Source organism: Tenrec ecaudatus, chromosome 4 (genome assembly GCF_050624435.1).
Source record: "Tenrec ecaudatus isolate mTenEca1 chromosome 4, mTenEca1.hap1, whole genome shotgun sequence".
NCBI classification, from domain to species: domain Eukaryota; kingdom Metazoa; phylum Chordata; class Mammalia; order Afrosoricida; family Tenrecidae; genus Tenrec; species Tenrec ecaudatus.
The window spans coordinates 117,282,021-117,345,491 of record NC_134533.1 but is presented as its reverse complement, the minus strand read 5'-3'; the positions used below and the strand labels follow the sequence as shown (position 1 = coordinate 117,345,491).

Sequence of the window (63,471 nt, the reverse complement as noted above, 5' to 3'; positions counted from 1 at the left end):
CTTCAGCTGGGCGCAGCGACATCGCTCCTGGGGTTTTTCAGCGCAGGTAGGTGCTTGCCTCTTATTCCTAAGCAGTTGCTGGGCGCTGCTCACGCGGAAGGCGGGTTCTGCTGCAGTTTGTGGGCCATCCTTGAAGTCGCAATCTCAGAAGGCTCAGTCTCAGCAGAGGGACCATCGCGAGGACGTCCAGGGCTCACAGCAGCTGTCTGGTGCAGAAGCTCAGGTTCCCATGTCAGGGGAAGGAAGAGCACTGTGTGTTTTCCAGAGGGGAGGGTGGGGGTGGTGGGGGTGGGGAAAGGCAGGTTTTCACTTTACGTTATCCATGACTTAAGTGTCCTTCAGTAGGGCTCTTCATGGTTTCTCTTCATCCACTCCCAGAGAAGCATATTTCATCTTTTAAAAGGATCCAGGAACTTAAATCTCCCTAGAGTTAGGCTTTCGGGATGTTGCTTGCACCTGCTGCGTGCTCCTGACAGCAGGATTTTTCCTGCCATCAGGAATGCCTGGTGTATGAGTTGCCACGTGACCTAGATTGAAGGCGGGACAAGAGTAATGACTGCCAAGGTCCTCTTCAAGGAGACGATCAGCAGCTGCAGCCTGAGTTGGAGAAGCCCCGGCACTACCAGGCTGAATGAAGTGTTTGCAACGAGTCCACGCGTGGGCTTGTCTTTAACTAAGACCATTTGAGACGGGAAGTTCTCAGCCGCGTGGAGTGGACTCTGAACAATGAAGAGCTGGCTGTTGTCTGCTTGTTACGTGACTGGTTGTCTTTATGGGGGCAATGACTTCAACGGAGCCAGATCTCTTCTGATTTTCCTCTGGATAACTTTAGGATGTGGGGTGAGGTGAGGAGATGGAGTGGGAGTAGGGGAAGGGACATCCTGAGAGAAATCCATGCTTTCTTTACATGCACTTATGTTTGCGGAAAATTAGCATGACTCTTGGAATCGCTGGCTCTGTGTAAGGAAAGCTTACAATTTTATAACGGGATTAAAAAATGGAAGCGTAGCATTTCCAGTTCACTCTGAGTTATCACTTGCCATTCATAGCAAAGGTATAGTAAGCTCAGAACCCAATAATCCCCAAAGCTATGAGCTCTGTTGTCTGTCTGAGAAATAAGGAATTACAAAGGGGGGTCTTAATATGGTGATGCTGTTTTTCGAAGCAAGGAGACATTATTATATTACTTTGTCATCCCCCCTTGTTATCAGTGAGGAAAGAATTTTAGCAAAGTCAACTACATGGGGTCTGGGATAGGCCCTCCTTGAAAAACTTGACTGAGGGGTTAGGTGATTAGAGGATGGGCAAGGCAATCTCTGAGGTCATCGTCTTTTACAAATTCAAATGGCCATCATATTTTATTCATGGGGTGTTGTGATATTCACACCCCACCTGGGCCTTTCCTGCCAGCAGCTCTCTGAGGTGGGCAGGACCACAGGGAGGATGGCTGAGACCAGGAACAGTGGCGGCAGGCATCCAAGGCTGGATCGTCCTCTTAGAAATTAGAGTTCTTTTGTTTAGCGAAGAAAACATTGGAGGGTGCTTCTGCCCAGGCACAGCCCAATTTCCATTCTACTCATGCCACCTCAAAAATGTTACGGGAAATGAATGATAGTAAGAGAGGTGTCTAGACAACAGAGGGGTGGATGAAGGGAGACGTCAGACAGGGCAAGATAGGACAAAATAATAATTTATAAATTATCAAGGGTCCATGAGGGAGGGGGAGGAGGAGAGAGGGGGAAATGAGCTGATGCCAGGGGCTTAAGTGGAGAGCAAATGTTTTCAGAATGATGAGGGCAATGAATGTACAGATGTGCTTGAGACGATGTATGTATGGATGGATTGTGATAAGAGTTGTATGAGCCCCCAATAAAATGATTTTAAAAAAAGAAAGCCATCTAGATATTTCCTGTGGGTTCTTCGTGTCAGAGAATTTAGTTGATGTCCTCACTGAGTTTTAAAATCCCCACTTTTTCCTGTAGCTCCTGCCTATGTGTCCCACTCTTGAGATTTTTAAAAACAGTAATTCTAATTATTTGTGGGAGATAGTGCGAATTGCAGGTGGGGTGGGTTATTTTTTTGCCTCAGTGTTTTAATTTCAAAGTCTCAGGTTATGGAATGTCATCTCAAGGGCACCCTACACTTTCTTTCCTCTCCTGAAAGCAACTTTCATTTAACCTCCCCTCACACATCTGAACAAATCTAACCAACTAGCTCCTGTCCAGTTGATGTCAACTCAGGACGGATCCCTGTGTGTCAACTTGGAACTTTGCCCGACAGGGTTGGCAGTGGCTGGTATCTTGGAAGTAGATGCCAAGCCTTTCTGAGATATCTCTGGGTGGACTAGAGCCCGCAGACGTTCAGTTAACAGTTGAGCACATCAACAGTTGGCACCCCCCAGGGCTTTAGACAACCCATGGGAAACCCCAAACGAAACCCCCTGCCATCCAGTGGCTGTCTCTCATAGCGACCCTCCCTCGGTTTCCGAGACTGTCCATCTTTATTGTGGCAGACAGTCTCACCTGTTTCCTGAGGAGCAGCTGGTGCGTTTGAATTACTAATATTGTGGTTAGCACCTAACCCACACGATCAGCGGGCTTCTTAGCCCAAACTAATCCAACCTACTGCCACCCAGTTGATTCCAATTCACAAAACTCACTGCAGTGCTGATGCTGACTCACAGCGACTCTGCAGGACAAGGTGGACCTGTCCCGGTGCCTTTCCAAGACGGTAGTGCTTTGCGGTAGAGAGCGCCGTCTTTCTCTCTCCGTGTGGCTGGTGGTTTCGAACTGCTGACCTTGCAGGTAGCAGCCTGACACGTACAGATTTATGATAGTAATGAACTTGCCTTGCTATATTTTTCTGATTTTTCCCTCCTTCTTCTAAGACTGAGAGCAGACAATGGACAGCGGCATGCTTTGCCCACCTAAACTCCTCCTGGTGCCCATGTTACTGGGTAAGTGCCAGCTGGGGACCTGGGGTGGTGGGTGCGGTTGGTAGATGCTGAGAAGTGATTCCAACTCAGGGGTTCCCCGGGCAGCACACATCAAAGGCTGCGCGGGCCTGCCCCGTCCTCCCCACGGCTCTTCTGACGGAGCCCCTTGTTGCAGCCACGATGCCAACCCTTCTTGTCCAGGCCTTCCGCCCTCTCACCGCCTCTCCACTTTGGTGCCCACAGGGCATCTGAGCGTGGTTTCCTTCAGAATCCAAGACATCCAAGCGGGAGGTCTCTCCTGATTCCTCTCGGCTTCCATGGGTTTTGTGTACTTTCAGTTCCCCTGGGAGGGTTGAAAGCCAGTTTTGTGTATTTTCGGTTCCCCTCGGAGGGTTGAAATTGAAAACCCTAACCGAGTGTCCACAGCTGTTTCGGAAGCCACGCGGCAGAAGCTTCTTGGGAAGCCCAAGCGTCCGCTGTCTGTATCAGAAAGGAAGGCTCTCCGTGGGGTCTCGTGCACTCCCCATGGCGATCTCCAACAGTCGCAGCTACTCTTCAAATTGGGAACTGAAATTACCCAAGTGTCACGAAGACTCACAGATCCCTGCTTCTTGTTCTCACATCTGCACCACAAGAGCCTTCTGGTAGTTCCTTCACTGCAGCATGGTCTTTCCCCCTTTGGGGTAGTTCCCTGGGCTGGAGTCCCTGCTTCCCACATCCTAAGCCCCCTCTCCTCTGGCCCCACCTTCAGGCTTCTATTGCTGTACCTCCTTCCGTGGGCTGCCCTGTCAGGTGGGAGGTGCCTGGTCCTGCCTGCCCGACACTGGCTTGCTCGCTCCGTCTTGTTTTCTTGTCTTGCTCTGTAGTCCGTGGCTATCATTCAGCAGGAAGAAGAAATTAACTAGGTACTTTAAAAAAATTTGAAATCAGTTTATTGGGGTCTGGTACAGCTCTTATCACCATCCATCCCTCCATCCATCCATCCATTGTGTCAAGCACATTGGTACATTTGTTGCCCTCATCATTCTCAAAACATTGGTTTTCTACTGGAGCCCTTGATATCAGCACATCACTCCCCTCCCCATTGTTATTGTTGTTAGGTACCAGCGAGTTGGTTCCGACCCATAGGGTCCTTGTGCCCAACAAACAAGCTGCTGTAATCCTGTGCCAGCCTCACAACTGTTCCCACAGCCTTTTCCTCCCCCTTCCTTATTCCCTTTTACAACTGCCGGCGAAGACCTCACCACTGACTGCTCACAGGACACAAAGGGATGCCCTTTGCCGTGCTTCCAGGCAATCCAGTGTATATACTCACCACACACACACACCACACACATACAGACACGCACACACCACACACATACAGACACGCACACACACCACACACCGACACAGACACCACAGACACACCACACACACACCACACAGACACACCACACACATTACACACACAGATACGCACCACACAGAAACACACCACACACACACCACACACATACAGACACGCACACACACACACCACACACAGACACACACCACACACCACACATACACCACATACACACTACACACACACCACACACATACAGACATGCACACACACACCACACACACAGACACACACCACACACATACAGACACGCATACACACACTCACTACACACATACACACACTACACATACACCACATACACACTACACACACACCACACACACACCACACACCACACACCACACATACACCACATACACACTATACACACACCACACACACACACTACACACACACCACACACACCACACATACACCACACACACCAGAAACACCACACACACATATACGAGCACACCTATGCCCAAGCCCACCCACGACAATGGTGGGGTACTTTTCCAGAGAATCAGAACCATAGCCATCTCCGAGAGTTTTAGAGACGATCCTCAGGTCCTGGATGCAGCGGTGGGTTTGCTCGTGTGGCCCCGAGTTGGATAGTGACAAGGGGCTTCTTGGAGTGCTGTGCTTCACGGTGGAGAAAGCCTCGTTTTTATGCAGTTATTTCTCCGCAGAGCTGACGCTTCAGGCACAAGTTTCTAATTGGCTTCTCTGCCGTCCCCGGGAGCCCAGCACTCGCATGGGGCCGTGTCCTACGCCTTTACACGACAAGAGTCGCTCCCTGCTTTCTTACCCGGAAATTCCAAATCATGTTTGGAGGGGATTTAGACTTCTTTCCAGACGATCTCCCCAAAGTATCTATAGCCCCTCCCCACCCGGCCCCTGAGGTCCTCCTTCCTGTGCGTGCCCACTGGTGGGACAGGAAATGAGCTCTCTTCTCTCAGGGAAACGGCTGGGACCACAAAGTCTGGCACATGCTCTGTTTAGTGCCATATGTGATTACCTAGCTCGACTTTGATAGGAGCCAGGCAGCAGCTATCTGGGTCTCTTGATTTTTGTTGTCTGCTTGCATAAGCGCATGTCTTGTGATAACAGGCAGGAGGATGGGGCCAGGTCACGTGCGGAAAGAGGCTGGAAGAAATGCTCAGAAGCTGAAAAGCCAGGGCGAACGGCAGCGCAGCAAAGGGGCCAGGCAGGGAGAGGGCATTCAGGGGGCATTGGAGGGGAAAGGTATATTCTGCTTCGGTCTAATTACCAAGACAGGATCAGCCAGACGATTTCAGAGACAAATCTTGTTTTAAAAATTAGAAAGAAGAAGGAAAAAATTAAAACCCAGGTCCTGGATTTTCTAATAGGGATCTAGTAAGAAATGAATAACATTTTTTTCCCTATTTATGGCAAGCAAAGGTGGGCATCCAAACTCAGGACCAGGAAGGCTCGGGTTTGGGGTTTCCCTCCTTCTTTTAAAATCATATCACTGTGAATGAAGAGAGCGCGGAGTGGAGACCCAAAGCCCATCTGTAGACAATTGGACATCCCCTTACAGAAGGGTCACAAGGAAGAGATGAGCCAGTCAGGGTGCAATGTAGCAACAATGAAACATACAACTTTCCTCTAGTTCTTAAATGCTTCCTCCCCCCACTATCATGATCTCAATTCTACCTTACAAATCTGGCTAGACCAGAGCATGTACACAGGTACAGATAAGAACTGGAAACGCAGGGAATCCAGGACAGGTAAACCCCAGGACCAACAATGAGAGTAGGGTAAGGAAAAGGTGGGGGGAGAACAGGGGGACTGAGCACAATGATCTACATATAGCCCCTTCCCAGGGGGATAGAGAGCAGAAAAGTGGGTAAAGGGAGACAGCAGTTGATGTAAGACATGAAAAAAAAATTTGGGGGGCTAAATTATCAAGGGTTCATGAGGGAGGGAGGGAAGGAAGGTAGGGGAGGGGAAAAAGTGAGGAGCTGATATCAAGGGCGCACGTAGAAAGAAAATGATTTGAAAATAATGATGGCAACAGATGTACAAATGTGCTTGACACAATGGATGTCTGTATGGATTATGATAAGAGCTGAAAGAGCCCCCAATAAAATTATTTTTAAAAATAAGAACATGCGCAAGGGTGTGCTGGAAAAGGGGCAGATAGGAGACAGGAGAAGAGATCAGCTAGCATTTATTATAGCAGGCAGCCGGAAGAAGCCCTCTGCACGAACCATGTGGGTGGCTAAAACATCTCTCTTTGTCATTGGCACCATCAGTATAAGTTCAAAATCTCCGAGAACGTTCTGACATTGGCTTATCTAAAGGAAGGGACATCGCATTGGTGACTGGTATGCATTTTTATTATAGAGAGTATTTGTCAGCATGGCATGGCCTCTTGTCTTGTTGACTTCTACAGATTACTCCTTGGGCCTGAAGGACCAGATGATTTCTACCCCTGACCTCACAGTCCATGTGGGTGACTCAGTCCTGATGGAGTGTGCTTTCCAGAGCACAGAAAAGAAACGTGTGACCAAAGTGGACTGGATTTTCTCATCAGAAGAGGGTGCTGAGGTAAGGAGGAGGAAATGTGCAGTCATTGTGGGGAAGTGGTGGTGCAAATCTAGTTGTCAGGTACGGTGTCGCAGTGTTGTCAGGTACGGTGTCGCAGTGTTGTCAGGTACGGTGTCGCAGTGTTGTCATGTACGGTGTCGCGGTTTGTCAGGTACAGTGTCGCCAGGTAGGTGTCGCGGTTTGTCAGGTACGGTGTCACGGTGTTGTCAGGTATGGTGTCACGGTGTTGTCAGGTACGGTGTCGCAGTGTTGTCAGGTACAGTGTCGCAGTATTGTCAGGTAGAGCTTGGGGTTTAAAAGCTGATAGAACCAGGGCTCCTCTTAGTCTCAGGCACTGGGCAATGCAATCAGCTGAGCAAGTTACTTAACCTTACTGAGCTTCGGCTTCCTCATTTGTGAAGGCAGAAGTAGTTGTTGTGGTGAAGGTGATTTGCTAACTTGACTGGTCCAGGATTCCCATGCTAGCCAGTTGTGTAACGATGTAATGTGGAACCTCGATGATGACGGGATTATCCTCCATGGCCTGATCTGGCGTAAGGAGTTCAGGATGGGATGCTCTACCCTACTCAGACTGGGTAATGTTTCAATCTGGTGTACATAGGGTCACTGTGAGTCAGAACTCACTTGAGAGCACCCAACAAGCATCATTGGGAGTGTTTCTCTAGAAAACCCAGCCTAAAACATTTTGTACTGGGGATGGGGTCATTCTAGAAAAACAGAACTGTAAAGATGGCTTTAAGTTGGTTTTAAATTGGTTCTGAAGACGAACTAGGGCACTGTTAACCCGTGGTGTCTGTGGCAATAGAAAGAAGCAAATTACCATCACCAACAGGTTAAACACACGTGAGAAACAGGATCTGAATGATTTCATGCTGGATACTTTTCTGCAATCTTGTCAGAATGCAGAGTACAATAAGGAGGCTGGTTTGATTGGTCCTACTTTTACCAGACAAAGTGGTGAAAGAAAAAGATGAGCTCAGGGGTTTAGCATCATGGCTCAAGTGCTGCCTCAAAGACCTGAGAGTTACCACGGATGCCCTGAATGAACGCCCTGCTTCCCATCGAGGCAGGGCTGATGTTGCTGAAAAACAAACTCAGAGTCTTTTCGTAAGAGTGACTGAATTACACCACCAATTGAAACCCCAACCTTGAATACTGTCTGGAGCAAAAGAGAGGGCATGGATTGGGAAGCAATTGGATCCTGAAACTTGAGATGGTGACATATGGACAAATTTTCAGAAAGACGGGATCATTGGGCCCCAAATTCCATTGAATTATTTCTGCCAACACCAGCACCTCTCCCATCTGAAGCGATTACTCCATCTTTGTCGGCAAATCCATTACCAGTAAATCTATGGTGCCTTTCCCCACATACGATGAGGTTAGCTCAACTGTACCTGTTGATATAGTGCCTGGGACCTTGTCTGGGACATCGCCTGAGGCAGATGATTTACAAGACAGTGTTGAATGTTCCCAGGACATAATCTCACCACTCATTTTTGCTTCTAGACCTATAACTAGGCTGAAGTCGCAGCAGGCCCTAAGAAGCAAAGTACAAAATGTGACCTAAGAAGAAGTTTACTCTACGTCCATAGAACAGTTTGATTATTCTAATATATATACAAACAAAACCCTGGAGAATATGTGTATGAGTAACTCTTAAGGATGTGGGATGAGAGGGCGAGGTACATACAGTAATATCAGTCTGAGTTTATTGATAGGAACCCACTAAACACAGATTCTTTATTCAGTGTTTCAGCTTGAGAGGTTAGGAAAGGATGGGTTATGCAGTTTCTTTGGTTGTTTTGCTGAAGCATGGGTTATGCAGTGGCCTACAACAATCAATCCAATAGCCAGCGCTGTCTTGGTTTACTGCCGTAGAAGGCTGAGGGAAATTGACATGTTATAGTGGATTATCAGGATAGATCCTTGAAGACCACTGTGATTGCTACTCGTGGGCCAAGTTCTCTAGAGAAACAAAAACAGTGATATATATCCATAGACATTTATATTAAGAGAATGGCACACATGACTGTAGGAGTGTGAAAGCCCACGTCCAGGTGGGTTCCAAGTCCGTGGGTCAGATGCCAGCCTGGAGGCTTCTCCTGACTGTTGTACCTGGGGGATTCATGATCAGCAAGAAGGCCACTGGCTGGTGGCTGCAAATGAGGAAGAATCCCAGGTCAACGGGTTAGGCTTTCGGAGCTATGAATAGAAGCTTGGTAGGTTAGATGACAGGCCACTGATGACTTCTAGGCCATTGGCTCAAGTCCAAAGAAATAGAGGTTGATGAGACAGACACAGCATACAACAAGCACGTTTTCCCACAGCACGTCCTGTGTCAGAATGCGATCACATCCCTGATATCTCTCTCTCTCTCTCTCTCTCTCTCTCTCACACACACACACACACACACACACACACACACACACACACACACAAACACTCAATTCATTGTATCAGAACTGTGGTTAAGTAGGAGTTGCATTGCATCATAAGATTATTCCTTTATGGAGGCTTATCATCAATTGACTATGATTACATTGTGTTAGGTCAGGTCATGGGGGATTACTGGGTGTTAACTGCCAAATTACTGGGAATCCTAGTTCAGCTGAGTTGACACAAAACCTTAACTATCACACTACTTTATCAAAGTGAGATTTGACCGTGGGAACTGCCCTAATTGAATTACAACACTTAACTGTCATGGGGTTGATTGGACCCATGGTAGATGAGACCAGGCTGCAGTACTCAGTGATAAAGATAATGTGGTGTGGTTACCTTAATGGACAGCAGAGTCAGTGCAGTAAACAGAATCGTCTGACTCATGTGAATTCATGGTGCTGGCTATTTAGGCTGGGTGAAAAAGATAAGAAATCTACTAAATATTTACTTGATTTGTACAAGCAGAAAAATTCTAGGGCAAGGGAATGGCAATCTAACTCGAATGATCAGCAATTGACAGAATACACATGGAAATGTTTCAAAAGCTGAAGAAACACTGGAAGTACTCTCTTGTCTATGCCAGAAAACTTGGAAGACAGCTGCCTAGCTAACTGACTAGAAGAGATCCATATTTGTGTTCATTCCAAAGAAAGGTGACCCAACAGAATGCTCAAACTATAGAATAATAGGATTGATATTGCACACAAGTAATATTTCAGTTGAGATCATCCAACAACAGTTGCAGCAGTACATTGACAGGAGCTCAGTCCAGATTCAGAAGAGGACATGGACCAAGGGATATCATTGCTGATGTCAAATGGATCTTAGCTCAAAGCAGGGAATGCCAGAAAGATGTTTACTTGTGTTTCATCGACTATGTAAAGGCATTCAGCTGTGAGGACCATAATGAACTGCGGATAACCTTCAGAAGAATGGGAATTCCGGAACCCTTCATTATGCTCATAAGGAATGTGTACCTGGATCAAAGGGAAGTTGTGCAAACAGAACAAAGGAATATTGAATGGCTTAAAATCCAGAAAGGTGTGTCAGGGCTGTATTCTCTCACCATACTGGTTCAATCTGTGTGCTGAGAAAATCATCAGAGAAGCTGGATTATAGGAAGAAGAGTGTGGCATTAGAATTGCAAGGAGGCTTATTAACAATGTGTGGTATGCAGATGACACAACCTTGCTTGTTGAAAGTGAGGAGGTATCAAAACACTTGCTGTTGAAGATCAATTCAATGTAAAGAAGATAAAAGTCTTCACAATGGGACCAATAGGTAACATGATAAATGAAGAAAAGGTTAAAGTTGTCAAGGATTTTATCTTCCTGGATCCACAATTAATGCTCATGGAAGCAGCAGTCAAGAGATCAAAAGACATATTGCATTAGGCAAATCTGCTGCACATGATATCTTTAGAGTAATGAAAAGCAACGAGGTTACTTTGAGGACTAAGGTGGGCCTTATCCAAGTCATGGTATTCTCCACTGCATCGTGTGCATGTGAAAGTTGGACACTGAATAAGGAAGACTGGAGAAGAATCCATGCATTTGAATTATGGTCCTGGAGAAGAATATTGAAAGTACCATGGACTGCTAAAAGGACAAGCTGCTCTGGCTTGGAAGAAGTAAGTCCAGAATGTTCCTTAAAGGCAAGGATGGAAAGACTTTGTCTTATGTACTTTGGACATATTGTCAGGTGAGACCAATTTCTGGAGAAAGACATCATGTTTGGTAGGAACAATTGTGAGGATGGCATATGACTAGGCAGTGTTTCATTCTATTGTGCATAGGGTCGTTATGGGTTGGGGCCTACTCGACAGCACCTATAACCAACAACAATGACAACAGAAAGCATAATTAGAGTAGACAAACTCAGCCACTGGCAGGACTTTGACGCGGGATTCCTGACATGTGGAGTAAGGAAAAGTCAAGTGGAAGCCATTGGAACTTCTCAACCTAAGAAAATACTAAAACCAAAAGCAACACTGCATTCCTGGGGATTTTCAGATGTTACTGCCACCATCAAGGATTGGAAGGATACAGAAGTGGTGATTCCATCATATCCCCATTTAATTTGCCTACTTGTCTGCATGAGGGAAAAAATAGGATGAATCTTGGAAAATGACAGTGGATTATTGTAAACTCAAATATCTGACGACTCCAATTGCAGCTACTGTTCCAGACTGTTTCATTGCTTGAGCAAGTTAATAAATTCCCTGGTAGAAAACTATTGATCTGGTCTTCTTCTCAACTCTGGGTCTGATGATCATGAGAAGTCCTTTGCCTTCAGTGACAGGTTCGGTAACACACCTTCACTGTGCTGCCTCAGAGGTATAGCAACTCTCCAGCACTATGTGATAATTTAGTCAAGAAGGAGATGATTTGCTTTCTCTTCCACAAGACACCCCACTAGGCCATCACATTGATTGTATCATGCTAACTGGAGCTAGTGAGGCAGACTTATCAACGGCTCTTGCCTTATTGTGCAACATTTGTGTGGTATAGTGAGGGAAATTGACCTGATAAAATGTTAGACACCTTCCACCTCAATGAGATTTCTAGAGATGCAGTAGTGAGCATGGGGCAGGTTGAGTTATTCTTATTGAAGTGATGGGCTAGTTATTAAACAGAGACCCTCCCATAAATGAAAAGGAAGCGCAACCCCTAGTGGGCCTCTTTGGGTTTTTGAGTCAACACATCCCTCACGTGGACGGTTACTTTGGCTTATTTATGAAGTGACTAAAAAAAAAAAATCCTCCAGTTCTGAGTGGGCCCCAGAACAAGAGCAGGCTGTGTAACAAGTTCAGACTGCCACAAAAACTGCTCTGGTGTTTGAGCCCTATCACGTGGCTCATCGAACGGTGCTTGCAGTGCCAGTGGCGGATAGAGCTACTGTGTTGTTGTTTGCAGGTCCCAACTGGTGAATCACAGTACAGACCCTCAGGGGTTGGGAGCAAATCTCTGCATCCTCTGAAGAATACTATTCTTTTGAGGAAATGCTTTTTTGCTTTCTACGGAGGCTTAGTAGAGATCAACTATCTCACCAGGGGCCACCGAGCCACGAGGTCTGAGCTGTTCATCATGAATTGGGTGCTGTATGGCTCCAGTGTCATAAAGTTGGGTGTGCATAGCAGCACTCCATCATTAAGTGGAAGAAGCATACACAAGGCTGTGCTGCAGCAAGACCTGAAGGCGCAAGCACATTACACATGAGAGTGACCCAAATGCCCATGGCCTCTGTTCCTGTCACATTACCTTTTCTCCCCTCGTCTGCACCCCTGGCCTCATGATGATCAGTTGAATGAGAAAGAGAGAACTCAGACCTGCTTCATAGATGGTACTGCGCGATCGGCAGGCACTACTCAGAAGTGGGCAGCTACAACAGTGCCACCTACCCCTTTTGGGTACCTCCCTGAAGGACAGTGGTGGAGGGCAGAACCGTAGGCAGTGCTTCTAATTGCTCAGTTTGCATGGAAGGAGGAATGGCCAAATGTGTGGCTGTATACTGATTTGTGGGCTGTGGCCAATGATTTGACTGGGTAGTTAGGGATTTCGTAGGTGCATGGTGGGAAAGCTGATGACAGGAGGCTATGGTGGAGAGCAGAATGTCGATAGGCTTTTCCGAATGGGCCAAAGAAAGGAAGATTTTTGGATCTCATGTGAATGCTCACCGAAGGATGGTCTCGGCAAAGGAGGACTTGAACCATCAAATGGACAGGATGACATATTTTGTGGAAACCAATCATCCTTTTCCTCTAGACTTTCTTAACTTCCAGTTCATAGGCATGCTAGGTGCACGAGAATAGTTGCATGATTGTCTTTATTTAGAGATCACCTATGATGTAAGGCCATTTGTACCCGTGTAAAGTTGACAGTGAGGAGAATGTGATAGTTAAGATTGTCGACCTGGCCGGACTATGATTCTCTTGTTTAGCAGTTAAGAAACGATGTCATCACCTCCCACGATGTGTTCTGATGTGATTGACCCTGATCTGATGTAAAGAGCGTGTCCTCAGGGCGTGGCCTTCATCAAGTCTACATGGATGTTGTGAAGCTTTTTCTAACTCTGGGTCCTTTCCCTCGCTCTCTTAATCTGGTCTCCAGTTCTTAGCACTCGAGACTGCCATATCGCTGTGTTAGCCACAGATCTTGACATTCATTCGTGTCTGCAGCCTGTGAGCCAGCAGCCTGCTGTCTGACCTGCTGATCTTGGTAGTGCACCACCGGGAATCTCCTATACAATGACTCCCAGGAAAATTACGATGACGGTTGCTTCTTAGCAGAGGGCTATACCCAGGGTATAAGTAGAAATAAGAATGTCTGGGGCTCTCTGCCCCACCCAGCCTGCAATCATTCCCCGTTGATAACTCTTTTGCCCATATTATGCTCTGCTGCCTTGAGGACAGGAAGGAGAGAAGTGACGGCCAGTAACGGGAACTCCTCATGCCATTTGAATGCCATGCAGTCTGTGGGCTAGGGCAAAAAACAAGGTGGAGATTGGAGGTGGTTTTCAAAAGTTATGCGTCTGAGTCCCCAAAGTGATCTTGAATGATGTCCCATGTTACCTTAAACTATCAGACATAGAAATGTGTGGACCATCTTTTCCCCAGTTGTCTTTGAATAAAATGAAGCACAGGCCCCTTTTCCTTCAGTGTGCCACAAAGATCCTGGTGTTGCCTGTGGCCACGGGCCGCTGCCCTGTCCGGTGCTATCCGTAGTGTATAAAGAAGCCCTGCCCCAAGTATGGCTCTGCCGAGGTGTCCTTGATGCCAAGAGCGGCACTTTTGACCTGGGTTTGAAGAAAGCCAACGTGAATGAGTTCCTGCTCTTTGGCCACAAGAAGCAAGCAGCTTTCTGCAGGAACTCTGGCGGCTTCTCTAATTTCTATCGTCAAGTAGATGGAAAAGTTCTGGCCTCTTCCAGGTTACCCACATTCATAAGATGTTGCCCTGTACTGGGGATGGCAGGCTCCAGACAGCTATGGGAGGTACTTTTGGCTTCTGAGTTCTCCAGGGTACTGAGGCCAGTCAAGTCTGTTCACTTCAAGCTTCAAGACAGGGAGTGTGAGTGAAGCCTTGTGCAGGGTCGAGAGCAAGTGAGCCAGATGATCCACATCACATTGAATGCCGATAAGTTTTAAGATATGGTGGTTGAGAAGCATCTCATCCAGATGGTTGTGAAGTCAAAACCATCCTGTAGACAAGTGGCAGGCCCTATATTCATGAAGGCCTTGGTAGTACTGCCCTGTGCACACCAGATAAATTAAATTAAATAATAAAATAAAATGAACGTAAGGGCCCTACAAGGAGGCCTGGTGGTGTAGTGGTTACATGTTGGGTTGTGATCTGCATGGTCAGCAGTTCAGAACCACCAATAGCTTCGTGGGAGAAAGACTGGCCTTTCAGCTCCTGTAAACAGTTACTGTCTCGAAACCCACAGGGGGTTGCTATGACTCAGCATGGACTCACTGGCAGTGATTGAGTATATGTTAGAATATTTCCTGACTCATTATTACCTTAACTGGGTACCACATACTTTTTTGGTCAGAATGATGAGGATGATGGTGATGGTGGTGATGATGATGATGATGACAACGACTAGGTTTTCTTCATATAACAGGGACTTTACATCTGATGTTTTATTTTCTCCAATGTTGTGTTGCCTTCCAGGGTGATTATGTGCTATATTACTATGCCAACCTCAGCGTGCCCATGGGGCGCTTCCTGAATCGTGTACGTTTGGTGGGGGACATCTCACACAACGAGGGCTCTCTCCTTCTCCAAGATGTGACAGAGGCTGACCAAGGAACCTATACTTGTGAGATCCACCTTGAGATGGAGAGCCTGGTGTTCAAAAAGGAGGTGGTGCTGCACGTAAGACCAGAGAAGCCCAAAGGTACCGGAAGGCTTGCTTAGGGAAGAGCTGCTGGGCCAGAGGCTTGATGGACAAAGAGGGAAGGGCACAGGTCTTGTTGTACAAATGCCAGCCCTTGGGTTAGGTAGTTACTGTAGGGTAAGTCCTAAATAAGTTATTTTCTCTTCTCTTTGTAAACCACAACCCAAAGTTACATTTAGTCTCGTTTGACTATATGGAATATTGAAGTTTAAGAGAGGGAAGAATTCTAAAGGGATGGCATTTCTTGAATCATTAGAAATCAATTGATTATTTTTATTTGCAATTATCTATCCATGTATCTCAATATCTATTTTCATGATAAAGCTCTATTTATATCTACCTACCTTCCTATCTATCTATCTATCTATCTATCTATCTATCTATCTCTATCTATCTATCCACCCAAGTAGAGGTAAGTTCAAAAGTATTGCTGTTAGGGCTTCAGTTCATACATGTATGGTTTTATTCCAAACAAAATGGGTTTGAACCTATCTCTGTCATCAATGAATGATTGCAGATAAGTTATCACAGTAATACATGTGCCTTGGTCTCTTTACCCAAACCAAACCGACTGTCACTGAGTTAATTCCAACTCGTAGCGACCCTGTCATAGGGTTTCTGAGACTGGAGGTCTTGATGGGAACAGACGGTCCAGTCTTTCTACTGAGGAGCATCTGATGGGCTTGCACTGCTGGCCAGTGCTCATCCCACGGCCCTGCCAGGCTCCTTTTAGTCTCAGACAGTGGCTTCTGAGGGGGTCTGTTGCCTGTGTTAAACTCAAGGCAGAGAGGTCAGCTCAGAAGGTGATGGACACTGTTGGTGTTGGATCCAGAGAGATAAACTTGATAGATCTCAGGTTGATCATGAAGGCTTATTAGAAAGAAGGTTTAAGAAAACCGAAAACTGTCTTAGTGGGAAAGAGGCCATAAATTTGCACCAAGAAATTGTTTTCCATCATGATAATGTACCTGCTTATTTTTCAAGGATAGCAAAAGCTGCCTGGTGAGAATTTTCATTGGGAAACCTTACCCCATCCATCCCACAGCCCTGATCTTGCCCCTCCAGATTTCCTTTTGCTCCTCAAACTCAAAGAACATCGAAAAGGGCTATCATTTGAGTCCCTTCAGCATGCCAAGACTGCCATCGAGTGGCATAAATCGGTGCATTTGAACGATGATGTTGGCAAAGAATGTTGAAAGAACAAACAAATCTGTCTTGGAAGAAGGACAGCCAGACTCTCCTTAGAGGCAAGGGTGGTGAGACTTCATCTCATGTGCTTTGGACATGTTGTCCGGAGAGACCAGTCCCTGGAGAAGGACATCCTGCTTGGTCAAGTCGAGGGGCAGCAAAAGGGAGGAGAGCCCTCCAGGAGATGGATGGACACAGGGGCTCAGACATCAGAACACTCGTGAGGACAGCCCAGGAGCCGGTGGTGTTTCCTTCTCGTCTACCTGGGATCGCTGGGAGTCGGAACCGACTCAGCAGCACCTGGCAACAGCAGCAATCAGAGAGTGCCAAATGCTTCCGGGGAAGGTCAGAGAGATAGAGACGCGGCCTTCAGAAGCACAGAGACCTAGACGGAGGCTTTATTGAGAAATGATTTTGAAATTTTCTCTTTCTGTTCAACAGCGTTTTCGATGATTGGGCAGCAATACTTTTTGACTTATGTGTGTGTTTATAACTTTTCCAACGAAAAAATGTAAACTCGTAACTCAGCGTAAGTGGTTACATCATCACGCTATTCAGCTGTCACCCATATATGCTGCCCAATCTTCCGTGTCAAAAGGGACATAATGATGAGAATTACTTTTATCACTGCCTTAAACACATCTCATCTTTCTTTAAGCCCTGTGAAGGAGGAAGGCTTTCCTTCTTGCATCGCAGTGAGGCAGCCGAGGTGAGGCAACTGGCCTAAGGATGTGCATTTATGAAGCAGCGTATCTAGCACGTGTGAGGGCCGGAACTTGACAGGCGCCCAGTTTTTCCAGGTCTCCCAAGTTTTCTGCCGTTGGCAGGGGAACAGCGTTACTTCTTTTCCCGCTTTACTTAGCTTCTGACTTTTGCAGGTTTAACTATCCTCAAACCCTGGCGTCTCTGGCAACAAAGTCTATGTTACTTTGCTCGTTCCCTTTCCCTGGTGTTTTCTATCACAGTTACTTATGCTGTGCATATGCACTACAGTAATGCCCCCATAACTTTACACAGGCCGGTATACATATATATAAATTTATATAGAGTAGATTATATAGACGATGTGATATAATATAGAATCTATTTCATGAAAACAAATATTACATAGTATAAATATAATGTACACTATATTATAAAATATACAAAATCATATTATATATTATAAAATGTATACTGACAGGTTATATCTAAATGGCCCTGTGTAAAGTGTTCTGGGGGTGTAAAAGAGAGCAGGTCGCTGGACCTGGATATTTTATCTGACCTGAAGGTTTGGGAACATGAGGCAGAATCTTGCCATCATTCCTGCTTCTCTGGAAGTTGTCAGTCTCAGCATTATTGAGGTAGAAGTCTGCCATCTGACCTGCCATCTTGGATTCATCGTCCACTGGATCTGCTTGATCAAGGATAAGAGTCCAGACTGAGATCTGAGCCTTGTCATGAGCCGTGTCAGCCTCTACAACTGTGAGACGAAATAGGGAATAACATGAAAACTCTCTAAGTGGTTCTGAGGAGCTAAGTGGGGAGGGATCTAGACTTGGGGTGGGGGGTGGGGTACCAACTTGGCTCTCTTGGAGGCCTCTGTGAAGTGAGTGTATTCTGTTATGAACATATATATGTACTTTCTTTACTCCATATAATCAGGGTAAACAGATTAGGGAGTCCTGCTTACCCCGTATCTCTTTCAGTCCCTCTATAGGGACTTGATGTGTCTTCATATCTTCCCTTTGTACAATGGCTGAAGTCTATAAACTTGCTTAGACCATGATTCTCCACAGCGTGGCAGGTATGTAAGGATGTCAGCTTGGGAGCCGTGCTTGAGTGTGGGCCTATTTGTCTATTAAATCAACTGTTGGAGGCTTCAATACCACCGGGGTTTCCAGTTCAGGGAGATGAGAGTCTGTTCCCATAAAGCCATATTGGGGGAAAAAAGAGAGAGAGCGAGCGGGTCTCTCTACTTGGGCCTCATTTTTCTCTCTGTGAATGGGGGGCTTGGCTTCAGTGATCGTACAGTGCTCTGTGGAATCCTTTGACATCCCCGGGGGTGAGAAATGGGGCAGGGCTGTGGAAAGACCTTGCCAAGGGCTTCCACTTCCGCTTCAATTCAGGGAAAATTGTTTCTCTTCTTCCTGCTTTGTTGAATGGGCTTCCAGGTAGGAATTTGTTTGAAGAAAGCATTCTTCTGCATAAGAAGAAGTCAAGACTGCAGTGTGTTGCGGGTTCAAAGATAGGACCACCACTACAATGTCTTGATAGTTTAGCCGATTCTAACCGGACTGCTAGGATCGCAAAGCGATTCTTGGATTGCAGACCCGAGTGGACATTTCAGTCCATCTTTAAAGGCAAAAGCTCATTTATCATTTGCCTAGGACTTAAGCAAGCATGGGCAGAAGCAGAAAGCAAAATTGATGTTGTCCTTTAGACTTAGTGAGTGTTACAGGATACAACATTGATGATCACATCCTGGTTAGTAAAATACAAATAGTAGTATCCTGGTTACAACATCAAAAGGAACAATATTATTCATTGCGGTGTCCTGATCTCGAGAACATAAGAGTACATTCTAAGCTCAATCACCAGCGGGACTTCCCGAGATGGGAGGGGAGGGAGGCAGGCCATGCGGCACTCAGCGAGATGGAGTGGCTTGTGCTAGTCTGTCTCATTCCCTGCTGTTTTTCTTTGAAAATCAAGTCATTGATTCATCAGCAACTTTTTATGGATTTAGGGCTGTATATCGAGTTTTTAATATCATCAGCTTAACAGCCCCCTATATGGTTGTGGATGAACTCTACTAATGTAGTAATAATGGATAATAGGGGAACAGCAAGAGACATAATTAAGATAGTGACCCAAGGAGACCAATTAAACAATTTCTGACATCCTTTGCCTGTAAATCTTATTTTTTTATCATCCTTTCTAACACGTCTGCAGACTAAAGTGAGAGTTTCTCACACAAAACCAGTTTAGTTTGCATAACGTTGTTGTTATAGGCAGTGCATACTTGACCTTGTTTAAGGAATAACAAATTCAGACATTGTTTATTTTGTAAGGCCACTTCTGCTAAAGACTTCATTTGTTTTGATACTTTTTAAATGGTGACTTTCAACCGTTAATGTTTGCGTTAATTGCACAGGGGAGGCCTTTCCAGCCGTGACTCTGGGTGATGCGTGCAGAGATAGCTGCGGCTGGGGGGACCTACAATACCTAGCGGTTAAACATTCAAGTAGACAGGCAGGTGGTGAGGCCAAACCAGCAAGAACACCACGTTTCCGGGAAACCCTGCAAATGTGACCTATCGTAACACATGTTAGTAGTTTGATTATAATTTGCAGAAAACCGAGACTGAGCTACAGTGTGAAGAAACCCGAGGTCGTCTTTGTTTAAGGGGTCTTTTACAGAGGAATGAATCTTTCCGTCTGCGACGGGTGGGGCAGCCTTGTGATGTGGGTGGTGAGCTCAGGCAACGAGTCTGTTCACCTCGACGGTGGTCGGAGCTGTGAGAGAGATGGTAACGGATCTTTATCAATGTGACGTAAGTCCCGTGGACACAAACCACTTTCCGAAGACAGTCCCCAGGTTGGGACGGGTGCACAGGTAGGCTGCTTGCTGGTGGCTGGGGCACTGCCTTCCTCAAGAATTTGTGGAGCTACTGCTGGGCATCTCTCAGGTTTGCAGGAACTCAGTCAAATGATGATGATGAATCTCTGCCTGCAGGTGGCCTTGGCACAGTCTAAGGTGTCAGATTAACATGACACCGTTACACAACTTTTTTAGCTAGATACAATTTTCAAAACAAGGACAATAGTTCTAACAAGATAAACCTAAAACACAGACTGTTTGAAATGGACCAGCCTTATTCAAACATACTATTTTATAAGTGAGCATAACAAAAATATTTTTATTTATGAAAGTTTGTAAGTGAGTTATCTTATGCCTTTATCTTGGGCATTTAACTTTTAGACTGCCTACTTCTACTAACCGAGTGCCTTGAGGAAACAAGCATGTTCTTTGATGTGGAGAATCTTCATTTGGATTGGAACCTTGTGAAGTCTGCATCCATAAGCAAAGTCAAATCAGGACAAGCCATCCATAAAGTCAGCAGCAATGTGCACCAGTTCACTGGCTCAAGAATCTTCTCTTCATCTGGTTGGGTTTGGGTTAACTCAATGAGGGCCGCCTCACTTTTGACCAGGGGCTCCGTCATGTTTTGTTGTTTTAACAAATTTTAGCCCCCTTGCGTTAGGTCATCAGCTTCAGCCAGCCCACTCTCATCTTCTTTCGTTCCTGTGAACCAGGCTCACGGGTGTTAGTGACCAGATGGAACCTGTTTCCTTATTGCTGCATTTCTTCCACGTCCATGCATCAAGTGGACCCAGGTGTTCACTTAGCGAGCATTGCAGGCTGCTCGCTGAGTGAGACTCGGAGCCCCCCCCACCCCGCTAGAATGGGTCCACACGCTTCTAAGGTCCCCTTTCGGAGGCTCTGCTGCGACACTCGTCTCACCTGTTCACTGGGCCTGGCCCGCTCCCCTGGGCCTGTGCTCTTTATACCCATGACCAGCCCTGAGCGCCGTGTCAGCAAGCAGTAAGCATTGTCTCTCCCTAGAGCCTGCCTCCTAAAAACCCCAGTTACAGAAAGAGCATGCCATTTGCCCGTTAGCTATTCTTCCTTTTTGATTACCTCCACTCCCCGCCCCCGACCCCACTGTCATTTTTCTCTTTCTTAAGTGTGTGCTTCTCCAGGAAGCAAAGCATGAATCAGATACCCGAGCTCTCAAGAATTTCTTGTGTACCCCTTGGTGCCTGTGTTCTTTGATGTGGTGCCTGGAGACTTGTCCGCACCAGCACGGCCTACAACACAGGCACCTTTAGCTGCTTGGCGGGCTGAACATCTGTCAACACTAGCATAACCAACACACAGGCGTCTTTCCACAAGTTACCGTCAAGTTAAAGACTCCGACTCCCGGAGAGCCTGTGTGTCAGAAGAGACCTGTTTTCCACGGGGCTTTCAAGGACTGCTTTTTATTTATTTTTTCGAAGTAGATGGCTTCTCTTCTGAGGTGCCTCTGAGTGGACTTGAACCCCAAACTTTTGGTTAGAAGCCAAGTGCATTAGCAATTTATGCCCTCCCCCCGCCCCCCGCGGATTCCTAGAGGAAGCACTACGCGCCACTCCCATCATGTGAGTCATTGTGAGCCACGCTATGGGACAGAGTGGGATTGGTCCTTTGGGTTTGCTGGGACAGCTACTCCTGGGCTTACTGGTGACCTTGTGGTTAGCAGCCCCACACTTGACCTAGTCTACCCCCACGGCTGACTCCTGAGACGAGGCAAAGAGGGCCCTAAAAGGAGCCAGTCACTTAAAACGAGTTGAAGAACTCATGGAAACAGGCTGGAGCAACTTTACAGGTAGTTAGCTATTTCCCCAGTCGCCAGTGAAGCAGCTCGCGTTGTCTTGTTTCCCTGCCCTTACCGCTCAAGAGGAACGAGACAGAACCTCTAAGCCCTTTGTCTAGGGACTCCGGGAGAAGCCACCCTCTCACCCAGGGAGTGTCTCATCTCACTCGAAGACTTCGGTTTCCACAGTCAGCTACTATTCTCTCTACAAAATAAACCCTTCAGTCCTCAGCTTTCCCTAGGATTCTATGACAATATCTTACTTTTAATACTATGGGAAGTCTTCCTGCAAATAGAAATAAGGTTAGCTTGCTGCACTCTTCCTGCTGTAGGATCAGCCTCCCCACTTCCACTTACAGCAGCGGTTCTCAACCTGTGGGTCGCGACCCCTTTGGGGTCAACAACCCTTTGACAGGGGTCCCAAGGCCATCGGAAAACACATAAATATTTCACAATATAGAATGACATATTGTTTTGTGATTAGTTACTATGCTTTAATTATGTTCAATTTGTAACAATGACATTCATCCTGCATATCAGATATTGACATTACAATTCATAACCGTAGCAAACTGACAGTGATGAAGTAGCAATGAGAATAATGTTGTGGTTGGGGTCACCGCCACATGAGGAGCTGCATGAAAGGGTCGCAGTATGAGGAAGGTGGAGAACCGCTGACGTAGGGAGCTGGTCTAGGACAGCGAGTGAGAAAGCGGGGGCTTCGTTTCTATTGGGCCTGGGCTTGAGGGCTTGCATTCCGCCTTGGACTGGCCGTGTGGCTTTGGGCTGCTTAAAGCAGGCCAATGACAGTGCACACTCCAAGCATCCTAATGACTAACGATGCCCTACTTATAAGGTGGCTGGCACGTGCCTGGTACACTGAAAGGTCTCAGGATACCCTTGCGTTGCCTTCTTAATGTGCTGATGGGTTTGGAGGAAGCCCTGTGGGTCAGCTCTCCTGTGTCCTGCAGGTCTGCTATGAACCGGGACTGGCTCCGTGGTACTCAACAACATCACCAACAGCCTTTCTGCCTGGTCTTCTTTGGAGTGAATTTTTATTTCTTTAGAAATAACTCCCTCCATAGACCTTGGAGTTCATATTTTCTTTTTCTCCCCTTCCTTGGTGCATTCCTCCCGCTGGGCAGGAAGTAAAGATCCTTGCAGGGAAACTGCTTGGATGAAAGGGCCAGTGCACCCCTATGTTTGTTCCCTTGGGAGCTTTGCTTGACTCTCTTTTGCAGAAACGACCGCATGTCAGTTAAAACCATGGCTTGTGCCTCTGCAGGCACCGCTGCCTGTCATTTCTTAATTGACTAGGTGGATTATTTGCGTAGCCTATGACTGAAAAGTTAGAAACATCTACCTCGCTGTTGTCCTTGTTCGGGACTCAGGCAGTAAGCATGTGCTAGAGGCAGACTACTTGTATAAATAAATAGGCAGAAGAAAGAACCTGGGAATCAGGAAGGGGGTGGCCAGGTGGGAGTCAAATGGGAGCAGGGATTGAAGCAGAAAAGTCTGGGAGAAAGCGATCTGCTGCCTTGGTCTGATTAACAGGGAGTCCTGTGACTTGTACCATTGCTAGGACTAGCCAGCAAGCCTTAAGACTACAAAGGTGGAAGAGGAGGAGGAGGAGGAGGAGGAGGAGGAGGAGGAGGAGGAGGAAAGAATTGAAGAACATTACTCAATTTTTTTTTTCAGCTAGGAGAACCAGGGACTTCTATGTATGAATGAGAGTTACATAATTTTCCACACTTCCTGTTTATGTTACGCAGAAGTGACCAGATCGTGGTGACCAGAAAGTGGAGGCTTCAAGATTTCTGTAATTTCTTTAGTGTAGGCTTGCTGTGGAGTTGGAATTCATGGAGGAGGAATTCTGGGAAAAGGGGAGGAAAAGGGAATTACAGGGGTTGCCCCTTTGCAACGCGTTCTGTTCAAAACCACCAGCTGTTCCCAGGGAGAAAGATGGGCTTTCTACTCCTGTGAAGAGTGACAGTCTCAGAAACCCACAGAGACAGTTCTACCCTGTCCTGTAGGGTCACGATGAGTCGGCATCAACTCGATGGCAGCGAGTTTGGTTTGGCGACTGGTTAGCTGCCTGGCAGGCACAGTGGTTAAGTGCGCCCCTGCTATCCACAAGGTCAGTGGGCCTCAAAAACCTCTCTAAAGATGCACAGCCTTGCACAGCCCGTGGGGACAGCTGTACTGTTCTACGAGGCCACGATGTTGGAAGGGGCTCAAGAGCAACCGAGTTTTGTTGTTTAGAGAATGTCAATTGCAGTATGAAGATGGAGGAAACCCTCAGCCTCTTCAACTGTGGTTGAATATTCCGAATTCTCTTATCCTTGGGTTCCAGTGAAAGGCCTTTCGGCACTTGGTTACAACGGAGCATCTCTATCATCTCTGGAGGGGCTGTGTGCAGTCTTTGATACTGACATTGGTTTGATGAAGGTCTTTGACTAAACATGGTTTCCTCAGAAGACCTTGGGTGTTTATAGATCATACCTTGGGTTTGACCTCGTTTACCTTTTCTCTTCCCAGAGCTCACGGTCCACGTGGGCGATTCAACTCTGATGGGGTGTGTTTTCCACGGCGCAGAAGAGAAACACGTGACTGAGTTAAACTGGGAGTTTTCGTCAGGAGAGCATGCTAAGGTAAGGAAAAAGACCTATCACTGCACAGGAGAAGAGCCTGGCCATTGAGCCCCAGCCAGTGTGGGCGGAGGAGCATCTCGTTACCAGGTGCTGTGTGGGTGTGGTGGGAACCTGGGCTTGGGAACCACACAGAACTGGTCTTCCTTCTAGCAAGTTCAGCTTCCTCTGAGAAAGGTGTCTGTAAACACAATGCCGCGCTTGGGATCTCAAGGCATTGATGTGAGATAGTATTTGGGATACGTTGCACTTGACTTGAACACGCCACTGAGCATTTTAGTTTCTTTTGCTTCTGTGAGTTTGGTTTTTAGTTTACCCAGGGGCTCGGCATAAGAATGGCTTCTTAGTGATGAAGGGTTATTGTGTTGGCTTTCTTTTACGCCTCATCACCTCGGTATGCAAGGAAAGGCGTTTTCTTCATGCCTAGGGATGTCGAAATGCTGGGATCCTGGAAGCTGAGGGCAGGGGCATTTCATAGAGACGCTGAGAGAGTAAACAAGGTAGTTCAGTGGTCCAGCTCAACCGTGCAATATGAGGTACCTATCAGTCAAGATGTGTTTTATGGTACAGTTCAGGTAATTTGTTATTAATAAAAAATTAGGCGCAACGTTGCTAACACATTCCAGGAAATGCCTATTTTAAAAAGTCATTTACACTTGATTCCTTTGTGTGTAGGTTGGAAAGGGCGGCATCACGATGACATTGGGAATTATACATGGTCCTAGGTCCCCCGGGAGCTTGTCATGCCTGTAAGTGCCATTCATCAGGTGCTCACGGGAGAAACGAGGCTGAAAGTTGACATTTTGAGCTTGTGAATTTGAATTCTAAGGAATGCAAGGTCATGGGCCAGTTCTTTCCAATTATGTTTGTGTCTGTATGTCCATCGTGTTTTCATGAATGCATTCTCAAGAGCGATGGTACACACAGGCATTTATGAACAATTCATTTAGCAAGCATTGGCCGGTTCTGTTTGGTGAACTGTTCTAGTCACTGAGGATTGTTTCAGTAAACGAAATAGACAGAGCCTCTGCCCTAATGGGGACTGATGATAAAGATGAAGGGGCTGACACAGCAAACTAATAAAGAAATAAATACATAATAACAATGGTGGAAGCCAAGGAGAACAGTAAAGCAAGAGCAGGGGGATAGTAATACTAGGTGGTGATCATTTTATGTGGGTGCCAGGTAGGCCTCCCCTAGAAGGCAGCATTTAAGCAGAGGTCTGAGGGTATGTCTTGGGAGAAAAATGTTCTAGGCATCAGGAGCAGTAAGTGCAAAGACCCTGAGGTCAGTTCTCAAACTCTGGCAAGAAGGCTGACGTGAGCGGAGTGAGGTGATCAGTAAGTGGGAAAGTGGTCATGTGGAAGTGGGAGTCAGAGAGGAACAGGAAATGAGGGGCTATGCCAGATCAAATCTGACATCGTCATTTGAGTGGAAATGGGGGCCACTGTAGTTTGTTGATTTAAGTTACACTTCCCAAGTCTCGTCTGACTCATCTGCTACAACTAGATGTCTCAAAACTCACTGCCATTGAGTCATTTCTGATTCCTAGTGACCCTGAAGGACAGGATAGAACTGTGCCTGTGGGTTTCCGAGATTGTAGCCCTTTATGGGCGTAGAAAGCCTCATCTTTCTCTCACGGAGCAGCTGGGGGTTTCCAATGACCCAAGTGATCCAGGAGACTGTGGCAGGAAGCCAGGTGAGAGGTGAGAAGGGGCCAGCCTCAGAATGCACCCTTGGGACAGCTGCTAGGATTTGTGGAGGGATGGGGCGAGGTGTCTGAGGAAGAGAGGCGGTACAGTAAATCCAGCACTTTCCTTTGAGCATCTGCATGGAGGCATTGTTGATCAAAGTGGGATGGACTGGAAAGACCCAGATTGGGGGGGGGAGGTGAAGGGGGGCGGGGACAAGGTCTAGGAGTTCCGTTTTGCACATGTTTCAGGTGGCCAACCCAAACAGTCATTAAAAAATAAAAGTGGCCCCTCGGTGGCCTAGCTGCAGGCAGCAGCGGGGAAGTGGCTGCGGCCCTGCCAGGGGCCCAGGGGCGGGGGCGCCGCGAGCGAAGGGAAGCAGGCGGTCGGACGCCCGGTGGCATCGCCTCCTCCCGCCCGGCCCCGCCTCGACGCCCGTCCGCCCTCCGCGGCTGCTCGCTGGGCTCCGGACCCCCCCGGCGTCGCCCCCCCAAACATGACGCGCGATTTCAAACCCGGAGACCTCATCTTCGCCAAGATGAAAGGCTATCCTCATTGGCCGGCTTGAGTAGATGAAGTTCCTGATGGAGCTGTCAAGCCGCCCACAAACAAACTACCCATTTTCTTTTTTGGAACTCATGAGACTGCGTTTCTAGGCCCAAAAGATATATTTCCTTACTCTGAAAATAAGGAAAAAAATGGCAAGCCAAATAAACGAAAAGGTTTTAATGAAGGTTTATATGAAATAGATAACAACCCAAAAGTGAGATTTTCAAGTCAGCAGGCCTCGACGAAGCAATCTACCACATCTTCTGATGTTGACGCCGAAGGAAAGGAAACTCGTCCAGTTTCCAAGGAGGATTCTGACCGGGAAGAAAAGGGCAGCAAGGAGGATGTGACTAAAGGAATTGACGTGTCTACTCCGAGAGCTGCCAGAAGAGGGGGAAAGAGGAAGGCAGAAAAGCAAGGAGAAAGGGAGGAAAGTGGAGCCGTGTCACCAGCCGGAGCATCCGTCCATCTGAAAGCAAGTCCAAAGAGAGGACGGCCTGCAGCTACAGAAGTCAAGATTCCAAAACCACGAGGCAGACCCAAAATGGTAAAACCGTCTTGCCCTTCAGAGAGTGACATGGGAACCAAAGAAGAGAAAAGTAAGAAAAAAGGGCACGAGGAAAAACAACCTAAAATCAACTGAAAAAGGGAGAAGAGGCCCAAAAGGAAGAAGATAAACCAAGAAAAGAGCCAGACAAAAAAGAAGGGAAGAAAGAAGTAGAATCAAAATGGAAAAATATACCCAAAGCAGGGGTTGCGTCTACGTCTGATTCTGAAGAAGAAGGGGATGATCAAGAAGGGGAAAAGAAGAGAAAAGGTGGACGGAGCTTTCCGACTGCTCCCCGGAGGAACGTGGGGAAAGGGCAGCGTGAGAAGGAAGCTACAGACCGGAAACGCAAGCAGGAGGAGCAAATGGAGACGGAGCAGCAGAATAAAGATGAAGGAAAGAAGCCAGAAGTTAAGAAAGTGGAGAAGAAGCGAGAAACATCAATGGATTCTCGGCTTCAAAGGATACATGCTGAAATTAAAAATTCACTCAAAATTGATCATCTCGACGTGGACAGATGTATTGAGGCCTTGGATGAACTTGCTTCACTTCAGGTCACGATGCAACAAGCTCAGAAACACACAGAGATGATTACAACACTGAAAAAAATACGGCGATTCAAAGTTAGTCAGGTTATCATGGAAAAGTCTACAATGTTGTACAACAAGTTTAAGAATATGTTTTTGGTGGGTGAAGGAGACTCTGTGATCACACAAGTGCTGAATAAATCTCTTGCTGAACAAAAACAGCATGAGGAAGCGAATAAAACCAAAGATCAAGGAAAGAAAGGGCCAAACAAAAAGACAGAAAAGGAGCAAACAGGTCCCAAGACGGTAAACGGAGGCTCGGAGGCACAGGACAGTGGGCAGCCCCAGCACAATGGTGACAGCAGTGAAGAAAGCAAAGACCACCACGAGGCTAGTGCTAAGAAAAATGATTGAGTGGACAGACAGTGCCTGCCGCCCTCTCCATTGAGAAAATAAAACCTCATCCTCCTTGCCACCACCCCCTTCTCTGTCCTCCAGGACGGCTAGCGGAGAGATGCGGAGCGATCTCTGAGCGTCCACACTCGGTAACTAGGTGGGAGCACGTGGAACGCAGGAACCTGAGGCATCTGTAATGGTTTTCATGGGAAATACTTAGACTGCTGAGAAATGAAAGTTTTAAATTTTTATAAGCATAGGTTTTGATGTGAAAAATTTGTTTTGGGAGGACAAAATTCCATTATCTTTGTTTAAATTTAAAACATTATTGCTAATTATACTATTTGTGCAGTATTAACAGCTGTAATAAACAGTGAAAGTGTGGGTGGGAAGGGGGGGGAACCATTTAGAGACCGCTAAGCTGCTTTACCAGACATTAAGGTTGTAGCATATTTTCAATTAGTGTGTGTAAGTTAATGTGTAATTGATAGTAAAGTTACATTTTAAAAGTGAGACCTGTATAATACCTTTCCTCCCCTACCGCCCTAGACTGTAGTTTTTGTGCAGTTTTTACATGTCAGATTTCCCAGATTGTCTCTTCACTACTGTACCTGGGTTCTGTAGAAGTGTGCAGCATCTTATTGGTAACTAAAGTGTTACTTCTATGTAAGTACTCACTCGTTTTATCAAAAGGTCATTTTAATCTTAGTCTACATTGTGCTACACTACCCTGCTTCTTTGTCACAATGTGTGAGCTGTATACCTTTTTGTATGACAACTTGATATCCAACCTAAGTGGAACTGACAGTTTTGTAGCTGGGAATTCAGTGAGATCTCATGACTCTTCCAGCAAAGGGCAAAGTGGGTATATACTGGAATGAATGACTGGCATTATGACTATTAACCACCCTCCCTGTAATCAACCATGTAAGATCCTTTATACGTACTATTAGCTAAAATTGAAAACTAAATGATAAAAGTTTATTTTTGAGGAATGTCTCAATCTTGCTTTTTTAAAGTCACAATCATTAAGGAATTCATTGAAAATAGTTTTTTTTAAATTTGGAAATCAATGCCTAATGCTTATGCAATAAATAAAAATACTATATAAAATGTAACCTATTTGAAAGTATGACTTTAGAAGGTTATTTTTACGTTAATTTCTACATCATGTATGACAGGGATTACAAAGCGTACACACACAGTAGAGTACGCAGATGGCTTGAAGGCAGCTGTCGGTGACTTAGTGCTTTGTATGCTCACGGGGCTGCCAGGTCAAGCTAACGTTAACATTCAGTGTAAGGCTGCATTAACTGAAGGTTGTTCGCGTTCTAATTTGACTATTTGGGTTAGAGGGTTGTTGTTCAACAGCTTGAAAGGCACTTCACATTTTCTAATAAGATCGTGGGGAAATGGGGTAAAGAGTTAGAATGGTAGCTCTGGTTTATAAGCTGCCCCACCGACAGTGGGTGGTAAACACTGTATATTTTAAGCTCATGGCTAGTTGTTTTATCTACAGATGAAAAGTTTGAGCCTTCAATCATTGGATTTTTACATTCGAATAGTCTTATTAACAATGAATCCAGGGCCTGCTGTTTGGTGGAGCTCTGCTATATTACTAGATATATTTGGATTTGGACAGATTTGTTCTAGTTAAGCCATAAATGTCAATGTGTAAACTTGTTTTGATTAAAAATGTTTTTATTAAAAAAAAGTGTACTTTTCTTTTTTTAATTGGGGCCACATAAAAAGTGACTGTCCCTCATTCCCATTTCCCTCCCTCCTCGCTTGAGATTTAGCAGTTGTTCACGATTTTGATGGTACCTTCCTTTGCAGGCTTATCTCTGCATTCACAACGACATGGATGTACACACACGTGTGTACATGATCCTTTCTGATTAGACCTCCACCACCCATACATACACGGCTTTTGAGTCCTGAGATCTCCCCGCCCGAGCCCTCTTTCCCTGAGTCCTCCGTCCTTATAACCTCGTCCTCTGTCTCTCCCGTCTAGAAGGAGACAGTGTTCCACTATCACTCCAAACTCAAGGTACCGGTGGGCTACCCCCAGAACCAGGGCCGCTTCCAGACCCGTGTAAACCTGGTGGGGGACATTTCCCGGAACGATGGCTCCATCATGCTCCAAGGAGTGCAGGAGTCTGATGGAGGGAACTACACCTGCAGAATCCACCTGGGAAGCCTGGAGTTCCAGAAGGCCTTCATGCTGCACGTGCTCCAGAAGGAACCTAGAAGTACGGAGCATCTGGGTGGGGAGGAAGGAGGGACTGCCTGGCTGGTGGGCAAGGTCAGGACTAGAGGGAGCCCGAGAGGTGACAAGGGCACTCACCGTCAGGTGCCCACTCTGTCCTTGAGGGCAAGCGCTTCCTTATGGTGGGACCTCTCAATCCTCATCCTAGTTCTGGGCCAAGGAAAAGGAAGCTGATATTTAGCTGTGCCGATATGTTTCATGGCCAGGGCTGTCTACTGGTTTAAAGACACAGGAGCTCAGAGATGGACCGGAGTTAATCTCCAGAGTAACCTCCCCCACCCCCCACCCCCCAAGGCAAATGCTAGTTGCCCTGTAGTGGGAGGGAAAGTGATGGCAGCTGGTGAGCGACAGCCAGGGATGCAGAGAAGCCAGGAAGGAAGCGGAGCCAGAGCTGGAGGGGTTTTCTGATCCAAGGTTCTATGTTCTGGTAAACTGTGTGACTTAAGGCCAGTGGGGTGCTGGAGAGCAGAGCCAAATGTGTTGCTGGAGAGAGGTTGATGGAGTCAAACCCTAACCCACTTAGCAGCCAGGATGTGGCCTATGAACTTGACTTCTCGCTCAGGCCCCAGGAGTTGGTTGTGGTTGATGGGGTTGTTGGCTGTGGGGGTTGGGGGCAGTGGGGTGTGTGTGAGGATGGACGGTTTCTCAATACCCCGGGGCCAGATTTCAGTCGATTGAGGCTCCCTCTCATTAACCACAAAGGGTTGCATCTGGAGGGGGAAGGAGAACAGATGGATTGGTTAAAGAACTGCCCTCTCTGGGTAGCCTTCATTTTTAGGAAAACCAAACCAACCTTCCTGCCATGCAAAGTAACCCTAGGAGGGTGGGTTAGAGCTGCCTGTGGGCTTGGAAGACTGTAAATCTTTACAGGAGTAGAAAGCTTCTTCTTTCCCTCACATAGTGGCTGGTGGATTCGAACTGCTGACCCTGTTAGCAGGCCGACATACAACCCACAGCTCCACCAGGGCTCCTTCCCGGTCAGAAGTCTTAAGAAAATACAACTGTTAGTGAGGGTTCACTTGACTTCCAAGCCATCCTCAGATCTTCATCTGCCCCCCTTCCGGTCTCTTCCCTGCCATCTCAAGGCAGAAGGAGCCCATTCGGACCTGGGCCCAGGCTACAGGGCACCTCCTCTTCCAGAACCTCCCAACCTGGCTCGCCTAGATCTTTACATTCTCCCTTTCTTCTGGCTTCCACCATCCCCTGTGTGGGCATGCTCCAGCCTTGCTTGGCCCTTGCCCTTGTTGTCTTCCGTGGTATCCCTCGTGTTTCTGAAAAACAAAGGGAGACACAAACAGATCCACTGTATGAAGGCAGAATTCGCAGAGCACCTAACTCACCCATGTGAACGGCACCACTCAACGGTTTTCAGGGTGGGCAGGGTGTGCAGTGATGAGACGCGCTGTCTTGACAGATTCAGACTGCCTGCTACTGACTGTAGTTGCCGGCCGGCTCTCTCATCTTGGTAACGCCTTGGTGCACTGCATTCTGGTGTCTGTGTCTGCCTTTGCCCAGGGCGTCTACTTTCCCGGCTTTGGCCTTCTTTTCCTCAGTAGTACTAGGCCCTTATTCTCTGGCCAATTGCACCTGCGCATTCACAAGTACTTCAACGGCAGCATATCCAAGTCTATACTTGCACCCCACTTCCCAACCCCACTTCTCAGCATCAGTTAGCACCCAACTGGATGCCCTGAAGCTCGACTTGACTCTTTCTGCTGTGACTTCTCACCGAACAGGTGAGCAGATCCTGTCAATCCTGCGGCCGACCTTTGAGTGTGTCTTCCCGCCAGTTCATCATCACCTCCTGAGCTGCCTCTGGACCGGACTATCGGCCTCTAATCCGTCTCTGCTTCCATTCTCAGCCATCCCTGCGCCCCCTTTTTGCTGCTGCTACCAGGACCATCCTTCTAAATCACGGATCTGAACAAATCTGAATTCCTAGCGGTTAAGCCTGGGGCTGCTAACCACGAGGCCAACAGTTCAAAACCACCTGCTTCGGGGGAGAAAGAGGAGGCCGTCTCGGACACCCACAGGGGCAGTTGGACTCTGTCCTGTCGGGGCCCTGGGAGTTGGAATGGACTCAATGGCAGTGAGTTGGGCTGAGTTGCTGGATAGTCTTTCAGTGACGTCACTGATGCTTCTCGAAGCCAAACTCCTGCTTGACGTAATGAGGCTGTTCATGAGCTGGACCCTGTTACCATCCAGCCTCATTTCTCACCATACTCACAAATGTAGTCTGGGCATCACGTCTCCTAGGCTATTTACAGCTCTCCAAAGCCCCATCCTACCAGGTTTCCAGGATTCACTCACCTCTTCCCCTTATTGTCTGCCCGACACACTTGATGTTTCCTTGAAGACTCAGCTTAAACTTAAAACGACTGCTGGCACTATCTCAGAGACTGGCCACTTTTGCTCTGTGCCTCTCCACATGCCATTAGAGACCGTTTTCGCAGCAGCTGTGAGCGGTTGTGGTTTTCTGTTTAGGTGTCTGTCTTCCTCCTTGAGGGTACGAGTGATGCATCACTCGCCGGGTGTCCTCAGAGCCTGGCCCTGTCGCTGGGAGGAGCGTTTGAGTGTTCACACCCTGCATGTGCAGCGGGAGAAGGCTTAAAGAACGAGGTGCAACACCTCCTTAAAGCCTGGCTTGGCCTTGGGCTTCTGAGGGCTGTGGTGTGCATTCTTGTGGAAAACAATTAGCAGCCTCTGTAATGCCTGCCTTTCTAAGTCAGATGAAGCAAATTTAAAAAGAGAATTGTTCTTGTGAAAGGAAACCCACCATAGGTGAGATGTTGTTGGGCTCTGCTCCCACCACCCCAATCCACATCTTAGGGGAAACAAGGGGTCAGGCTTGGGTCCTCCATCTCTGGGGGGCAGTGTCTCCTATGGTGCAGAGTCTGGCCCGGCCTGGCTGGCACTTGGTACTTTGCGTAGGGCTGTTGCCTGGACGACCAAGGCTCTTGGCTCTTGCCTGCAGTACTGAGCCCCTTGCATTGTGGTTCTCCTTTGCCAGGCATGGTGACCCCAGCGGCCCTTCCACCCGATCTCCTGGCCGGTAATCAGCTTGTGGTCATTGTGGGCATTGTCTGCACTACAGTTCTGCTGCTTGCCGTTCTGCTGTTGATCATGAAGAGGACCCGCAGGAACAAGAGGTACTGGCCCGTCCCTGCACGGGAGATGGGCAAGCGGCTGGGGGTACAGAGTTATCGCTCATTTTCACAGAGTTAGGTTTTCTTTTTCTTTTCACGGATAGTTTTGCACTTTGGATTGGTATCTAGCAGGGCCTTTAACGTGTCTACATGTAACAAGTCAGTGATGATCATGCATTGTCCGTGTTGTGTCACCATTTTTGCTATCCCCCAAAGTATTCCACCACCACCCACATACACTCAGTGCCCCTCAAACAAAACCCCCCCTCTGCATCCCTTCCGCCCACTCCTCATGCCCATTAATGACTTCTATTTGCTTATAAGTGAGGCCCTACAGTCTTGGGCCTTTTGCAGCTGGCTCATTTTCTTCAGCATAACTGTCTTCTCGGTTTATCTGCCCGGCTGCACACTGTTACACTGCATACACACCACGTTTTCCTTACTCATTATTCCGTAGATGGACATTCTGTTCGTTCACGAGGGCATGGTTGACTAGAACCATCCGCGGTTGGTCTTGTAGATGCATGTCACCTGTGGGCACCTGGGGCCCTTTGCTTCAGGGGCTGCCAAGCAGCTGTGCCCAGCCACATGTCCCCCTCCTTTGCCTTGGTCTCATACACAGGTGAAGACGACAATCGGAATAGTGGTCTAGCCAGAGGTCAATGACAAAGATGAATCTTTTACAAGAACTGCACTGGTGCCATTCAGTGCCTGAAATACATGTCATCTAGAAGCTCAGGTCTTGAGGGTTGATTGTTGCTGTTGCTTTGGTACTTTTGTTGTACTTTTGTTGTTTTGTACTTTTGGTCTCAGGGAGGTGGAGACTGAGGTTTCCCTGTGTGCTCAGAAAAAAACCCAACAACTAATAAGATAGGCGAGTTTTGAATGGCTCCCTGATTCTAAATGATTTATCATGGAAGTGTGTTTTTAAGGGCCCGACTTTCATCGACATTTCTTTCGGAGCTTCAGAAGGTCCAGATCCCCGACAGTTGTGTTGCAGTCGTTGCTGGCAGGTTGATATCCCTCATTTTAGCAACTACTGAAGAAACACGGCAGGGTAAATGATGTCTTGCCCCTCTTTTATTGTGAGTGAGGTCTAGGTTAACAGAGCAGATTTATATCCAACAATTTATGCACATTCTGTTTCAGCTAATTCATGGCCTTGCCCTCAATGTTACCATCCCCTCTTCTTTCCTAATGCTATGAACTTCCTCCTTGGGTAAATAGTGTCCTATCCAGACCCTAGAAGGTTGATTCTTCTAACTCGGGGGAGTTCAATTCCAGACCTGAAGGGTGATGAAGGGCCATAGTCTTGCCAACCACACCGGTCTCTAGCCAATCACGCAGCCTGGACTCTTTCATGATTTTGAGTTTTGTTCCACACTTTTCTCCCACTTTATCCAGGACCTTCTAATTGGATGCTTTTCGGAGCTGTCAGTCATGGTAGCCAGGCACCACCTAGTACTTTTGGTCCCAGGGAGGTGGAGACTGAGGTTTCCCTATGTGTTTCGATGGGAATAATTGTTTCCATTTCCATCACTCTTCTTCCTCTGGATGGGGAGAAACCAATAGTTGCTACTGAGAAGACTGCTTACCAACTTTGAAGACCCCGGTCGTTACTCATGAAAATAATGTACAACACCGTCTTTGTGGACTATGCCAATTGACTTCAGTATCCCATGAGGTTATGCTTCTGAGCCTCCAGGCCCTCAAGCTTTGGTTATGTCGTAGAATTTTTCCTAATTTAGGACAAATGGTCTCTTGTTGAAATAGTGTCAACAGGCAAGGGCCCCTCGTAGGACCAAGTATAGTTGTGAGTCCTCAATGGGACTGTTGAGTCTTCTCCACCCCCACCCTACCCCCCAAACATGGGGTCAGCAGGAGCACTTGTGCCTGCTAGGACTTCATTCCACTCCCAAGGGCTCTCCTATTTGGTGTTGGACTTGCTTGGTCTCCCCAGGCCCCTTCCTCTGAAGTGCTGGGAGCACTGAGCCCAGAATAGCCAACAGGGGTTTAGAAATGATTTGTGGGAATATGCTTATGCTTACATTGAGCGAGATTTGGAGGGACGATTCTAAAGAGCTAATCACAGCGATATTTGGGGTGGGGAGTTTAGTGGGTACTTGGTTTACATTTCTATGTTACTTGAATTATTTTAAGATATACAACATACAACTTCAAAATCAGAAGACACAGAGAAGACATTTCTGCTTTGGGACAAAAGAAAAACTTTATCATTTCTTTTCCAGCTTTACTCCTGATTTGTATTTCAGCTTCACCTCAGAAAAAAAAGCAGAAAATGCACATTCAGTGGCAAACACAGAGAGCAGATGGTCACGGGTCAAGGGTCAGCGGCTAACCAAGGGCCATGGGGCCAGACCTCCTAGCTTGTGTTTGTGGGGACCATTCAGCTTGGCCTCCTCCTTTGGCTTGCTGAGGTTCTGCTGCCCCCTGCTGGTCCGGCTACTCTCTTTAGCCCTTTTCAGAAATGCTGATAAAGTCCTTTGACCTCTGGGCTGCGACCCTCAGGCTCAGCAGTTCGAAACCACCAGCAGCTCCTTGTGGGAGAGAGTAGGCCTTCTGCTCTAGTGAACAGTTACAGTCTCAGAACCCCCAGGGGGTTGCTATGAGTTGACCACTCTTCTAAGCATCCTGATGATGCAGTGGGCAAAGTATGGAGGCTTCTAACCACAGGGTTGGCAGTTCAAAACCCTCAGTCCCCCTGAGGGGGAAAGAGGAGGTTGTCTGCTCCAATAGGGATTTATACATGGTGGTGGGTTAGGACAGTCTTAAGGCGATGCAATAGACGGAGGAGGGCTTCGCAGGCTCGGCGATGCTCATCTGTACCACATAGATGCCCCCAACCTCACAGCGCTTCTGGGGAGATAAATGACATGGGCTGAGCCTGGCCCCAGGAAGAGACCCCAAACCAAGCTCCCTGCTGTCAATTCAATGCCAACTCAGAGAGACCCAACAGGACAGGGCAGAGCTGCCCCTGCAAGTTTCTGAGGCTGTTCCTTGTCATGAGATTTCTCCCACGGAGCAGTTGGTTTCCATGGCGGATCTTTCCGTGGCAGGCCAACATGTAATCACCAGGCCACCGGGGCCCAGCACAGGTTAATTCCAGTTCCTTTTCCCTGAGCTGCCCTTGTTGATGGTGAGTAGGCCCTCACCGTGAGGCGTGGCTTATGCCACCACTGTCAGAAAGCCCCTTAAAAAATAAAAATGGCAAATCCTCTACACTTAGCCCTCAGTTGAGAAGAGCACTTGGTTCAAATGATTTATACTTCAGCATAGCCGATGGGGATCCAAGTCTTTTCAAAGGGGCGGGTTTTCTGGGGGAGAGCTGGAGACGTACATCCCTGGCAGTAGAGAACAGGACAGGAGGATTGCAGTTTCCTTTTGGGCTGTGGCAGTTGAAAGGGTTTCCAGCTGTCAAGGGGCTTTGCTTCCTCTCAGGGGTCCCCAGTGTTGGCTGAGAGCAGGGACGGGGGAGGGAGAGTTTATAGCAACTGCCCAAGTCAGTAGTGGCTGGAGTCCTGTTTTACTCACCTCTTGGCTTATGGTGAGAATGATATCATTCCAGCTTCAGTACACAGTGTCTCACCTCTTAAAATATCCAGGAAGGGAGTCTAACTTCATGGCCCTGCTCTGTTCAGTCAGTTAAAATGACATCTCCTGTTATAAACAGAAAATTAGTAGCTGCAGAAGCTGGTTTTCGGTCTAAACTATTTCGAGCATGGCTTCTCGTCCTCTACTGGAAAGCATGCACTCTCACGTCCGAGGTGAGCTGGGCAGCACGTGGGCTGTAGGAATAAAGAACAACTGGCACCGTGGTTGCTGCTGGGCTGCTAACTGCGAGGCCACCGGTTTGAAACCACCAACCACCCTATAGGAGAAAGCTGAGACTTTCCACTCCTGTAAAGAGTTACAGTCTCAGAATCCCACCTTGATGGCAGTGAGTTTGGCGTTGGAATTATTGCAGGTGCTGAGTCTCCTGCCTCAAACCGATGTATGTTGGGGAGGTAGTAGGGTGGACATAGGGGGCAGGGTCCCTGGTTGGCACCTTTGAATGTGTAACACTGGATAGTTAATCTACCTGTTTTTCATGCCTTGCAGTTCCGTGACACCTACAAGCCTGGTCAAAAACTTGGATGCCACCAGGAAAGTGAATCCAGAGGTAAGACAGGTGCCTGTGAGGATTCAGGTGCAGGGAGAAATGAGGTCAAGGGAATATGTTTACCCCTTTATGGCCCGTGTCTTACTCATCGTGATGGCTCCATAGGCCCGTGCCGGACACAGAGGGGCCACTCTTGATCATTGAAATAAGAGCCTCCAGGCGTGAGCTGGGGTGTGCTGGGGTGGGGAGCACCAAGCCAGGCCAGGGCAGTGGACTCCAACAGTGGGCAGAGGATCCAGAGCACTGAACTTGGAGTTAGGAAGCCTGGGCTCAAGCCCAGCACTGCCACCTCCCTGGGCGTCAGTAGAAGGGGGACAAGGCCAAACATCTCTGCCTGGCTATATCAAATTTTCTTGGAAGGCTCAGATAAAATGATATGGAACTGCTATGAGGCTCTGTGTCATCAGAGGGAGAATCACTGCGTTATGCTCGGGAGTCAGTGGTCAAGATGAAACAATCAGGGAGTTCATTAGCTTCTTAGAGTCGCTCGAACAAAATACTACAAAGTAGGTGGCAGTAAAGGATTAGAAGAACATTTTCTCGCATTTCTGGACACTGGGAGCCCAAATGTACGTGTCATGCAGGCACCCCCGCCCCCCTCGAGGGCTCTAGGAGAAGAACCTTTGTGCTCTCTCCTGGCTTCTGGTGGCCCCCCGGCATTCCTCGCTTGGAGGCGTAACTTCACATAGCCATCCTTCCTGTCCCTCTGCAGTTCTCCTTTTTAAAAGAAGGACGAGATGGAGCAGTATTTTGTTCTGCCGTCCACAGGGTCCCTAACAACAACACCGCTTGGTGGGATTAGGACCCATCTTATTCCACGGGGGACCTCACGTTAACTTACCTGGTAACATCCTCAAAGACCCAATACCCACACAAGGTCACATCGTGAGCTATCAGAGGCTAGGACCTCGTCCTACCTTGGGGAAGAGGATACAATTCCACCTGTAACAGGCACTTTGGGACAGGAAGAACCGAAAGGACTCCCCTCCCTACGAATGCGTGATGGGGCTAGAGGTAAGTGCCGCTGCGACAGGAGCTAACCAGCCCAGCTGCTGCTAGAGACATGGGCGGTTTGAATCCACCCAGAGCCTCCTTGGAAGACAAGCCTGGAGCCCCTCCTTTGGGAAACCAGCCACTGGAGACCGGGAAGGAGCACCGCTCTACCCTGATGCACACAGGCAGCCAGGTGTCAGGGTCAACTTGACAGGAACTAGTGTTTGCAGATTGAGACAATGGATCCGTCTCCTTGGAATACTATTGATCATCTTTCTCTAAACGTCTCTTTAAATAGCAGCCTTTCCGTCTTGAAGGAGCAGGGGGGTTAAGCTGTGGGCTGTTATTCACAATGTCAGCAGTTTAAACCCACTAGCTGCTCTCTAGGAGAGAGGCAGGGCTGTCTGCTCCTGTGAAGATTTCTAAGACAAACAAACAAACTAACAAACCCCAACCGAGCTCACTGCCATCGAGTCGATGCCAACCCAGAGTGACTGCAGCAGCCTTGGAATGGAGCAGCTGTCCTCTACCCAGTAGGGTTGCTATGGCAATGGGTTTGGTTTCCATCTTTTGGGCTATGTCCAATCAGTAGGATTTTCTCCCAAGATGACCTCCAGAAGACCAAGGCTTTATCACTGGGTGACATCACTCCCCTAAACAGTGACAGCAATGTGAACCACAAAGTGCCATCGGCCTCCCACAAGTGAGGGCCCTCCAGGATCACTGTCACTCGTACAGAGGGCTGATGCCAATTAGCAGCTGGAGAATGCCACTCTGCCTGCATTCAAGGCAAAGGCCTCACCACAGAATACCAATCATTGCTTGTCCTCTCCCCAGCCCTTGGCATAGTGGGTTCTATGTTGGTTACTGTTAACCCCAAGGTCAGCAGTTCAAGACCAGCAGTCGCTCTGTAGGAGAAAGAGGAAGCTTTCTCCTCTGGTAGAGTTGTGGCCTTGAAGACAGGGGCAGCTCTACCTGTCCTGCAGGGCTGATAGGAGTCAGTATTGCCTGATGGCAGCGTTAGACATTAACTCCTGATCTACCTTTGTCTCTGCGTTTGCCTCTCCTAGATACTTCACGTAAGTAGGATCATATGACATTTTCCCTTTGGCGCCTGACTGGTTTCATTTAATGTAATATTCTCAAGGCTCGTCTATGAGTGTGTTGTGGCATGCACCAGAGCACATTCTGTCGATCTGTTCACCTGTTGATGGACACGTGGGCTATCCCCACCTTTTGACTATCGTAAACAGTGGTGCAATGAACATTGCTGGATATGCATGTTTGCCTTTGAGGCGAGGAAGTTGGTTCGTAAGATGGTGCTCTTTCTTGGTCAGAGAGACTGAAAGACAACTGGTCCTAAGCAGTCATTAGAGAGGAGAAGTCACTCTCGCTCCCAATAACTCTCTCACCCAACGGGTGCTGGAAGTCAGTGCCCTGGAGTATTGAGCTTTTTTTCTGACCTGTACGGTTTTCAGAAATGGTTTGCCTTTTCTCTCTCTCTCTAGAAACATGTTTACTTCTCAATAAGGCCGCAGGAGGTGCCTGAGGAAGAAGAGTCGGCTGGAAACCCCGAGGCTACTTACATGACCATGGTGAGGACGGCTCTGGGTCCCAGCTGAGCTGGGTGTCCAGGGGAGAGAGGCGGGGTGGGAAGGATGTGGCCAACCCTTGGACTGTCCACTTGGTTGGGCTACCCGGGGGAGCCGTTTCCTGGGTCAAAGGCTTTTTCCTACCTAACAAGAGTATGTCCAAGAAACATTAGTCTGATGGACAGAAGAATAATGCTAACTTACCTTCACCCATAGTCTGGGGCTTCAGGGCCACTGACAGAGATGGACAAAAGGGCAGCGTCCTCTGGGCTGGGGAGTGAGTCTTTGCTTTGTCAGGACCGGTGATTCGGACTCAAGACAGCCCTGTGCGCATGTCAGTAGGGTTTGAATGGCTGGGCTTTTCTGAAATAGTCCCAATGGGCCTTGGGGAAGATTCAAACCTGTAAGCTTTCCATTAGCAGCTGAGCACCCTGACTGAGTGTCCCACCTGGGGACTTCTGAGTGCGAACCAGACTCCACTCGTGTGCCTCCTTCAACAGAACCCAGATTTTCCTACCAGGTCACGACCCCTCATTACACACAACCTACCAATGAGAGCACATGACACGCTTCGAACAAGCGTTTTCTTGCAAGGAATTCTTGCCTTCCTATCAAAATGTTCAAGTGGGATCTCTCCGAACGTTAAAAAACAGTTAACGCCGGGGCTTTTTGTACCTTGACCTCGTCTTATAACTGTGAGGCAGACTGCATGCTGAGTTTCATGTCAATTCGGTGTCTGGCTCACATTCTCTCATCGCTCACACTTGGGTAGCTCCCCAGGGCCCCCTGCAGTGGAGTGAGTAGGGGAGGGACAAAGGAGCTAGCTAGCCATCAAAGCAATGCTGCTTGTGACCCAATGGGAGGCGCCCAGTTCATGAGGGAGCCACGCTCTGCGAGAGGCAGGGACTGCCAGAACAGGACACGTGACTCCCAGCTGATGTAGCAAGGACAGGTTCTGCCAGGAAAGGGTGAGACCCGTGACCTGGACTGGTTCCACTAAGTGGAACATTAGCTCCCCTCTAAGGTCCCCATTGGATATAGTGATTCACCCTACATCTTTGCTCCATTATAGCCATGGATGCTACAGTAACTGCCAGCCTTCATCCGGGAACTCAGAGGAGTGCTGATCCCGCTGCTCTGGCACCTGCTCCGTGTTTTACCCAGCTGGGTGACACCCTTTGCAGACAGCCTCTGAGTGAGAGATGGCACCGTAGTGACTTTAAAGCCCAGGGTCAGTGCTCAACCCAAACCAAGCCCACTGCTGTCCGGTCCCTTCTGACACAGTGACCCCATGAGGGCCGGAGGAGAGCCGTGCCCCTCTCCACAGGGTGTTCAATGCTATCCTCTTCTGGGAAGGCATCTGGGGGGTGCCCATGGTTACTGACCCACACAGTGCACCGCAGAAAAAATGCCTGGCCATCTGCTTCCAGGATGGTTACAGTCAAGAACCCCTGCGGAGCAATTCTACTGTGTAACACATGGGTGGCCAGGAGCAGGAATGGACTCAACAGCAACCAGCTCACGTTATGGAAGCAGGTTGCCAGGCCTTGCTTCCATGGCATGGGCGGGTGGACCTGAGCCACCAACCTTTCAGTTGGCACCTTTTACATCACACGTGCTTGCGTGTGAACTTTGGAGAACAACATCTCCAAGTGGGATGAGAGAACAGGGCCACAGATGCGAAGGCTTTCCTGGGCTGGTTGAGCTATTTTACAACACGATGCGCCCAGATAAACAAGCTGGTGGGAGAAGTCTGGCCCGCAGGTGGCTAGCTTGGAAGATCCCTTTGATTTTATTGTCCAGTTGATTAATTTTACTTGAATGTAGGGGTGCCTTGCCCTTTCTGAGTCTGCATAGCACAGTGTGTACGCTCATAAACTTTGGCGTTGGCCGACCTGGGTCTAATCCTGTCTCCGACTTTGCAGCTAGATGAGGACAGGCAACGTAGCTTTTTGAACCGTCGTTCCGTCATCCTTAGAATGGGAATAATAAGATGGGCGTCTCAGAGGGTGAGGATCACTGGAGAGCTCTCAAAACCAAGCTCACTGCCATCATGGCGATGCAACTCCTAGCGACCCCATGGGACAGGCAGGACCGCCCCTGTGGGTTCCTGAGACAGTAACTCTTGATGGGAGTAGAAAGCCTCATCTTTCTCTCACTGCTGTTTCTGAACCGCTGACCTCGTGGTTAGCTGCCCAATGAGTACCTACTTCACCCACCTCCCAGAGGGTAAGGGCCCCTGGGGGTAAGGCATGCGAAACCCAGTGAAACTCAGTCCTGGGTAGGCACAGCGGGAAAGCTCTGGAAGGACTGCTGCTGCTTTTGTAGCTGCTATCGAGTTAGCCCCCACGGAGGGGGACCCCATGCACAGTGCAGTGGGACTGTCGGGACCCCTGGGGTTTTCCCTGGCTGGTTTTCAGTCTAGTCTGTCTCAGTCTGGAAGCTCCGCTGACACCTGCCCAGCCCCGCAGCAACACAGACACATCCGCTGACAGAGGGATGCTGGTGGATGCATGCGGTGCCATGACTGGGAATTGAACCTGGGCCTCCCGCATGGAAGGCCAGAATTCTGCCACTAGACCATCACTGCCTTCTCAGTAAACGGTACCTGCTATCTCTTCAGGAAATGCTTCTTACAAGTGCCCTTTGTTTCTTCCTCCCCGTCCCCCCAGCATCCAGTTTGGCCTACACAGAACAACCCACTGGAGAAAAAGCCCGGGGGAGAAACACCAAAAACACCGCACGTGTTTTGAGAAGAAAGAACTCATCTATGTTTCCAAGAGGCGATCCACTCTGTGTGTCCTGTGCTGCAGTGTGCTCCTGCTGAATCCCCAGCTCTCCCGCTGCCATTGTCCTCCTGCCTCACTGCGTGGTGAAGGACCAAGCATGGACGGCTTGCATCCTGGCAGAATGGAACCCTGGCAGAACGACTGGGCAGATTTGGAGGCACTGGCTTTACTGAAGGGAGGATGGCACATGGACTCGGAAGCTCTTGGGGGGCAGTGACTTCAAGTCTGTAGTCACGGGAGACCCTTCCTGTAGACGGTACCCTTTGTGGATAAGCTATTGGGAGGAACAAAGAGGGAAAAACCAACTCCAATGAGTCTTTTGTTAGGTTATGCCTAAATAAATGTGTTTGTGCAAACTATCTCTTTTCCTGCCTTGGCTGGGAGACAGGTAGACGCATGATGAGGGATTTATAGTGAGGAGCCCAAGGAACAATGGGAGGTCTTCAAAACACATCACTCTATGGCTTAAGCCATTGGGTATTGGTTTTGGTTTTGGGAGTGGAAATTTGTGGGGGGGGGGGATGAATGGATTACAAGAGGGGTAGGAACCCAGTTCTAGGAATTAACTCCGCAGTTCTTCCTTCTGACTGGGCAACTTGTGCTCTTCTGCTGTGTCTCACTAGAGACCTCCTAGCTGGAATTCTTAGGTGAAGCTTAGGCAGCTGTCTTTTTAAATCTCTTTTGTTAAAAAAGGGACTCCCCCTTATGGGCTGGCCGGCGTGAAGGACCATTGATTTAACTCTGGTTGTGAAGTCTGAGGTCCTGAGACTTTTTAGTGACTGTTGTAAGAGTTGATAAGGTTGGCCTGTAACATCTTCTGGTGTAGAATTTTTTGTTTCCCCCTAGCCTCCAGGGATCTGCTTGAGCTCAGCTCAGGTCTCCTCAATGTCCCCAGGAACCTCACTTGTTCTCTGACTCCCCGCCCGCTCACTTACACAGTCAAGGCGTGGGAGAAGAGGAAGGCTTTCTGGTTCCTCAGTTTTAAACCCAATCAAGTGGGGCTGCATTTGCACAAAAAAAAAACACCAAAAACCACCTCTCTGTTTTGTGTTCCTACGTGTTCTTTATCCTGCTGTTGTTGAGATTGAGCACGCAAACCACGCCTCCATGGGAGTTTCTGCGTGTGCTGCTTCCGACACGGGTTCCATTCTTCAAGTTGTGCGGCGGCTCTGACATTCCGTTTCTGAGTTGTCGCTCCCTCGTCAAGGTGAACATACTAAGGTTCCTATCAAATCTTCCAAGTTGCTGTGGTCAGTTCCATCCCATCTAGATGGTTCTTCGAGGGTGCATTTTTGACCTTCTCATAACACACCTAGAACTCCTTTCTTTCCTTTTTATCACCTCTCGGTGGATTTCCACGTGGAGACCTGTCGGCCCTTTATTCTCATTCCATTGTGGCGGAGGCATTCAGTGGTGCATTTTACCAGGCAGCCCTCCACAAGGAGTTTGCCAAAAGCCCCGAGGGCAAGCATGCTCTTGTCCAAGATGAAGCAGAGAGGAGACACACGTTGGCTTAGGAGTAGGATGGTGAGCCAGAAAGTATTGCCACTGAGGTTCCAGGTCATGCACACATGTGTTTATTCCCAAACCGTGTTGAGGCATGTCTTTGAAATCAGTGGCTGGCGACAGACAAGTTCTCTTATCTTAGTGTGTTAGTCTGGGTAGATTAGAGAAACAAATTCATAGACACTCATATGTATATAAGAAAGAGATTTATATATAAGAACAATTTAATATTGAGAAACTGTCACAACCCAGTCCAGATCTAGCCCATAAGTTCAATATTAGCCCATATGTCCAATACCAATCTATAAAGTCCTCTGCAGACTCACGAAACACATGCAATGCTGAATGCAGGGAGGTCGCAGGCCAGTGCGTTAGAAGTCTTGTTGATCCAGTGGCACTGCAAGCATCTCAGCGCTGACAGAGGTCTCTACGTGGCTTCTCTGGCTCCAGAGGTCTGGTTGCACCAGGGTAGGTCCATATGGCTTCTCTAGCTCAGGGCTTAGGGCCATGAGTCTTGTCAGTAGTGAGTGTCCAAGGGAGTGAGCAGAAAGAGAGTCTCTTTGGTCTCCAAGGAGGAATTCCAGGAACTCCCAGGAGAAGGCCATGCCCACACAGAGACCTCATTGGCTGTGGCCCTATTGACAGACTAGACTCCACCCCTTCACTCTTAATCCTCTCAAGTCCCGAATTGACACCAGATTATATAACTCCCACACTGGGTCTCATTTAGGGTGTTTTCGAAAAAAGGTCCAATCAAAATTGGCTCTCAGGGATCTGAAGGACCTGCTAAATTCAAGGCATGTTGGTTACTTCAGAAAGTTGACTTTTTTTTTTTTTTAATTCTGAAGAAGTAATCTTGATGGATTTCCTTGGAGAAAGGACAATCATGAGGCTTTCTTGGGAAGAAGAAATGTTAAGATTAGAAATGGTATTGGTGAGAAAAAGAGCAGAAAAGTTGCACTGAGGAATTCTTTCTTCCCCCACTAGCACAACACATCTCCTCCTTTTGCAAGGGTTGCAAGGGCTGCTGTAGGAGAATTTCCCTGGGAAATCCGGCCTCTTCCATGCTCCAGCCCTGAGCTTGCTCTCTAGACTTCGTCTTGTTCTCCAAACTCAAAGGACATCGAAAGGGAATGGGATTCGAGTGCCACAAGGAAGTCAAACTGCCGTTTGGTTGTATTATCAATCGAAGAGAGCAGACTTCTCTGAGGGAAGGGTGAGAGAAGTAGAAATGCCATCTTTGGGTGAAGGGTAGACTGAGAAACGGCAGATTCACATTTTGATATTTTTGTTTAATTAAGGTTTTGGTGATCTTGTGGTAATACTTTTCATATTTGCCCGAGCAGTAAGGGGATGTGTGTGTGTGTGTGTGTGTGTGTGTGTGTGTGTGTGTGTGCTTGAATTCATGGGAAGGAGGTGGTTTAGCCTCTGGACTATTAAGTAGCATTCTCTCCTGGGTCCAGGGGCCCCTTCCATTTCCTCAGATCTGTCTTACAGGAGGATGACCTCCAGGGTACAGACACAGATGGCTTTGACATCTGGTGGCTTAAAAATTCACAGTGGTGTTTTTGAACTGAGAGAATCATCAGGGAAAATCTGCAGGAAGGCCACTTATCCACATGCCTCAGCAGAGGGGCTTTTGCTGGGGGCAGGGAAGTCTTCCAGCCAACTCAGTGCCATTGAACTAATTCTGGCTCAGGTGGGGTCCCTATTGGGGGCAGTACAGGCACGCCTATACTCTGGGGAGTCTGATGTGTCCATATTTGACTTGCAGTTGGACTTGGACTTCCACTCTACGTTTAGTAGCTGTGACTGAGGGAAATGGAGAAGAAGCTCACCTCTCCACATGGTCCTCACAACCCTTCCTCATGTAGACAGCCGCCTCAGGGTCAAGGTGGAAGGTGGACTTCCACAGACAGCAAATGCTCATTTGGCCCCAAACCCAAACCCAGCTTTCAGGAAACCTTGCAAAGGACCTGCATGCTTCTTCATACCCTTCCTTGGGTCAAGCCCAAACCCAACCAACTGTGGTGAGTTGAGTCAGACTCCCAGTGACTCCATGGGTGTTTGCGTAGACCTGTGCACACAGGGAATTCAGTGACGGTGATCTTTCAGAAGAAGAATCTCAGACCTTTCGCCTGTGGTGCCTCTGGGTGGAATGCAACCCTTCCACCTTTTGATTAGCGGCCAGCCGCATGCTTAACCAGCCCCGCCATCCAGGGATTCTCACCTTGTGTTAGTCTGGGTAGAGTAGAGAAACAGATTCATAGACACTCATACTTATGTAAGAAAGAGCTTTATATCTAAGAGCAATTAAGTAGCGAGAAAACATCCCAGCCCGGTCCAGATCAAGTCCACAAGTCCAATTAACCATATACCCCATACCAATCTGTAATTCCTCTTCAGACTCACACAGCACATTTAATGGCGCAAAATGCAGGAAGATCACAGGCCAGTGGGTGGGAAGTCTTGTGGATCCAGTGGCATTGTAAGCATCTCAGTGCTGGCAGGGGTCTCTACATGACTCCTTTAGCTCCAGGGCTCTAGTGTAGCTCCATGTGTCTTCTCAACAGGAATGACTCACAGGGAGTGAGCGTGTGTCCCGCCTCCAGTGAGCTATTTCTCTCCTTAGCACCTCCAAGTGAGGTCATCAAGCTGTGACCTGATTGACAGGCTAAACCCCACCCCTTCACTCTTAAGTCTTAAATTGGCACCAGATTATGTAACCACCACACACCTAGAAGCCGATGTCTATTAAATCTAGGCATGGGAAGGGGGCTTCAAAGTCAAACAGAGGGGTCAAATCCTGGCCTTGCCTCTTATTTATGCTTCAATATTTGTTTAAATTATTTGAGGTGATTTTCCTTATTTATAAACTGGAAACTCAGGATTCCCCCTACCCCCGTGGGGATTAAATGAAGTAATTTAGTGGATAGTGTTTGATCTGAGCCCTCCATTCCTTTTAAATGTACCTTCTCTGTTGGGAATTGTCTTTGCAGCTCTTGGACCCAGCTCCTGGCTTTCCTATCAATGTGAGCCAGTCAGCACTATTAGGTCAGACATGTCATTGAAGCACGTGGGTGCAATGTCCACCTTTTGCAAATTTTTTTCTTTTTAAAAAAATTAATAAATCATCTTATTGGGGGCTCTTACAGCTCTTATATTTTCAATCACCTGCTATGCGTGTGAAAATTGAACATTGATTATGGAATGCCAGTTTAATAGAACAAAGTGTTCCTGTAGTGAGGGAGTATTTAAGTGGAGGCCCAGTGTCCACCTGCTACCTTAATACTAAACCTATACATTTATGCACACAGATCTATTTCCCCATCGTCATATTCACATATATACATGCCTGTATTTAGACCTCTATAAATGCCCTTTGCCTCCTAGTTCTTCCCTCTATTTCCTTTCACTTTCCTCTTGTCCCACTATCAAACTCAGCCTTCATATGGGTTTCAGTAATTCTTCTTGGTTACATTGCCCTTGATCAAGCCCTACTAGGCCTCTTACACCCTCTTTGCCACTGATTTTGGATCACTTATTGTTCCCTTGTCCCTGGTTTGTTAACATCACTTCCTTTCCTCCACCTTCCTCTCTCCCATGTCCCCCTGGAACGTCAGTCTGTTGTTTTCTCCTCCAGATTATTTATCCAGTCTATCTTATCTAAATAGACCTGCAGAGATAATAATATGAACAAAAACAAAACAGAGCAAAACAAAGCAACAAAACAACAACAAAAAAAACCAATGACAAAAAAAAGAGAAAAGTCTGTAAATAGTTCAAGGTCTGTTTGTTGACCTTTAGGAGTGTTTTCTGGTTGAGTCTGATGGGGCGCCACGCCCTGGCTCTAAAGTCTATATTTAGGACTCCCTCGGGACTCCCTTGCTCTAATTCAATACAGCTTTTTGTGGCAGCTCATCCGTTGCATGCCTCATGTACCCCACTGATCCCGCCCTGTGTTTATTCCTGTGTACTTCCAGCTTGTATTCCTCCTCCTTTCCCAGCCTTCTGAGTGTTGTTGTTTGGAAAATCCTGCCCTATCAATCTGAAATGGTTGCTGGTTCTAACGTGGGCTGGCAGTAGGGGTGAGTTCAGTTTCAGACTTGATGCGGTACTAAAGGCTATATGGTCTTGGGGGTGTTAGCAATCCAACCAGTGAGTCTGGGTTCTTTTAGGATTTTGAGTTTTGTCCCACATTTTCCTTCTATTCTATTGAGGACCTTCTAATGTAGTCATTTTCAGAGAAGTTATAAGCTGTCTTGATACTGGAATTTCCACATTCTAAGTCCTTAGAACGCCAGGTACTACCCCCACCCCCCACCCCCGTTTGAGGTTTCCAGAAGCGTAAGTAACTGGCATTTATGAAGAGAAGGCAGCTTCACGGCTGGAGGAGGTCTAGTTACCCATCAATAATAGAGATTTAAGTGGCTCCAGATATGGCTAATGGGATTGAAAACAATCCAGCCTGTCCACTAGAGACCAATAGATGTGCCTCCTTGGAACGGTTGCAGGCTTCTTCCAGTCTTTCCTTCCTCTGGGTCTCTTTGCCACCTGTTTTGGGCGGGCTTTTCTAGAGAGGTAAGACGGAGCATGTTGTTGTGAGGGACAGTTGAGTCCATCCCGACGGATAGCAATTCTATGTACAAAACACTGCCCGGTCCCGTGCCATCCTCACAATGGTTCTGTGGTTGAGTCATTGTTGCAGTCGTTCATCTTGTCAAGTGTATATCACTTTTTTGGCTGCCTTTCTACCAAGCATATTTCCTTCTCCGGGGACTGACCTTTGTTGATAATGTGTTCAAAGTACATGAGACCAAGTCTTCCCATCCTGGCTTCTAGGGAGCATTATGACTGTATTTCTTCCACACAGACTTGTTTATTCTTTTGTCAGCCCATGGTCCTTTCAATATTTGTCACCATCACCATAACGCAAAGGCATCTAATCTTCTTGAGTCTTCCTTAATCAGTGTTCAATTTTTAATATGCATAGGAGGTGATTGAAAATACCATGGCTTGGGTCCGGTGCACCTTAGTCCTCAAAATAACATCTTTGCTTTTCAACACTTTAGAGAGGTCAGTAGATTACACAGTGCAACGTGTCATCTGATCTGACTATCAGCAGCATGAGTGAGCACCAGTGGGTCTTACTTGTGGGTCCAAGCAAAGATGAAACCCTTGACAACTTCATTCTCTTCTCTATCTACCAAGATGCTAACTATTGGGTTAGTTGTGAAGAATATGGTTTTCTTTACATTGAGTTGTAACCCAATCATGGTTGTGTCATTTGCATATTGAAGGTTCTTAACAAGTCTTCCTCGAATCCTAGTGCTGTTCTTCTCATAGTGATGATTTGCTCAGCATACGGATTGAATAAGTATGGTGAGAGGATACAACCTAGATGCACATCTTTCCTGATGTTAAACCATGCAGCAGCCCCTTGTTCTGTTTGAACAGCTGCCTCTTGATCCATTTATGAGTTCCACATGAGCACCATGAAGTGTTCTGGAATTGCCATCCTTCTCCATGGTCTGTATGGTCCACCCAGTAGAATGCCTTTGCATAGTTAAAACACAACTAACCATATTTCCGGTATTCTCTACTTTCAGTCAAGATCCATCTGACATCAGCAATGATATCCTTTGTTTCACATCCTCTTCTGAACTTGGCCTGAACCTCTTGCAGCTCCCTGTCAATGTACTGCTTCAACCGTTGGTGGATGACCTCCAGCAAAATTTTACTTGCATGCGATATCAATGATACTGTTCTATAATTTGCGCATTCTGCAATTGATGTATATATGGATTGTGATAAGAGTTGTATGAGCCCCTAATAAAATGATTTTTTTAAAAGAAAAAAAATTGTGCATTCTGTTAGGCCACCTTTCTTCATAGTGGGTACAAATACAGATCTCTTTCTGTCAGTTGGCGATCAGCTAGTTGAAAAAAATTCAATGAGTATTCCATCAATTCCTGGGGCCTTGTTTTTGGCTAATTCTTTTTTTTTTTGGTTTTGTTTTAAACGTTTTATTAGGGGCTCATACAACTCTTATCACAGTCCATACATATACATACATCAATTGTATAAAGCATCTGTACATTCTTTGCCCTAATCATTTTCTTTTCTTTCTTTCTTTTTTTCCCCTTTTCTTTTTTTACATTTTATTAGGGACTCATACAACTCTTATCACAATCCATACATATACATACATCAATTGTATAAAGCACATCCATACATTCCCTGCCCCAATCATTCTCAAAGCATTTGCTCTCCACTTAAGCCCTTTGCATCAGGTCCTCTTTTCTTCCCCCTCCCTCCCCACTGCCCCCTCCCTCATGTGCCCTTTGTAATTTATACATCGTTATTTTGTCATATCTTGCTCTATCCGGAGTCTCCCCACCCCCCTTCTCTGCCGTCCCTCTCCCAGGGAGGAGGTCACATGTGGATCCTTGTAATCAGTTCCCCCTTTCCAACCCATTCACCCTACACTCTCCCAGCATTGCCCCTCACACCCTTGGTCCTGAAGGTATCATCCACCCTGGATTCCCTGTACCTCCAGCCCTCATATGTACCAGTGTACAACCTCTGCCCTATCCAGCCCTGCAAGGTAGAATTCAGATCATGGTAGTTGGGGGGAGGAAGCATCCAGGATCTGGGGGAAAGCTGTGTTCTTCATCGGTACTACCTCGCACCCTGACTGACCCATCTCCTCTCCTAAACCCCTCTATGAGGGGGATCTCCATTGGCCGACACTTGGGCCTTGGGTCTCCACTCTGCACTTCCCCCTTCATTCAATGTGGTATATATATATATATACACATATTCTTTTTTTTTGCATGATGCCTTATACCTGGTCCCTTTGGCACCTCGTGATCGCACAGGCTGGTGTGTTTCTTCCATGTGGGGTTTATTGCTTCTGAGCTAGATGGCCGCTTGTTTATCTTCAAGCCTTTAAGACCCCAGTCACTATCTCTTTTGATAGCCGGGCACCATCAGCTTTCTTCACCACATTTACTTGTTCACCCACTTTGGCTTCAGCAGTTGTGTCAGGAGAGTGAACATCATAGAGTACCAATTTAATAAACGAAAGTATTCATGCATTGAGGGAGTGCTTGAGTAGAGGCCCAAGGTCCTTCCGCCACCTTAATATTAAACCTATAAATGTAGACAATTAGATCTATTTCCCCATCCTCATATATATGTTTGCATGTACATGTCTTTGTCTAGACCTCCATAAATGCCCCTTGACTCCCAGCTCCTTCCTCCATCTCCCTTGACTTTCCTCCTGCCCCACCACCACGCTCCGTCCCCACCTGGGCTACAGCTATACCTCTTCTCTATGCAACCTTACCCTTGATCGTTCCCCATCAGGCCTGCCACTCCCCCCTCACTACCATTTTGGGTCCCATGTTGTTCCCTTGTACCTGTGTTTATCAACACCACTTCCTTACCCTCCTCCCCCTCCCCCACCCGGAACTGTCTGTCCCCGCGGAACTGTCTGTCCTATTGTTTTTCCTCCACATAGTTCATCCAGCCTGTCCTATTCAGACAGACCTGTGGAGACACTAACATGCACGAAAACAAGACAGAGGAAAACAAAGCAACAGTATACAACCAGACAACAAAACAACAAAAACAAACCACTGACAAAGAACAAAACAAAACACTTCACAAAAGAAAGGCTTGTAGTTCGTTCAAGGATCGTTTGCTGGCCCTTAGGAGCGTTTTCCAGTCCAGTCTGTTGGGGCACCACACCCTGGCACCAAAGTCCACTTTCAGCATTCCCTGGGGACCTTGCCACTCCATTCCCTTGCTGTTCCACTGCACCCCCCCCCCCGCCCAGTGCTTTGCCTCGGTGTGGTGGGATCAGGTCAGGTGCAATTCCCACACTGTGTCTCCGGTGCTGTCCCCTGTATCGCCCTTAGTCACTGAGGGGCATCATGTCTCATAGTAGGGCCAGCCATGTTGTTCTCTCTGTGGACTGGCTGCTCTATTCAGGATCATCATCCTCATGGCCTGGTGGGCCAGGCTGTGTTCCACTGTCTCCTCCTGCCCCTTCATCTGCTCCCGTGTGCTCTGATCAGACATGTCCATCTCCCGGAGCTGCAGAATCAATGTCATCCTTTGAAACAAATTCTTTTCGGGGGAGGGGCAGGAATCCACTTAATTTTTGGTGCTGGGGCCAGCCTCCCAGACCTCTGCACTGGTTCCCTACTCCACACCGGGATATTGCATTCACACCTTGCGGCACTGGGTTGCAGTCTGGTCCCACTTTCCCTGTGGAGATATAAACAATACCCTCCCCTTGGGTGGGTTAGCACCCCATGCCCCCACTTCCCTTTTCTTCCTTGTATTCATCCTTTTGTTTTCCTTTCCCCACCTCCTCCACTGTTGTCTACCATGTGCATCCCTGGTTTTGATCTGGTCTCTGCCATACTACACAGTCTTCACCCCAGAAATGTTTGTATACAGTAGCTTTTTCCCCTATGCCACTTTTGCATTAAAAAATTAAAAAAAATTTTTTAATTAAAAAAATTTTTTTAATACTTACCTCAGCGGGCTCATGTTGTACTTGTCCTTTTGTTTGGCTAATTCTTTTATTGCAGCTTGGACTTCTTCCTTCACTATCATTGGTTCTTACTCATACACTATCACTTGAAATGGCTGAATGTTGACTAGTTCTTTTTGGTATAGTGACCCTGTGTATTCTTTCTATCTTGTTTTGACTCTTCCTGTATCATTCAATATTTTGCCCATAGAATCTTTCAGTATTGCAACTCAAGGCTTGATTTTTTTTTTCTTTAGTTCTTTCAGTTTAAGATATGTTGAGTATATTCTTCCCTTTTGGTCTTTTAACTCTAGGTCTTTGCACATTTCACTATTTTACTTTGTCTCCTTGAGCTGCCCTTTGAAATTTTCTGTTCAGTTCTTTGACATCATCATTTCTTCTGTTTGCTTTAGCCACTTTATGGTTAAGAGCAAGTTTCATCAAAGTGACGTCCACTTGGATCTCTTCTTTCTGTCCTGTCTTTTCAATGGCCTTTTGCTTTCTTCATGAATGATGTTCTTGCTGTCATTCCACAGACCAGGCCTCCTGTCATTCGTGTTCCATGGGTCAAATCTGTTCTTGAAATTCAGGTGGGCTGTACTCAAGGTCATATTTTTGCTCTCCTGGACTTGTTTTAATTTTCTTTGGCTTCAACTTGAGCTTGCGTATGAGCAATTGATCTACTCCACAGTGAAGTGTATATGAGGAGAATGAAAAAAGTTTGTGGGAAAATGGAATGAAAAGATAATGGTATTAGTCACCAACTTTTGGAAGCTTGAATATATATGTATGAACACATATAGAGGGATTTACTTCATGCAGTTGTGGAAGCCAACACATCTTAATCTGTGGGCCAAGCACCAGTCTGGAGGCTTTTCCTGACTCCTATGGTGGCAGAGGTCGATGAACCCCAAATCTGTAGCTCAGTGGCAAACTACTGGCATACACCCCAAAAGGTCAGAGAATGACAAGTGGGATTTAGGGCTCAGAGGGTGAGGGGCACCAGTCTCTACAACAGAATGGGTCCTAAGGGTCAGTTGTGTAATTGAAGGGTAAAGTAGAGAAACATCAGACAAGGCATGCAAGAGCTCACCTCTCCCATGGAGGACTAACGTATTCTCTGACAGCCTTACATAGTCTTGGGCTAGCAAGCCCCAGTAAGCACCTATGTAACAGGAAAGGGATGTACTAGAGGCATACACGTGACAGGAAGGCATATATGTAATGAGGTGGGTGGGTTCTAGAGTTAAGATGGTGACTTAACCTTGACCCTCCCTGACCTGGCCTGACCTTAGGTGTCCTGAGCTCTTCTCCAGGGGAACAGTCTATGATCCTTATCAGAAGGGAGTGGGCCGTACTTAGAGTGGGGTGAACAATAGGGTCTGATTGCTTTCAGTGGCAGACAACCTTCAGGTAGATAACCTTCAAAGGTATAGTAAGTAACCATGAACCTATAAGATGCATCTTAAGATTGACACTTTTTGCGGGGGACACTGTGGGGAATAACTTTTAGTTAGGAGAATGTGCTTGGGATTCATCTCCAACTCACAACCCTGATGGCCTCCCTCCACCAGAGCCTTGACTTCCCAGACTGCTTAAATATGAGTGCAGAGAATTTGTCTGCATACACTCTCCTCCCAACTCTCAGTTTCCCACAAGAGGGAGGGAGTTTGTATATATATGTTTGCATCAGATCACAAAATGGAAGATAATTCCTTATTATTGCGAATCAGTCATGTAACATTAGCCATCACACATCCCTTTTTTAATCTTTTCCATTTTTGGCTAGTGAATATGCTTACCTGTCTACATAGACAATATGCTTTGGTCAAAATGCTAGCTAATTCTTTCCTTCTTGTCCGGCACCCCTATCCTTTGTGTATGCATGTGTGGTTAGAGGGGGGTCATGCTGCCACTGAATTTGCTCAGTGACGGAGAGTGAAAGATATTTATAATGTTTTATGCCAATATAGACTAGTTATCCTCTCATTGAGAATAAACAATGTTTGTGACCTTCTGACCTGGCCAGCTGGTTTGCAGATGTGGTCTGGATTTCTTGCTGCAGGGAGATCAGGCAATCCATTTCCACTTCTGCAAATCTCTACTCTCAAAACATCTCCTTCCTTCAAAAATAGGGGAACCTGGAATTTTCTCAGACTAGCTGAGACCTGTCTCACATCGCAAATGGCCACCGCAGTAGTGATTTACCTGTTCTAGAACCTTCAAAGGCACCTACCTGCATTCTGTGCTGCATGACCATAGTCTTCTGGTTTCACCTCATCAGCCCACGTCTTCATGACAGGAACCCTCTGCTCTGGATACCTGTGTCATTTTTTGCCTCTGCACTTTTGTGCCTGGTGGACCTTTGCCTGCAATGCCCTTCTCCTTCTTGCTTGCCCAAGTCAACATTCCTTCAGTGTTTGAATGAGTCATACGTGGGAGAGCCCCTATTTCTTACATCTCCCAAGAGTTCTCACTCAATCAGATTTCATTCTCTGTTGTCCTCTCATTGATTCCTGATCTTGAGGTTGTGTTTTGCCATAGAGATCCTGCTTCAGGTCCCTGAACTTTGCAGAAATGGGTCGTTCAGTGACATATTTGATGTCCCAGTGTGGGACTCAGAGGCGGTCTGTAGCAATCCTCTGTCGAATGGCATTTCGGGGGAAGAGCGTGCACAGGGAGCTGCTGAGCTGAGCTGAGTCAGTTCGACCGCACTGTGGCTGATGGAAATTTTGCCTTCATTTAGTTGTGAAATGGATATCCTCATGTGCTTAGAAGAGGTGCACAACACATGTCCAGCATATACCGAGAAGAATAAGACCCAGTTCCTGTCCTCAAAGAACGACGGTCTAGTTGAGGAAGTATAATGTGTAAACAAGTCGTGGCAAGACGTGGTGACCCCTGTTAGCGATTCAGGCAATACCAGGTGTCCCTCTGTCCTCAAGCTCCCTGAGGATGGACCTGGATCCATCCCACTTGCTGATAAAGATCAAGGGCTGCAGCCTTCTGTATGGTGACAACTCAGTGTCAAGAAAACTCAGCTCTGTACAACTGGACTCACGGTGGTCAATGGGGAAAGATTGAAATTGTGAAGGATTTTGTCTGGTTTGGATCCACCATGGATGCTCACGGATGCAGCAGTCAAGAGATCAGATAATATACTGCCAATCTGCTGCACAGGGCCTCTTTAAAGTGTTGAAAAGCAAGAATGTTACTCTGAGGACGAAGGTGCACTGACTCAGGTCATGGTATTTGCCATCAACTCATATTCATGAGAAAGTTGGACATTGAATAAGGAAGCCCTAAGATGAATTGATGCATTTGCATGGTGGTGCTGCAACTGATATCGAAAGGACCATGGACCGCCAAAGGAGCAAACAGATCTGCCTTGGAGTATGTAAGGCCAGAGTGCTCCTTAGAGACGAGGATGGCGACACTTTGTTTTATATGCTTTGGACCAGTTATCAGGAGACCAGTCCTTGAGAAGGGAATCATGCCTGGTGAAGCAGAAGGGCAGAGAAAAAGGGGAGGGCAGAGAAAAAGGGGAGGGCCCTCCCGGAGATGACTGGCCCAGTGGCTGCAGCAATGGGCTCGGGCTCGGGCACAGTGGTGGGGGCGGTGCAGGACCGGGAGATGCTTCAGTCTGTTGTACAGAGGGTGGCCATGGGTGGGAACTGACTCCAGTGCATCTGACAACAGCATTTTAACTCTCTGGACTTCAGTATCTATTGCAATGGCTGCACCGAACTCCAACAGAACGCACGATTATCGGGTTTATTAAGGAAAGTTGACAAGGTGTAATGTCAGCGAGCAATGCTCAGGGTGGGGTTGTTTATCAGAGCATGTTTCAAAGTTCTGTCAAGTTTCCTAACAGATGCCTTGTCCGGCCCACGTTGTTGTGAAGTGCTGAGTCACTTCTGACTCACAGTGACCCTATGAAACACAAAATACAGCAGTACTTGATCTTTAGCTGTCTTTACCATCGCTGTTATCTTTAAACCCACTGTTGCAGCCACAGTGATGCTCGATCTCATTGAGGACTCCCTCAACCTTCCCAAACATGATGTCTCCTCTGGAGACTGGTCCCTTATCTTCAACAATGCGAGATAACGTTTCTATAGTGTCGGGTTGTATTTCTGTCAGCATGGTATATTCCACCAAGTTCGGAATTCAAATACACTCATTCTTCTTTGGCTTACCTTGTTCATTATCCAGTTTGCCTATGCGTATGAGGCCATTGGAAATACCCTGGCTTGGGTCAGGCACTCCTTAGCCTTCAAGGCGACATCACGGCTTCTTAACCCTTTAGAGAGGTCTTTAGCGGCAGATTCGTCCAATGCGGTATATCACTTGTTCATTTGATTTCTTGACTGCTGCTTCCATGGACATTGATTATAGATTTGAGTAAAATGAGGTTCTTGACAGTTGTCTTTGGCTGGGATTCCCCAGAAGAGCAACATTGATATGTATATATGTATCTGGAAGCTTCTTCTGGTTCACGAAGCTGCAGGGGCTGATGAATTCAAGATCAACAAGTCAGAGGGCGGGCTGCTGGTTGCAGAGGCTAGTGAATTGGCGGTTCCAGGTAAGATGCCGAGCTGTTGGTGACCCACAGGATCAGCAGGCAATGTAGCAGGCCACGGCTCAAGTCCAAAGAACCAGAAGCCATGTGAGAGCTGGAGGTGGTATCCGGATCCATTAAAATCGAAACGAAGTTTGTCAAGCATTCACATATATTGGGAGCAGACTGCCCCCTCTAGGAAACCCCTTTTTCAGTTGACGGTTGCTCATAACATATCATGGAAGTGATCACATTATATTAGATCTCTTCATAAGGAGGGGCTTTATCATGTCATCACTGCCAAACCATTGGGAGTCAGTCCAGCCAAGTTGACAAACAACCCTTAACCAACACAACAGCTTCCATCTCTTCTCGATTTATCATGATGCTGTTTTTTGGTCAAGTTGTGAGCATTTTGGTTTTATTTACATTAACTTGCAATCCATACTGAAGATTGCAGTCTCTGATCCTCATCAGCAAGTGCTTCAAGTTCTCCTCACTTCCAGCAAGGAAGGTTGTGTCATCTGCCTATGCCACGTTGTTAATGAGTCTTCCTCTGATCTCGGTGCTGAGTTCTTCACACAGTCTCACTTCTCTAAATTATTTGCTCAGCATGCAGATTGAATGACTATGGCAGAAGAACATAAACCGCGGGGCACCCCCTTATTCTGTTAGAGTGACGGCTACTATCCTAGTCTATGTACAGGTTCTATATGAGCACAGTTAAGTGGCTGCGATTCCCATGCTTGGCAACCCTACCTTTCCTTCGTTATGATCCATACTGCTGAAGGCCTGTGCGCAGTCAGTTTGACGCAGGTAAACATCTTCTTGGTAGTACCTGCTTTCCGTCAAGATTCAGCTGGCATCAGTAATGCTGTCCCTCATCCCAAGTCGTCTTCTAAATCCAGTTTGAATTCCTGGCAGTTCTCTGTGGCAGCTGTTTTGAATCAGCTTCAGCAAAGTTTGACGTGTGTGTGATACTAATGATATTGTCTGTTAATTTCTACAATCTGCTGGATCACCTTTCTTTGGAATAGCATGTCCGCCTTTCTTGGTATAGATGAGCAAGCATTTCCAGTACCGCATCCATTTGCGGAAACATCTCGTTGTGATGTCAATTCCTGAAACTTGTTTTTTTTTACAATTCCTTCAGTGCAACTTGTACCTTTTTCTTCAGTGCCATTGGTTCTCGGTCATATATTATCTGCGTGTGTGGTTCAATATTAATGATTTTTTGTACAGTAACTGTGTGCTCCTTCCATCTTCTTGGATGCTACCTGCATTGTTCTTTTTGTCCATCGTTCGATATTTCATCTCAAAACTTGAGTTCTTTCAGCTTAGGAAATGCAAACTGATTCTTCCTTCTTGAGTTTCTAATTCCAGGCCTTTGCACATTGTATGATTCATTTTGTTTTCCCAAGCCCGCCTTTGACATCCTCTGCTCAGCTCTTTTACCTCATCAATTCTTTTTTTTTTTTTTTACAATTTATTAGGGGCTCATACAACTCTTATCACAGTCCATACATATACATACATCAATTATATAAAGCACATCTGTACATTCTTTGCCCTAATCATTTTTTTCTCCTCTTTTCTTTTTTTACATTTTATTAGGGACTCATACAATCCTCATCAATTCTTACATCTGCTTTCTTCCATTTCTTACACAGCTACTTCATGTTCAAGAGCAAGTATGAGTCTTTTCTGACCTCCACTTTGGTCTTTTCTTTCTTTCTTGTCTTGCAAATGACCTTTTAATTTCTTGATATTTGATGCCCTTTTTGCTTACCCACAACTCATTTGGTCTTTTCTCGAGATGGTCTCTAAATTCAAGTGTAATATACTCAAGGTCGTCTTTTGACTCTTGTGGATTTGCTTCAGTTTCCTTCATCTTGAACTTGACCTTGAAGATGAGCAACTGACCTGTTCCAAAGCTAGCTTCTGCTTGCCCACCGTATTTTCTGCAGATGTAGTCACCTTATTTCTGTGCATAGCATTTGGTGAGGTCCACATGCATGAGGAGAGTTTCAAAAGGTTAGTTGATAAATTGTTATCTATTCATTCAGTTTTCCCACAGTCACTGTTTATGTTGCTGAAAAAGATATTTCAAATGAATAGGTTGTTGGTCTTACAACATTCTATTTTTCTTTTCTTCTCTTTAATTGTTGTATTAGGGGCTCATACAACTCTTATCACAATCCATAAATCCATCAATTGTGTAAAAGCACATTTGTACATTCATTACCCTCATCATTCTCAAAACATTTGCTCTCCACTTAAGCCCCTGGCATCAACTCCTCGTTATTTCCCCTCCCTCCCCGCTTCCCCTTCCCTCATGAACCCTTGATAATAAAGTATTATTTTGTCATATCTTGTCCTGTCCGACGTCTCCCTTCACCCACTTTTCTGTTGTCCGTCCCCCAGGGAGGAGGTCACATGTTGAGCTTTGTAATCGGTTCCCCCTTTCCAACCCACCCTCTCTCTACCCTCCCAGTATTGCCACTCACACCACTCGTCCTGAAGGGATCATTCACCCTGGATTCCCTGTGTTTCCAGTTCCTATCTGTACCAATGTACAACCTCTGGTCTAGCCAGACTTGCAAGGTAGAATTGGGATCATGATAGTGGAGTAGGGGGAGAGGAAGCATTTAGGAACTAGAGGAAAGTTGTATTTTTCATCGTTGCTACATCGCACCCTGACTGGCTCATCTCCTCCCCGAGACCCTTCTGTAAGGGGATGTCCAGTGGCCAACAAATGGGCTTTGGGTCTCCACTCTGCAATCTACCCCTCATTCACAATGATATGATATTTTGTTCTGATGATACCTGATACCTGATCCCTTCAGCACCTCGTGATCACACAGGCTGGTATGCTTCTTCCATGTGGGCTTTGTTGCTTCTGAGCTAGATGGATGCTTGTTTACCCTCCAGCCTTTAAGACCCCAGACACTGAATCTTTTGATAGCCGGACACCATCAGCTGTCTTCAGCACGTTTCCTTATGCACCAGCTTTGTCTTCAGTGGTTGTGTCGGGAAGGTGAACATCATAGAATGCCAATTTAATAGAAGAAAGTATTCTTGCATTGAGGGAGTACTTGAGTGGAGGTCCCATGTCCTTCTGCTACCTTAATACTAAATCTATAAATATATGCACATAGAGCTATTTCCCCATCCTCATATATAAATATATTTGCATATGTACATGTCTTTATTCCTCTATAAATGTCCTTTGCCTCCCAGCTCTTTCCTCTACTTCCCTTGACTTTCCTCCTGTCCCACTATCATGCTCAGTTCCCACCAGGGTTTCAGCAATTCCTCTTGGTTACATTACCCTTGATCATGCCCTACCAGACCTCCCATACCCTCCTCACCACCGATTTGGATCACTTGTTCCCTTGTCCCTGGGTTTGTTAACACCACTACCTTCCTCCCACCTCCCCCTCTCCCATGTCCCCACCAGAACTGTCAGTCCCATTGTTTTCTCCTCCAGATTGTTCATCCAGTCTATCTTATTTAGTCAGACCTGCGGAGATCATAACATGCACAAAAACAAGACAGAGCAAAACCAAGCAACAATATACAACAAAACAAAAACAAACCAATGACAACAAACGAAAACACAACAAGAAAGAAAAGCTTGTAGTTAGTTCAAGGATTGTTTATTGGCCTTTAGGAGTGTTTTCCAGTTCAGTCTGTTGGGGCACCACACCCTGGCCCCAAAGTCCACCTTCATCATTCCCTGGGGACCTTGCAGCTCCATTCCCTTGCTATTCTGTTGTACCCCTTTAGTGTTTTGCCTTGGTGTGGCAGGACCAAATCGGATGCAATTCCCACACTGTGTCTCCAGTGACGTAGGGCTATGAGTCAGTAAGGGGTGTCATGTCTCATAGTGGGGCCAGCCATGTGGTCCTCTCTGTGGACTGGCTGCTCTAATTGGGGAAATTGTCCTCAAGGCCAGGTGGGCCAGGATGTGCTCCACTCTCTCCTCCTCCCCCTTCATCTGCTCCCGTGTGCTCCGATCAGATATGTTCCTCTCCCAGAGCTGCAGATTCAATGCCATCCTTTGAAATAAATTATTCTGGGGGGAGGGGCAGGCATCCACTTAATAGTTGGGATTGGGGCAGTGTCATTGGCCCATGCCCATTCACTGCTGTTGAGTAAAACTCCACTCAGAGTGGCCCTAGGTAGTGTTTCTGAGGCTTTAAATCTAAGAGAACATCTTTCTCTTGGGGCGTCTCTGGTGGATTTGAACTACTGACCTGGCTGTTAGCAGTCCAACTTATATTCCACGCCTGCACCACCAGGTCTCCTTTGTTTGGACCATGTTGTTTGTGCTATGTGCTGTTGAGTTGGTGTCCATGCAGAAGATGTATGTACAACAGAATGAAACACGGATCCTGCACAATCCTCCTGAATGTGTCCACGCCTGACCTCATTGTTGCAGCCACTGTGTCAATCCATCTTTTCGGGGCCTTCCTTTTTGTCTCTGCCCCTCCACTTTTACAAGCATGACGCCCTTCTCTAGGGACTGCTCTCTCCTGATAACATGTCCAAAGTTTGTGAGACCGAGTCTCACTCACCATCCTTGCTTGTAAGGGGCATTCTGTCCGTACTTCTACCAAGACAGATTTGTTGGTTCTTTTGGCAGCCCGTGGTACTTCAGTATCTTCACCAGCATCACAAATCAAATGCATGAATTCATCATTGGTCTTCCTTATTCAATGTTCAACTTTTACACACACGTGAGTCAAATGAAGATACCATGGACTGGGTTAGGCACATTGTAGTCCTCAAAGTAGCATCCTTGCACTTCAAAGAGATCTTGTGCAACAGGCTTACGCAGTGCGATGCATCATTTGATCTCTTGACGGCTGCTTCCATGAGCGTTGGCTGTGGATCCGAGTAAGGCGAACCCTTGAACAACTTCAATCTTTTCTCTTTATCACGATGTTACCTATTGGTCTGGTTGTGAGGAGTTTGGCTTTCTTTACCTTGACGTGTAATTCATGACGAAGGTTGCAATCCTCGATCTTCATCAGCAAGTTCTTAGGTCATCCTTACTTTCAGCTACTAACATTGTGTCATCTGCATTAATGAGGCAGTTAGTTTATTCTGCCAACCTGGCCGATAAACACATGTGGGGTTAATTAAGGGGCGGAGGGATAAATGGCCCGGTGAGCCTCGCCTTCCTAGTTCTCGGGTCTCTTGCTTTGTGATCGTTGTATCAGGGTGCAGCTGCCTTAGCCAATTCCCTGCTTCAGCTGGCAAACCCCTCTTCCTGCAAGACATCTCTGAGGAGAAGCCACATGGACCTACCCCGATGCAGCCCTGGGTGCTGGAGCACCTGTGTGGAGACCCCTGCCAGCGCTGAGATGCTTGCACATTCACTGACTCGGCTTTCCTCCTGCAGTCGGCATCAGTACGTGTTTTGTGAGATGGAGGAGGGCTTTGTGGATTGATGTTGGACATATGGGTTAATGTTGGACTTGTGGGCTTGGGCAGCACTGGGTTGGGGTGTTTTCTTGATGTGCATTTAACCTTTATATAAAACTCTTATACATGAGTTTCTGTGCATCTGTTTCTCTAAAGTACCCAGACCAACACAATATAGTAGGAGGTTAATAATCCTTCCTCCAATCCTAATGCTGCATTCTTCTTCATAGAATCCAGCTTCTCTGAGTATGGGCTCAGCATGCAGCTTGACTAAGCATGGTGAG

The 63,471-nt window shown here is 47.1% G+C and overlaps 1 protein-coding gene and 1 pseudogene across 1 annotated transcript; both read left to right on the top strand.

Moving 5' to 3' along the window:
* Positions 1-2,913: 2,913 nt before the first annotated feature.
* JAML (junction adhesion molecule like) lies at positions 2,914-43,103 on the top strand. The gene is made up of 9 exons (XM_075547833.1): positions 2,914-2,956; positions 6,730-6,884; positions 15,004-15,229; positions 24,351-24,463; positions 30,185-30,422; positions 33,450-33,588; positions 37,705-37,765; positions 40,267-40,353; positions 43,023-43,103. Exons 1-9 carry the CDS (start codon positions 2,914-2,916, stop codon positions 43,101-43,103), a joined length of 1,143 nt encoding a protein of 380 aa, XP_075403948.1.
* On the top strand, positions 26,566-28,473 carry LOC142445113 (PC4 and SFRS1-interacting protein pseudogene; annotated as a pseudogene).
* Positions 43,104-63,471: the final 20,368 nt, after the last annotated feature.

Excerpts from the sequence above, each read along its gene's own strand:
- JAML (XM_075547833.1), top strand. The coding sequence starts at position 2,914 with ATGCTTTGCCCACCTAAACTCCTCCTGGTGCCCATGTTACTGG. Across the intron at positions 24,464-30,184 it reads CGTCAGGAGAGCATGCTAAG|AAGGAGACAGTGTTCCACTA; the intron begins GTAAGGAAAAAG and ends TCTCCCGTCTAG. Across the intron at positions 30,423-33,449 it reads GCTCCAGAAGGAACCTAGAA|GCATGGTGACCCCAGCGGCC; the intron begins GTACGGAGCATC and ends CTCCTTTGCCAG.